Raw genomic sequence first — 72,089 nt, 5'->3', positions numbered from 1 at the left:
ATAAGAAATTGCTGTCTACAGCCGGCATGTATTGGAGTAGAAGCGAGAGAATTTTAAGAAACAACCAGTCATACACCATCAACTACGACTATATGATTCCTACAGCTACGTACCTAACATAGTAATATTGAGCAAGAAGAGGAAAGGAGCAACTTTAGGAGAAGTTAGTATCCCCAATGATGCTGGGGATGCTGGGATAAACAGACCTGAAATGGAAAAGATAACAAAATACCAAGCTCTTATGTACGACATGAAAAGAAACCGGAATGTTAGGAAGATCTCCATCATTCTAGTAAGTATAAGAACAACCAGATTCATGAAAAAGAATTTCAAAATCTACTTTGAAAAATATACCCAGTGAATTAAGTGCAAGAAAGATACAAACAATTGCATTAACAGTGACGGTTAAAATCTTTTAAAAAAATTGATTTCTCGGTTGGAATGTACGAAAGAGCGGGTTAATATCTGGCATCCGGTAGGGTGCTCCACCCCCGCTAGAATAAAATAAGAAAATTGGAGAGAGAAAAAAAAGTACTCTGAATGCAGTATGGGATAAAATTAGTTCCCGATTCCTTACGGGAGGAAGGCATTTGTATTTTAATCGATAATATGATGAAGATGTTGACTTTCTGTATGAAATGAGAGTAGCCGGTCACTACATGAGACACAGCGAAGGGGAAGCAAGCAAGCTAGTTCTCTGGATACCAACAGATGGACATCTAAACCGTGGTAGAAGAAGAATAACCTACATCGATAACCTGCTGCAGGACATAGGATTAGAAAGTGCTTGGGACCTGCAAACTGTCATGCGAGATCGAGAGAACTGGAGGAGTCGTGTAGATTCGGTGGTGAAGCGTTTTGAAAGACGACGGAGATGAGAGATTATGAAAACAACCTAATTCGGAAGAGGACATAACATGTACAACAAAAAAAGGAACTCCTGATCATGGAATAATCTTTGTCTGCATTACTGACTAATGTATGCACACAATATTCCAAAGAAAATGCATTAAGATGCACATCACTAAGATCGTGGCGCAGTGGTTGGAGTACTTGGAAAAGTCAATTGTAAAAAGTGATATTTTTCTGAAGGTTGAAGGTTCAATCCTCAGTGTGAGCGACTGAAAAATACAATTTCGAATTACTTAGAACCTCTATCCAGTCATGGCTGACGGAACAAGAGCATGCTACCCCCGTGAAGTAAATAAAGGGTTCCGCTCGAAATTCCGTCCAAATTCTTGAGTTCGTCAGAAACATTCATTCCCTAGTTCGACGAGATACACCTGAAGAAGGTTGAAGGTTACATCGACCGAAACGTTGTGAAAACCACATTCAAGAAAACCACTTGACGACTTGAAAATCACCCCTTCTCAGGTACATGCTATTATAAAAAACCTATACACCTCTAAAGCATGTGGACCAGATCTCATCCCGGCTGTGCTATTAAAAAAATGCTCTGCCGAGGTTGCTCCAGTTCTGTCCAAACTTTACAATAAATGCCTTAACGAATCTTGTTTTCCCGACTGCTGGAAAACCGCCTCTGTGGTACCAGTCTTCAAGAATTCTGGTGAAAGAACTGACCCACTAAATTATCGCCCCATTAGCCTCCTCCCGCTTTTCGCCAAAATATTTGAGTCCTTAGTTAATAAAGCCCTAGTCCAGCACCTAACAGCTGCTAAACTCTTGACTGACAAACAATATGGATTCAGGCAAGCCCGTTCAACAGCAGATATCTTAACTGTAGTTTCTGAACGTATATACCGTTCATTGGATAAAACAGGGGAGGGTAGAGCGGTGGCCCTTGATATATCTAAGGCTTTTGACAGGGTATGGCACGATGGTCTTCTAAGGAAAATTAGATCATATGGAATCACTGGAAGAATTCATAACGTAATTAAATCCTTCTTAAGTAATAGAAAAATCAAAGTTGTCCTCGACGGACGTACATCCAAACAATATGACATAAATGCGGGAGTGCCTCAGGGGTCTATCCTTGGACCTCTATTGTTCCTGATATTCATAAACGACCTCCCTGATAATATTGTTTCGGAGATGGGTATATTTGCCGATGACACCACTCTCTATAACAGATATGAGGGGAAAACAAATGAACACATATCCAAGAAAATGGCAGAAACACTAGAGGATGACCTCCAATCCGTAGTGGAATGGGGACAAAAATGGTTGGTCTCATTCAATGCTGCTAAGACTAAGCTTGTTTCCTTCAATAACTACAAGAAACCTTCTCTACCACCAATAGCAATGGCCAAGAACACATTGCCTGAAAGTACTTCTTTTAAACTCCTCGGCCTAACGTTTACAGGGAATATGAACTGGAATAGATACATTGAGAGCATTGCCAAGGCTGCTGCAAGGAAGGTTGGCTCCCTCTACCGTGCTAGAAAACTACTTACGCCTGCCAGTATCCTATACCTCTATAAGGCAACCATTCGCCCATGTATGGAGTACTGTTGTCACATCTGGGCTGGTGCATCTGCTGCTTGTCTCTCGCTCCTGGACAGGGTTCAAAAAAGAGTCGCAAACCTGATAGGTCCTGAACTGTCATCTGGGCTTCAACCTCTGTCCCATCGACGAGATGTTGCATCCCTCTGCCTGTTCTACAAATACTTTAATGGTGAATGCTCTGACGAACTGCAAACACTTGTACCTCCCCGACGTAACTACCCCCGACAAACCCGACAAGCTACTAAGTCTCATCCCTTTACAGTGGAGATCCCTAGGTGCAAGAAAGCCTTTTACTCCAATAGTTTCTTCCCCAGAACTGCGGGTCTTTGGAACTCCCTTCCGGGATTCTGCTTTCCCAACTGCAATGATATGCAGAAGTTCAAGTGTAATGTTAACAAACATCTTTCTACTCTTCTCCCTTCATAATGACCCCGCTAATTAATTCCCTAATAGTAGCCCCCTGCTTCAAAGTGGCACTGTGCCTTGTTTGGGGTGAAAATTGAATAAAAAAAAAAATAAAAAAAAAGAATAGTAATTTGATGAATCCAAATAATACGAATGGCCAATCCTTATCTCAAAAAATCAGAAGTGTCAATTCGTTCATATTCTGACTACATCAGAAAAAATCTTCATACATTGCTGAACCATGTGAACTCCCTTTGTCCATTTCTGCAGTTCATCGTGGATAAGAACCATAATAACACATTGTCTTTCCTAGTTAACTCGCAGTGATCAGGGGTGGGGAAGTTAATACGTATATGGAAAAGTCGATCTTCACTAGAAAATACCTCAACTTCAAAGCTATTGAATGTAAAGAAAGGAATCGCCTGTTTCCTACAACATCGAGCAAAGGCAATCCGTAGAAACATTAACGCATATCAAAATGCGATCGGCAATCAACCGAAATAAGCATTCAGACAACATTAGCCCCGAGAAATTTGTATCAAACATCAAAGAACACTCACCGGAAAACTCACCACAGTCTCTTTATAAGTGTTAGGAAGCCGGGGTAGAAAGAGAAACGGGTTTGTATTACTGTACACATAGATTCGAAAAAGTTGTCAAAAAACAAATATAGAACAAATAAATGTTATCAAAGGCAAGATAAGTTACTTTTCTACCTAACTGGATATAATTCACGTGTTTTTATTCAGTGTAACATGTTTATTCAGCTCGAAAAACATGCAATGTTTACCGATGTATTGGAAAATTCAAAATGGCAGCCGACTGTCTCTCGGAGAGGGTACGTTTGGGAAAAGGTATTATAAATAATAAACTAGACAAAATACTGTTAGAAAACAACCGAATACATGTCAACTTATGTCACGGTAACATATATTGAGCGAATTTCTAACAGTATTTTGTCTAGTTTATTATTTATAATACCTTTTCCCAAACGTACCCTCTCCGAGAGACAGTCGGCTGCCATTTTGAATTTTCCAATACATCGGTAAACATTGCATGTTTTTCGAGCTGAATAAACATGTTACACTGAATAAAAACACGTGAATTATATCCAGTTAGGTAGAAAAGTAACTTATCTTGCCTTTGATAACATTTATTTGTTCTATATTTGTTTTTTGACAACTTTTTCGAATCTATGTGTACAGTAATACAAACCCAGAGAAACAGAAATATTTTGTTTTACTTAAGAGTCACCACTTATCAAGGCCCGAAGGCCACTCGAAGATAAGGGTTAATGAATGTAAAGTGGCAGTGTAGTAATCGTTAATGGTGAAAGTTGAGTAGGTTGATTATTTATGAGGACGGCACGACAAGAACTTGTTTACATTGGATTTGAAGGCTACCATGTTATATTCAACAGGGAAGCAGGGCAGCAGAACAGTGTTCAACAAGTGGGCAGTTCTGGGAAAGAAGCTTTGTTCATGAAATCTGTATTTAGATTTAGGCACAGATAGAGAGTGGGAGAAAACGTTTATAGTGGCTGTAGCTAGTCAAGTGTTTTTTTGTGAAAGTTGTACAAGGTGGAACCATAGATTAGTGTTAAGTCGAACACTTGCTATGAAAATAACGATAGAGCAGACGTCTCTTCTGTGGCAAAGAGGTTGAAGGAAAGGGAAAAGGGCATCACCTACTAGTTTCAAAGTCGGTTTGGAACTCTAACAAGACTAAATAGGGCACGCCGAGCAGCTCCTGTCCAAATGTGGCAACAGCACTCCATTTTAGGGCGTACCTGGTTCTTATACAGATAGAGGATTGCATCGACAGTGAGATACCTACTGGAGCGGTAGAGTGATCTAACCATCTTTCCAGCGATCTTGGCAACAGATTTGATGTATGTGTTCCATTTCAGATCAGGAGTGAACGTCACTCCCCGAAGCTTGTAAAGACATAGAGCTTCCCCAAGGCAAGCGCCATTCATTTCAATTGGGGTGTGATGGGGGTCAGAGCGAGTATGATGAAAGAAAAAAAGCTTGGTTTCCAATGCATTAAAACTAACTATCCACCTTTTTCCCCATTGCACCACGTTTTCAAGATTATAAGAGAGAATAAAAAAGATCTTAGTCATTGCTGGCCTTTGAAGTGTTGCCATAGATTCTAGTGTCGTATGCATAAATGTCTACGAATGATCTAAGAATGTGATTGGGGGGTCATTGATGAAGATTAGTTGAGTTGGGTTCAACAAAAGAAAGAGGAAATGAGTTTATCAGCAGAATAATTAAGAGGAAGTTGCTCACTGGGGTAGACAAAAGAAAGTTGAGATAGGGCTGTGACGAGTTTTAATGAAAATAAATGACGTAATCCAAACGTATATTCTCTATATTATTTATATCTATCTATCTATCTATCTATCTATCTCTCTCTCTCTCTCTCTCTCTCTCTCTCTCTCTCTATATATATATATATATATATATATATATATATATATAAATATATGTGTGTGTGTGTGTGTGTGTGTGTGTGTGTGTGTGTGTGTGTGTGTGTGTGTGTGTGTGTGTGTGAAGAAAACCAAAAATGTTTATGGAAATAAAAGAAAGGTTCATTTATGCGTGTCCGTCTGTGACGGTAAGTTGTATATTAGTAAATTCGAAGTAGTGAGGATTTTGAATATGTCCGTCCGTGACAGTTGCTTATAAAATCCGCCTTTGTCAACACGTGGCCGTCTTCAAATTTATTTCGTTTATTTCGTAGAATTGTATAAAAATTTCTTTAAATTTGAAACATTCTAGTGAAATTTGAAATCGTTAAGTTGCTGTTACTCGTTGCTGAACGTCGGTAACGAATTATTTTGTTGACAAGTTTACTTCAGAAATTACATCCGATAGAGGTTGTGAAAAAATAGATGTTTTCAGTCGTCCCTCAGTGAAGGATATTTTGAATGGCTAGTCGCCAGTAACGAATTTATGTTTTGACTCGAATGTTCGGTGAACAGTTATTTATTTGTGTGTGTGTGTGTGTGTGTGTGTGTGTGTGTGTGTGTGTGTGTGTGTGTGTGAACAAAATGTTGCTTTTTAGTGAAAACAATTTTTTTTGTCAGAAATAAATAAATTGACGAGGGAAATGTTTCTTATCGCAGAGAATATATATATATACTACGCGCGTACAATGTTGTCAAGGTGACCCATTCCGCTTTTTAAATATTCTCTGGCGAAAAGTTAATGCAGGAAGATTTCTTTATTGTCACGGATATTTACACCACGTGCGTTTAATGGCATGGAGTTGACCCATTTATTTTTGTTTGTTTCAATATCTGAGGTGTGCGCGTTTACAACAGGGAGACTGTAAGAGAAAAAAAAAATCCAAGCCGGAGTGTTTTCGTACACGAAGAAATCGTTCACTCTTTTTTTTTTTTTTTTTTTTTTGAGACTTTTCACTTTGAGAAAAGTCCCCCCTACCCTATCCGTCATTATTTTTTATTTAGTCTACACGTTGGCCCTTAAAGGGTAAATGAAAAATGTTCAAAGATAAAAAGTGATTTTAAGCTTATATTGTCTTTTATTGCCTTAAGGAAACATTATTGTAAATGATGAGTCAAATAAATAAAACTCAGGAAGCCTCTAGAGCACTACTGTAAGCACTAATAAAAAGTAAGGAGGCCTTACGAATAGCACTACTAAAGCAAAGTTTCTGCCTCTCCCCTTTTTGAAGAGAAAATATTTTTTAAGTAAGGTTTTAAAAAAAATTGTCAGGATCCACAGAAGCGCTATGGAAAGCAGTAAATATGGTTATAAATATGATAATAGTTATATATTGTATATTTATATTTAAATCCGTTTTTTTTTTTTACTCAACGGAGTTAAATTACATTTATTTGTAAGGAAAACACATTAAAATAAATAAACAAAAAATAATGTTGACCTTGTGTATGCTTTGAATAGCAGTAGCGGCTGTTAATATCGGACTTAAGACAGGGCGGCCATGAAATAGGTAAGCAGACGATTTTTTGAAACCGGAAGTTACAAACCGGATGGACGATTAAAACGCCAAAGCAAGCAAGACAAGTTGAGTTTTATATATATATATATATATATATATATATATATATATATATATATATATATAGAGAGAGAGAGAGAGAGAGAGAGAGAGAGAGGGAGAGAGAGTAAAACTCCTTTAATTTGAATTTCCTCTAAAGTTGGACTTCCTCTCATTTGGACTTCTTCCCATTTGGACTTCTTACCTTAGTGACAACTATGTTTTGCAAGCAATGTCACTCCAAAGAGATATAATCATAAAGAAGCCACAGAACCAAGAAATTGTAGATTTTCGTGATCGCTTACGGAATACAATGGCAGCGCCCTAGAGCTCAATCGATGAAAATAGAAACTGCAATGAGACTCATTCAATGAATAACTAAAAAAAAAATGTATTTTACATAAATGTATGATTTCTGTAGATGATAACTTAGGTAATAAATACCTAACAAGTAAGAGTAGATTTAATTTATGTTCAATGTTTTTGTTCCTGGTAATAATATTTAACAATTCTTACTTGCAATATCTTGTAAACTCAACTTAATATATACTTGAAGTATCATATAGCACTGAATTTCATTTACTATTTCTTAATTCTTAGAAAATTGAAGTTAACTGCAGCACATTTTTTATCACAAAACTTTAACAGCATCCTCTAATTTGAACGAAGCAGATCTTCAAATTATAGGAGTTATACTATATATATATATATATATATATATATATATATATATATATATATATATATATATATATATATATGTGTGTGTGTGTGTGTGTGTGTGTGTGTGTGTGTGTGTATGTATGTATGTATATATATAACTACTTAATTTACATAAAATTAATATACGAAAGTATAGATTTATGCGTAAACTTTAAGTATTTACTTCAAAAGTTCTCAATACGTAGGTAGAGCTAGTTAGTAATTTATAAAATATATATGGCGATTAAGCTACACTGAATATTCTGCGTTTCATTGGCTAACTAAATCTCAATAGAAGAGGAGCATATAAAAACGATAAACAACCACAGAATTCGCGCATAAGCCTGAAAAGTCCTAGAGTGGATGGAATGCGGAATATTCAGTGTAGCTTAATCGCCATATATATTTTATAAATTACTACTATATATATATATATATATATATATATATATATATATATATATATATATATATATACGCACACACGGTAATCAAAAAGTTCTGTCCGTTTTCAAGAAAACGTTTCACAATATGCATAATTTAACCAAAATCTTTGAAAACGTTTGGCATGAAGTTCTTCTCATAGAAATTAATTTATATGGTATTTTGGGAGGAATATTTTCATAATTATATTTTTATAGACAAAAGAAAGGTCTAGCTTGCCCTCGATGGTCGATCTAAACAACATGAAACTAATGTCGGGGTCGATCTTTGAAGCTTTATTGCTCCTGATTTCATAAACGATTAAATTGTGTCAGAGATGGTAGATTTGCTGATGACACCACGCTCCACTCTCGGCACGAGTGAAAAACAACTGTGCACATATCCAAGGCAATGACGGAATCCTTAGAAAATGGCACCCAGTCTGTGGTTGAATGGCAACATAATTGGGTGGTAAAATTTAATGCTACAAAGACAAAGACAAAGTTCTTTCCTTCAAACAAATCTCTCCAAACACTTATTACTGTCGCAAATAGCATCCTATCCGAGAGTTCAATATTCAAATTCATCGGCCTAACAATCACAGGCAACATGAATTGGAACAAATGTATAGAAGATATTGCCACGGCTGCTGCAAAGTGAATAGGTTCCCTCCACCGTACTAGAAAACTTCTTACACCTGCTACTATCCTACAAAGTCATCATTCGTCCACGCCTGGAACATTGCTGTCACATCTGGACTGGTACACCATTAACTAGTTTCTCCCTTTTAGACAGTGCCCCAAAAATGAGTATGTAATCTAATAACTCCTATACTGTCTACAAAGCTCCAACCCCTGTCCCATCACCGCAACGTTGCATCCCTGCGCTTGTTTTACAAGTACTTTAATGAAAAGTTCTCCGACGAACTTGTTACTCTGGCGCCCCCTTTGACATAAATACATTTGACAGGCCCGACAGCCAGCTAAATTCTATGCATTCAATGTGGAGGCCCACAGCTGCTGGGGGGAGGGGGAGACTTCCTACTATAAAAACATCTTTCCTTGAACTGCTAGTTTTTGAAATTCCCTACCTGCTCCCTGACATTTACAAATTTAAATATAATGTAAACAATCATCTCGCTGCTCAACTATTCGCATAGGATGCCCCTTATAAGATTTGCCTCTAATCCACAGTAACCCTTTACGCCTCGGTGCTAATGTGCCTTGTTCAGGGTGAATTTAAAAAAAAATAGATCATACTCTCAGGCATTATCTCTTCGTTCAGCAGAGGGGATTGCTTTATTGCCGTTCGCCTGAGGCGCCCCAATCATAAAATGCTGATCAAGGCTAATTTTTCAACTATCAAGAAAGCCCTTATTTTGAGGGAGCAGGATTTTTCACTATAAATAGAGTTCATGTTGCGCCCATTCTCACTAGGAAGAAGGCTAAATATCACTTTACCCTTGTGTGTGTCCCTGTTAAGTGTCTTCACCTTTCTCGCTCAGCAATAAGGCGAGACAAAAATAAATTTAAAGAAAATCAGTTTATAGTGGGAAATACAACTCCCTGAAAAAAGAAGGGCATTCTAAATAGATACAGCATTAGTGGTGATTGTCCTCATCAACATTCCGCGGTTGGAGTGAATCAGGCGACCGGCAATAAAGCAACGACACTCCCGAATAAAAGGGGCAATGCCTGAGTGATAACCTCCTCAGACTAAATAGTTACACTTAACTGATAAGAACCAGGAAGCCTGTGGCACCTACTAAATCATATACAAATCCTTGCTAAACTATCTCGTTCACTCTTAGAACTTGTCTGTGTGTAAGGAACGGTCTCTACCAAACTCATCTATCAAGTTTTAGTCTACAGACTTTAAAGTTGATATATAGGCCATTTGGACATGTGGAGCAAATTCGATTTGATTTTTAGCCAGTAAAAATAGCAGCCAATCGGCCAGAATTGAAAAAAAAAAATGGAACTTGGCAGACGTAAGTGCTCTTCTATGCATGCACAAATGTACATTTATAGATTAAACAATGTTATTTTTAAACCATTCATATGCGTATGGGCGTGGTTCAGAGGATAACGAATTAGGCTAGGGAGCTACATATTTTGGTTTCGATTCTAGCTGATGGTACCCAAGTCATTTTTTAAAAACTTTTGAAATCACTACTATATATCGAATACAATAATCAATGGAGAATTAGCTCTATAATAATAAATACGAAATCTGCATAAATTAAAATATCATATTTAAGCGTATTTTACGATTGGGCAACGCCGGGCGGCTACTACTACTGCTAAAATAAAAATGTAGATTCTCGTTAGTTCACATTCCTATTAAAAAAAAAAAGACTTAAGAAAAAGATACATAAAATAGGGACCTAACGTGAACAGCACTGAAGTAAAGAAAAAAAAAAGAAAAAAGAAAAAAGAGAGAAAGAATTAAAGAAAGAGGTCATGGAATTTGAGGACGCAGCATAGCCAACAATGAGGGAAAATGGGATGAATGTTTGACTGGCCTTGCAACCAGTAGCAACAAAAACAATCTTTAGCCTTCAAAGTACAAAACAAATTTAAACGAAGAAATCGAACAACTCAGAATTTTACAAATACTTATTTGGTACTTGTAATGAATGGGTATCCAGAGGACTGCAGTTCTTATGGGGGTCAGGATTAGAAGAGATTACAGAATCAGTCCTGTAAATGGCCGAAACAGTTTACGATTTGAAATTTGTTTACTTTCATCAGCTTCATAATTCTTGTTTCCCTTATTTTGTCCTTTAGTCCTCACATTCCAGAGGTGATGTTTCTGACAAACACTTATCGTTGGAAAGTTTTTTTTGTTTTTGTTTTTTTTACTTTAAAGTACTATTTTTTTAGTTCTTTAAACTAAATGGTTTCTAGCTTTGTCTGGAGCGATTTTCATTTAAAAAATGTAAAACGGTATACGAAATGTGAAGGATTAAGTTATGGTTAGAAAAAAAAAAAAAAAATGAACACCCTCCCCTAAAAATAAAATTGTTGAAAAATGGTAAACGGTTCAGCAATTTCCAGAACTAACTCGGGGGTTCTCCATCAATATTTCAAATAGACTCCATAAGAACTGAAATTCTCTTTCTTTCAATCATAAAACTTTGAAAAATTATCTTTGGAACGAGAATACATGTTGGACTACTGCCTTACAGTGACTAACACCCTTACAAAAGGCATGAACCCATATATCCTCCCTTCAGTTAAGAATTAAATAGTAGGGTAGACTAGACTCTCAAGCCCTCTATTCTAATAGTTTCTTCCCACGGACTGCTACACTTTGGAATTCCCCTTTCTAATTCTTGCTTCCCTGATTGTACTAACATGCAAGAGTTTAAATCTATCATGAACAAACATCTCGCGAATCAACTTCTCACATAGTCTCTTGTAGACATGATCCTAATTAGTAGCCCCTCACGTCCAAGTGGTAATACGATTTGTTTGGGGTGAAAAAAAAAAAAAAAAAGAAAAAAGTCTTAGTTGTGTCACGAGTCTAAAAGGAAAACTACGAAATAACATGAAGATGTCTTTATTTGTCGAACATTGTTTTCCAGTCATCCTAAACTTTTTCTTTGCCACTAGACTTAATGTCGATCCAGGGTGCATCCTTACAAGAGTATCTATCGTCTCTCAAGGCTGAAAGGCGACCTATAAATAATACTAGACTACACGTGACCCGTTGTGTATATGTTATGTGTGTATAAGCTATGAAATAGTGAGTATATTAATTATGCCAGCGCGCTTGCGCGTACAACAATGGCCACCATTTTTAACATGAATTACATTGCGTAATATCTGGAAAACTACTTATTTTCAGAAAATTTCAATGCGATATTCGTTTTCAGCGTCCCCGAAAACCGTTACAAGTCGTTATTTATTAAGATGGAAACCAAATAGAAATTTTACCGATTTTTTTATTTTTATTTGTAACGCAAACCAATTTTACAAATATATTTTCGGTTTTATTTATTTATTTATTTATTTATTTGTTTATATTGTTAGGAGTGTAAAAAAATAAAATGTATAAATCTATTTAAAGATAAATAAAATAAGAAAAAGTTGGCAAAACCTACCATTCGTCCTTTATGACGTCATCCATTTTTAAAGTAAATAGTTTCTAGTAAAAAAAAAAAAACACGATTATCACCCAATGTTATGGTCAAGAGAAAAATATATTTAATAATATACTCGACCATGCGAAATTCGTTGAATCAGCATTTATGTATTATTATTTTAAAAATAAATTTAATTTTCTGGCGTCATCCATTTTTCAAGAAAAATATATATTTCTTTCTTATTTTTATTTTTTTATTTATTTTTTGTTTCTTTGCTCACGTTCACCCAAAACTAAGATGTAAGGGGCTACTATTTGGGACCGTGCTTAAGGAAGATGAACGGGGTGTTATGTTGGTTTACGTTACATTTAAACTTCAGCATATCAGAAAAAATCAGGAAAGCAGGAAGGGAATTCCAAAGTCTAGCTGTTCGAGGGAAGATTCTTAATAATTTTCGTTCTCTCTCTCTCTCTCTCTCTCTCTCTCTCTCTCTCTCTTTCTCTCTCTCTCCTATTGTTTGTGTGTGCCATTCACACTATTTCTCTTATCGTTTTTTTGGTTACGTCATTCGCCTTTTGTGACGTCATCCAGTGTGCTTGGTGACACGCAAGGAAGCAAGCCATAAAACAAGATACACAGAATTTGAGTAGAAATACATGTTCTCGGTCGGATGGAGGAGAAATCCTTTTCCACCGAGGCAATTTTATTTTTTGTTCCTACCCAAGGTGCTCCGTTTGAGGGGAAGCTGCATATCTTTCTCACATTAAACCAAACATGTGTCACTCACACATCCTTTTAGCATATGGAGCCCGTAAATAGCAGTATGTAGATATGACGGACACTGACCCAACGGGTAACGAGTGGTCTAGTATATATACACATACGCACACACGTTTTTATGTGTTTTTCTCCTTCTAAAAGATAACTTTTCAAAGTTTTTATATAAGCCAGAAGGAGGGTAATCTGTACCACTTGTAAGTTTCTAATCCACCTTTCTGTCACGCACCGACCCTCGTCCTTCGCCCCCCCCCCCCATGTCACCAATCCAAACCAAAATACCGCACAACCACCCCTTCTTTACTTATTTGTACTCATCCTTCTCCTCTCCCACCCCCGGTATATTATTCCACTTCCCACTTCCTCTCTTTTTCTTATTCGCCCCCACCCAACCTCTAACTTGTCACCAAGTTTTGTTTTTTTCTTCTTTTTTAGTTTGGAAAGTTTTTTGCTGGGAGCTGGTCGCCAGTCATCTCTATCTCGCGCATATTTGTTTTCCATATAAAACGAGGGGGAAAAAAGAAAAGAAAATACTTCCATGGATCTCTTAGAAGTCCTTTAACCTTTAATTCAAATAGCGTTGCCCTAAATTTTTCTTCTCTGGTTTGACGAAAGGTGGACCAAATATAAGGAAGGGGGTGTTTTTTTTTTTTTTACTTTTTTTATGGTGTGTGAACCCACCAAGGAAAGTCCTAAACAATAAAAGGAGGAGGGTGACCTTAAATAGTCGGCCAAAACGTCCCTTTTCCTCTTGAAAACTAAGCCCCAGCAATCTGGCTTTTTACTGAGGGATCACTAAACGCGTGTATTTTGATTTGTGACCTACTACAAAAACTTTAAATATGTAAGTATAATTTTCTTTCCAATTGGGTCATTTTTGGTAATTTTATGGCGTAGATGTTTTTAAATGATAATAAATGCAATTAAGTCTATAAAATACGTTGTATATTTTATTTTGTAAAATAAATTAACACTAATTTTATTTTAAATATTCATAATATAATTCGACATTAGATCCTTTATTGGTACTCATAGAGTGATCCATGCTGAAATAATAACGTTATTTAAAAAGCCCTTAACATGGGAAGGGGGGGGTGTTTTGTACCTATTCTCAATTTTAATCGTACACTTGAATAAAAACATAAAAACTTTAAACGTGGAAATACGATTTAAAAAATAGCGCGGATCACTCTGCATTAATGCCCGATTTATGGATTTCTATAAAGAAATTCATAAATTAGGCATTTATTTTACTGTGTCAATTTTTAAACGGTATCTTTCCAGTTAAATTGAAGTTTCTCGATATTTTGAATTTATTTCCTTGTCAGGTGAACGTACAGAATAGTTATCAAACACCCTCCCAATCTTAAGAATGGCTTTCAAAATGTTATTTCAGCACAGTAACATAAATGCATACCAGGCATTTCGTGTCCATAATCTATCCCTTTTTATTAAAAACATTTAACTTGATATTCATGTTAAAATCGAAAACCTTAAATATCACTTTTCGGTGCTAATGCAGAGAGTGATCCGGACGTAAATAATAACGTTATTTAAAAACATGGGGAGGGGAGGGTGTTTTGTACCTATTCTATACTTCAACCTTACAATTGAATAAATAAATAAAAAAAAACTTGGAAATACGATTTAAAAAAAAATAGCGCGGATCACTCTCTGCACTAGCACCCACTGTTCTCGTTCAAAAGTTAATGTCCACCTTTTCTACTATGGTTAAAAGCAAAACTTTACAAATTTCTAAATTGAAACGCATGAAATTTTCCAAAAGTTTAATTTTTTTTTCTCACGCTAAATAGCCATCACAAACACTTATATCTTGTTTTCAAATGTTTCAATTCCCGCGTGTGAAAACTGTTTATTCTTTTGTTCCCTGTCTCGGATTTGTTTCGGTTTTTTCCGTAATCAAAATCGGTCTGACTCTTTGGCTTAAGTATATAAAATTTTATTCCAAATAAAATATTCTGTGTTTATGCAGTTTATGAACCGTGCTTTATATTTTTTTTTTTTTTTTTTTTTTTTTTTTGAAGGGTTCGAGTAAATATCAATTTATGAAATTAGGTGAAAGTACAGAAATTAAACCTCACTCCCCATATTAAAAATGACTTTCTAAATATTTCGGCGCATAAGTACCGAATATTTCAATTTAAAATCCTTTTTCTAAAGGATTGATTTTTTTTTTTTTGGTTTTAATGAATTTCAAATTTTCTCTAAGAGGATTGTCCGATATATTGTAAGCTTTCATCTTTTCCATGAAACTTTTATTCAAATGTGAAATGTTTTTTAGCCGAGAAACTCGTGTGTATATATATATATATATATATATATATATATATATATATATATATATACATTAGGTTGGTGCAAAAAATATCGTTTGTTGACATTAAAACCATTTTTGCCCCAACCTAATATGTATATTTGTTTTGTATTAAAAATCTTCAAGTTCCCTTACTTTATATATTGAGGACTTCTGTGGAAAGCAACCATTAAGTCGCCTGACGAGGACTTCTGGTTTTAACCAACCATTTGTCCGAAACATTAGCATATCCAGTGTCACGACCATGTAAATTTGTTTATATTAAAAATATATCTTGCTCTTAAGTATTCTGAATACCTTCGTTAAATTCATTGCTTATCACTTTGGAATACTTTTGTGTAAATATACTTAGCTTTTTTTACTAAAGCAAATGTGAAAACATTTTAAGAATAAAATTAAAGATTTAGCAAGCTTAATTTAATCTCTAAAATCCTATACATTGGCCAAATAAGCCTCCCCCCTCACTCCTGGCCCAAAACCTCGTCCTAGATTCATTTCTATTGTCCTATATTTTAAAGGTTAGAAATGTACTTTGACACTAAAGCAATGTCTTAATTTTGTTTTCCTAGCATCTCTAACTTTAATCATGAAAAATATATTTATAGTATATTTAAGAAACATTTTTATTTATTTATTTATTTATTTAGCTTTAAGTCTAACCTTTTTACTTTGCGTCCTCCTTTTTTCGTGTTTCGTTTTAACCCTCCCCTTTCCTCACAAGCATTTTCTTGCTGGAGCAAAATTTCCTTTAACTCTTTGCAGGTCCCTTTCTCGCACCCCCCCCCCTTTTTTTTTTTTTTTTTTTTTTTTTTTTTTTTTTTGCTTATTGTGAACGACGGTAACTATAGACTTAAATGTCCTCTCCCTTTCTCTTTATATATTATCAAAGGAATTTTAAAAAAGCAGAAAAAACGAAAAAACATTGACTTGTGTTGACGTCTCTCCTTGTAGAATATTTATACAAAGGAAATGTTCTTTTGTAGGATAGTAATGCCTCGATAAGTTTATTTCGTTTAATAACAAAGATGGATGCTTAAAATAGTCGACAGAACAATTTTTAAATGTCGTTTTAAGAAAAAACAGTACTTGTTATGTCCAAAATAGTAATATATCCAAATATTACGAAAATTCATAGAACTTCTATTTTTTAGTAAAAGTCCATTACTACGGTCTTTAAAATAATTCGCCATTAAAGTGCCGAAAAAAGATAAGTCCCCTGTATTCGCAATCCTCTAGGTGTTTACATCTAGAGAAAATGAAATTTATGCCAATTTTCCGTAAAAATGACTAAACTCTAATTTTTTACTGGGTGAATTTTCGTAATTTTCGGATATATTACTATTTTCGACATGAGTACTGTTTTTGCTTAAAACGGCATATTTTTTTATTTTTATTTTTTTAAATCGATCTGTCGACTTAACGCCCCAAAATGAATGGGCATTTTGCAGTATGGACAAAAATGTGGTAAAAAAAAAAAATACTATAACAAATGTTGGTACTCATGCAGAGAGTGATCCGTGCTGAAATAACGTTATTTAAAAAGTCATTCTTAACATAGGGAAGAGAGGGTGTTTTGTACCTATCCTGTACTTTAACCTTACAATTCGATAAAAAAAAAAAAAACTTTAATTAAACGTGGAAATGATTTAAAAAAAAATAAAATAAAATAAAAAAATAAAAAATAGCGCGGATATCACTCTCTGCATTAGCACCCAAATGTTTGTTCCAATCCGAAATTCCTCTTAGGGAGCTGGATTTTTTTTCACGATAAAAACCGATCCTCCTGTGGAAAAAAGGTTATTTTCGATCTTCAATTTGGTATCAAAGTATTTGGTTCTTGTCCAGAATCTGATGTCCGTTACAAAAAGAAAATATCGTATTTCAGAAGTCACGTAAATTAATCGAGTATTATATAAAGAAAATTAGGCGCTTTAAGAGCAAAGGTTGAAATATTGAATTTCAAGTAAGACCACTAGTATCTATTTAACTATCATGTCAATTTTAGTAATATATCCAGAAATTACAAAAAAAGATAAGATAGAAAAGTAAAATCTTTTAAAAGAATCAAGTTTATAAACAGCATGAAGTCAGGAAGTAACTTATGTCCGCATTTTTACAATAAATGGCGGATATCACAATCATAGATTTGTAAAAAAAAATGCAATAATCTATATATCTATAAAAGTGAAAATCTGTATATTTCTCAATAACTGTCAATTTTCAGTCTACAGACTCGAAATTTGGGTAAATATCCAGATACGCTACTACAGAACACCGACCACTCTAATTTGTTTTTTTTTATAGGTAATTGAGGTCGCTGACAACGAATCTGATAGTCAAACTTGGGGCAAATTTACCGTTTGCATGGTATTTACCCCTGAACCCACGAACTACTTTCCACCATTTTGCAGCTTCCGTTTATGCAATGCTGCTACGCGCATGCACGCTGTAGCATAAACGACGGCTTCACCAAGCAAACTACGTTGGGAGGAGGGGATTTTTTTTTTTTTTTTCCAGGATATAGAATTTTCTAATTTTCAAAAATACATTATAGCACTTTTTGGGTGGAAAATTTAAAATTAGCTGAAAAAGAAATAAAACAAGAAAAGGAAAGCACTCCAAGTTGGAGTAGGGGGGGGGGGTAATTTATTTGTGTTTTTTTTTTTTTTACCTGGAACATAGAATTTTCAAATTTTCAAAAAGTAACGCACCGACATTTACCAAATAGAACACCATTTAACATTTTCCGAAGATTTTACAGTAAAATCTTCGGAAAATGTTAAATGGTGTTCTATTTGGTAAATGTCGGTGCGTTACTGACGGAAAAACGTTTAACTAAACTGCAAAAGCACCTATTAAGCCACAAGTTCTATAATTGAATCCCCCTCCCGCAAAAAAAGAATGAAAAACAAAGATGTTTGGTGCTTATGTTTTTGTAAACCACATTAAAAACTACGTGAGACAAAAAAAAAAAAAAAAGTCCCAATTTTTTGTACTTTTCTTTAACTGTAAGTCATTAAAAAAATGTCAGTCCGTAATTTTTTGATTGGTACGCCATGTGAGAAGGCAGTTTGCTAGATGAAGCAAGCCATCGTTCATGCTGCAGCGCACGCGCGTAGCATAAACGGAAGCTGCAAATGGTGGAAAGTTATTCGTGGGTTCTGGGGTTAATACCATGCAAACGGTAAATTTGCCCCAAGTTTGACTATCAGATTCGTTGTCAGCGACCTCAATTACCTATAAAAAAACAAATTAGAGTGGTTGGTGTTCTGTAGTAGCGTATCTGGATATTTACCGAAATTTGATATACAGGGTAGTGAGATTTGGGAAACTCTTTGTAATCCGTTTTTGACCAGAAATTTGGCTGTTATGGGGTCAAAGTTCAACGATTTGACCTTTGAGAACTCTACCAAACTCCTCTGCCAATTTTGGGTATAAACAATTGAAATTTCAGATGTAGGTTCCTTGGACATGGATCTAACTTAATTGATTTGAGCCCAAAACAATAAATTTTAAGAGGTCATAATAGGGGTCAAAGATTAAAAAAAATTTAGACATCTGCGGTCTCTACTAAATTACTCAGACAATTTCTGGTCTAAACATTTGAAATTTTACATAAAGAGTATTCAGAGATAGGGCAAGCTTTTTAATCGGTTTGTGTCGAAAATTTGAGCTACCAATATATAAATGTATGTATGTTTGCATGTCTGCCTAAAATTTTCGACAGAGACGACGGATTTTCACAAGATCAATATCGTTTGGAAGCTCGACCCTTCAGTCGACAAATACGGAAAAATTGGCTAAAAACATTTTCTTCACCCTCAACTGGGCACTTGGGGGGTCGCTTTTTTCGCCGATATTTTCGAAAGTCATTCCTTATTTTCGATTGTCTAGCCTTAATTTAAATACGTCACTTCCACTTTGGCGGTGGTCGTAATAGCAAAGACGTCAGTTTTTTTCCCCGTTTTTTTTTTGTTTTGTTTTTTCCTCCTTCGCGGTACGGGTTTGAGCCTGCCTTCCTACTACCACTTTTTTGTTTTCTCGACACACGCCTCCAAACACCCGGGCAACGCCGGGCAGCCATGCTAGTATTTAACTAATTGTGACATGACAATTAGGTAAATAACATTGCTTAAAGCTGAAACTGACATGAAAGTATACAATTTTTTTAATGAAAATTATCGGATTTCGCTCTTATAACGAAGAAGCACCGAAAATGTTCTAATGTCCTCGTGTTAAAAATGGCTTTCTAAAATCTTGCAAGTATGAATTATTGGAAATTATTTCTCTTATTTTCAAGATGGCGTTTCGATATCGTCCGTTTGGCATTTGATTTTATTTAAAAGTAAACCCACTCTATTAATATACGTGAATTTGAGTGTATTTCGTTTTCGTCATGCGTAGATTAAATCGTCTTTAAACGATTTTAATCTATTACTGATTGGCAGTGTTAGCATTACAAAGCTGGTTTCGCAAGTTTGAATTTGGAATTTTCATGACAATGCGAGGCACTAGGCAGGCAGTCCCTTTCTGCTTACTCATAATTTTTTTTTTTTGCTTAAAAATAAAACTACTTGATCAAATTACATGATTTTTGGAATGACATCTATGTTCCGTGACGTAAGTACCTTACATCAACGATTTTGTATTTTCTGTACTTTTTAATTAGGTTGTATTCTAAATAAGAACCAATAAATGTTACCGAAGGCAAGTTAAATTATTTACATATCTGGTAATTTTTAAGGGGGTTAACTTATTCTGAAGTCCCCCCCCCTTGAAATAAAGGCTTGTCGAGTTTGGAATGGAAAAAAAATAGTTGCATTCTAGCCACGATAATTGTTCTAGTATTAAACAAAATACTGATAGAAACTCAATCATGTGGAAATTAAATTTTCTATCTGTATTAAAATTTTTATTTTTGCGCGATTATTGGGACCGAATGAGACCCACTATTTTTTTTTTTTTTTTTTTTATCGTTCTGCGTGGTTTACTGTTATTTTTATTAAAACAAAGAACTACCCTTTTTTGTTGGCTGATCTGGAAAATCACTGGACCATATTTTCTTTCACATATATAAAATTATCATAGCCGTGGGAAATTAGGAAGTGATTTCGAATCCTTGGCGGATAAAGGTAATTTCTGGCTAGAATTAAAGTTTATAGGTCAAAGTCTAATACTGCTTGTCTGCGATTCTAAAGTTTTTCAAGAACCACTATTCTACAATTCTACATGATGCCAAAAAATATGCGCATTTTTCTTAGTTTTCATTAAGCTCTTAAAAAGCCTTCAGATTTTTGTTTTAACTTGCTTCGAAGCGTCAAAAATACGATTTCGACAGCCATTTTGAAAATAAAAAAAAAAACGTATTTCTGATGTTCTTTCTGGCCACAAACTGTTCGTGTTTTATGTTCCGGAATCTAATTACAATAATACTCATGTAATGTTGAACACGTTTTTAGCCAAAACTAATATTGAAACCTGATTCACAATTTTCCTTTTCTGCTGGGTTTGCAAAAGCACAAAGTTTTGAAACTCGAAATAAAATTTTTCGGAAAATTTTATTTAACCACCTCAATTTTGGGGTTAGAGAATAGTTAATGCTCAATTTCTTTTACATTTTTCACCTCAAACAAAGAACAGTGCCACTTTGATGTAGGGGACTACTCTAGAGATACTATGTAGGGAGTTGAGCTGCAAGATGTCTGTTTACACTTTAACTTCAGCATATCAGGGAAGCAGGAACCTGGAAGTGAATTTCAAAGTCCAGCAGCCCTAGGGAAGACTATTAGAGTAGAAGGCTTTTTGGCATTTGGGATCTCTGTGTAGAGGTGGGATTTTATTTAATAATGAGTTTTTAATAACGCCGTTATTGTGGTTTGAGTTTTAACTCTTATGTACCTTCCCTTAAAAATTGGTTTTAAATTGTTTCTTGTAATTTACTCAAGTATTGAAAATCAAATTTTAATTCAAAGTTTGAATCTCTGAGGCCATGTTTTAATTTGCAGTTGGCATTTCCTGTATCTTCTAGGGATCTGCTCTCGTTCAAAAAAAAAAGTATTTTTATTTTTATCTCAAACCAATGATCCCCCCTTAAAAATCATATGTAAATATCGACACAACTAGTTGATAAAAACCTTTTAATGAAATAAAACATCTAGTGAAAGATAAATATTAGCGTACACCGAAATTTATAAAAAAATGAGGTAAAAAAAATTTAATTAAAAAAAATAATAATAAAATGGCAAGTGAGAATATCGGCAAGTCTGTGGCATTAAGATGATCTCTAGTAATAGTTAAAAATGGTGGACTATGAATAAGTTAAATTTCTTAAATAAAAATGCTCAATTTTCAACCTGAAAAAGTGGTAAATAAATGTTATCAAAGGCGAGATAAGTTGCTCTTCTACCTGGTTGGAAAAGCTTTGTTTACTTTGAAACACAAGTTGGTAAGTTGAACCAATAAGATAGCTTATAAGATGCCGTCTTCACATAAAAATAAGAAATACTCTGAAAGTTTCACGCCCGCTTAATTTTCTTTTATTCACCCCCCCCCTTTTTTTTTTTTTTTTTTTTTTTCTTATTAACTATTCTTTAAAATTACCGAATCCGTAAATAATGGCAGAAATGATTTATGGGAGTTTTTTTTTTAAGCGTAATTGAAAATGATTTTTAAAAAGGAGATTCCTATTGCCCAAAGAAACAAAACAATAACTATTACAACTAAGAAACCTAAATTCAAGATTGAAAAACTTAGCTCTTTTGTCAAGAAGAAAATTTTAGTAGAGAATTTGATTTACTGATAGGAATGTTTCTGAAAGTGATCACTGCCATCCACAAAGGAGGCCACTGTAAAGTCTTGAGAGGACTGTTTACAGGGACTCTACAATTCTAACGGGGTAGTAAGGCTGGTGATCTGTTGCTGGTATTTAAGGCAAGGGTAAAGGAAGGACTGGGGAGAAGGTATTCAATAATTTGTTTTGAACTTTCACACCCTGATTTAGAGGAAAACATTTTTCAGTTACAAATTTTAATATTTGTTTTTCAAAGGTGCACAAAAAAAAAAGTCATTATCAATGTGATTTTAAAACATTTGAGTAAGGAGAGATAAACGGGTGCTGGAAAGAAAAATAAGAACCATTCTAGTTTATAGATTCTTTCAAAGATGGTAGACGACATGCTAAGAAGTCGAAATTTAGCATGGTTTTAAGTTCCCTGTTTTTTTTGTTTTTTTTTTGGGGGGGGGGTCTAATTCATGACCTGTGTCAAATGTACTTTTTATTTTGTCATTTCTTTTATGTACAATGTTTAGCATTTATTAACAGGAAAAAACAGAGCTTGAGTCTCTTCTGCACCTAGCCCATGATTCTATCATGTTTGGTTTCTTACATTTTATAGCGCCAAGTTTTAGAAATTCGGCGTTGGAGGGTGTGGAGTATAAAAACATTGGGGTAAATTTAGTATCTTTAACCCAATTAAGGCACCCTCGGCATCTCCCCGGGAATGATATAAAAAAAAAAACTGTATAATTCTGCTCGGGGTATTTATTTGCTTCCCCACTGAGCAAATTAGGCACAAGGCCGTTTTTTAATGTGGAGAGTGAAGGGAAATGGGGACTAGCTCCCCGGGGAGTAGGGAGCTGGATAGTGACAATTGGTATGAAGGGTTTCTCCTACATTGACCAATAACTTATGTGGGGTTGCCTCCCCCACATATGGTCTTTGCTTGCAGTATCTGCCAGAACAGATACTACACCTTGATCTTGGCCCGAGGGCCAAACTTCATAGGAGGCAGAGCATGTATAATTCTGCTCAGTCTAAAATGCTGATTGCCATTTTTTTTTTTTTTTTTTTTTTTTTTTTCCTAAGTGCTATGTCCGGCAATAATACTTAAAAATAAATAAATAAATAAAAAATAAAATAAAAGGGTAACTAACCAAACAATAATTCAATGAATTTTATTGAAAAAGATTCAGCTCAAAATATACATTTTTAAACAAAGTATAATTGATAGTGCTTGTTAAAACGATGCCAAAGACATGCTAAATAATGCTATATGATCTAGTAACATGATATGAATCCACTTTGTAATGTTTTTATGTAGATGTCATGTTGACCTTAACATGTGAAAAATCAATATCAAATGCAGCCGTAGTGATTCTTGCAGTTCTTATCAAGGCTTGGAGGCCACTCAAGGATAAGGGTTCATGAGTATATGGTCGTCAGTGGGACAATATCGTAATCGTTAGTAGTTGAAATTTGGTAAATTGGATTACGTTAAGGGATGGCTCATCAAGTACTTGTTTACGTGGGACTTGAAGAGGACCATATTGTAGTCAGCTGAAAAGCAGGAAAACGAGTTTTTTGGGGTTTTTTTTTTTTCTTTACACAGGTATCACCACATTATCAAGGCCAAGAGGCCATTCGAGAATAAAGGTTAAAGCGTGTACAGTAGAAATTGGACAATATAGTAATCATTAGTAATGGAAATTCCGTAAATTTGTTAACTTATATGGAATGGCTCATCAAGAACTTGTTTACGTTAGACTTGAAGACAACCATATTGTAGTCAGCCGGAAAGCAAGAAAACGAAGACAATTCCACAGGCGTGCAGTTCTAAGAAAGCAGCTTTGTTCATGGAATCTACGTTTAGGTTTAGGCACAGATAAAGAGTGGGGGGAATTATTGATGGTGGTTTCAAATAGAAGAGGGTTTTCTGTGAAAGTTTGGCAAGGGGCTCAGACGAGCACTTGCCATGGTCTAACTCAACATCAATAAGTGGAAAATTTCATTAGTCGACAATACTGAGCTTCAAACAAATGTGTTGACAAATCTGGAGTCAAAAATCGCTAAAAGAAGCCTTGAAGCCCAGGGCCATAGCATGCGTGAATGCAGTGAAGAATCCTAACTCCAGTGGCTCTATCGCTCGGTCTTCGAACCAGTTGCAGTTTATGATGCTAAATGTTGGTCAGTCACAAATAAGCTGGACAATCGTTTTAATTTCATGTAGACGAGGATTCTGTGTTGGATAATATCGAGCATTGCCCTATTCAACCACATCGCTAATAACGGCATTTATTCATGATATGGAGCAATAACGATCGTCAAGTTCTGTGAATGAGATGGTATAGTCATGTTTTATGAACCAACGATAGCCTTGCCAGGCTAGCAGATGAAGGCCAGCAGCCAAGACGGTGTTGGCTCAACATGTTTCAGCTGGGCTTGAAAATCGATGGTGTGCACCCTGATGAGTCGCATGACCAAAGGAAACAGAAAGACAAAATGACGTACGGATCCTACGATATGATGTAGGACCATGCAAGGAAGATAAGAATCCCATGGAAATTTCAGTTTTTTACTTACAATCTTCTCTCCTTTTCGATTGTAAAAATACTTTTCAGATGTTTCTAAATCTTTGAAATAAGAATACAATATTGAACTACTTAGGATTTCTATCCAGTCATGTCTGAAGAAACGAGTAAGAAATGACAATTGTTGCTGGTCAAAAGATTCAAACTCCACAAAGTCACCTTTGACTCCATTTGCAAAGAACATTACCTTAGACCACCAACCGCTCCGAGAATTGATAAATTTGTTTATAATGCACAATGTTATTAAGACGATCTCTAGTGATCAAGTGACCGGAAGTTGCAATCTCACACAAGGCCAAGCCAACTGCCTTTTTTTTTTATTTCCCAGACAGTGCTCAACTTCTAAGAAATTACTTAAGTTTTGGTTAAAAGTGAATTTGTAGGGTAAAAATCCGGGGAATTTCCACTGAGTTTATAAAATAGTGCTCAACAGTAAGTAGAGCTATTTATATTTATACAAACCCGTAACAGGCTTTGTTATACTAGCATGACAATGTTTCGATCTGTAGTTATCAATAAAGATCTCATCAGGCGAAAAGTCCTTCAATATAAATACCTAAATGACAAGATAGATTGTTCACCTGACGATATCTTCGTTATTAATAATTACAGATCGAAACCTTGTCATGCCAGTGTTGCAAAGTCTATTACATGTTTATATGATATAATAAACATAACAGCCGACATGAGTTAATCACTGTTTCGGTTGCATTAACATCGAAACACTGGTTTATTTTTGCAGGTTATTTTTGTATAGTTTTATGCTTATAAAACTCTTATGTTGAGCACTTTTGAAAAATACTGGTTCTAAGTTCAGTTTATCAATATATTTGCTCTCTCACACATTATCTATATATCTATAAAAATGTGTGTAAGGACACTTCTCAACCTATATACTCGACGAATTTTTGATCTATAGACTTTAAATATGGAATATAAGATATTCAGACATGGGGAAAACTTTAATCGGTTTTTATCTGGAAAAAAGAGCTGCTAAGAAGTCAAAATTGAATAAATTGGTACATGGGGATGATAGAATTTCTATCTGTTTTCAACTATTTCCTGATCACGCATGCACGGTCATGAAACATTATGGCTTCCTTATGTTAAGTATAAGTTTGTTAAAAAACACTTTAAAGATCATGTCAAGCTTGTGTAATGGTTATCGCACTTGACTCACTATCTTTAGGATTTGGTTTTGGTCACAGCTCGTTTTTTTTTTTTTTTTTTTACACATACAAGAAATGAAATGAAAAAAACAATACTTGCCTGCACATTTCAGTTTCTTTGTGTGCATGTTTTTTTTTCTTTCCCCCCCCCCTAATACTTAAGGAGTTTAACGTTAAGTTTAATACCTACGGTATTTCTATTTATAATAAATTTTGCATTAATTAAAATATTTTTATGCATATTTTATGACCGGGCAATGCTGGAAGACCTAATATATAGATGTATGATTAAAATAGGATTTAAAAAAAAAAAATATATATATATATATAAAATGGAGGTAGATAGACGCCAAAAAAAAAAAAATAAAAGCATGATACAAAAGAGTGCCAAGCAAATCACCTGACTCCTTCATTAACCGGTCCTGGATATGACCTTAAACTTTATCCAGTGGTGAGGCCCCAGCTTGCGAGCTTCGGGGAGTGTGGGGCCAACCTTTAATTGCCATTGCTCCCAAATCCACTCTGACCCGAAGTGGTAGTACCTGTTAGGGTCCCAACTATGGGTTAAATAGAAACCGACTTGAAAACAACGAATATATTCTATTAAAATATGATTCTTCTGAATCTTTGGATTCGGCATTAAATAACCTGAAAAGGGTTGAAATGCTGTAAAACAACCAACCAACCATTTATTAACCAATGACGGCCGATCACCATAACTGCATGGGCGGCCTAAACAAGAAAGATGGCGAATGTATATGGAACTTCTCAAATTTCACAATCCAAGCCTAGATGAAAGATAAAGGCATAATTTTCTTTGGCCAATAAAGCTTTGTCCAAAGCTAACCATCAAAACCATTGCTATAACAAATGGCAAATTTTAGATTCTGATGTTGACGAAAAACAGAACGTCATCGACTCTCTAGCAATGCAAAAATGCTGCAGAAAAATTGTCGGAAGCTTTCATCTTTTGACAATTACCCTCATCAGAAACGTGTTTGCAGACATAAATAATGAGCAGCCAGACAGCAGATTGGTAGATATGCCTTTTTGTTAATATTGAGATCTTGCAGTCTTAACTCTTGACCTATGCCATGCTCTGTTTAAATAAAACAGTAAATCTAAAATACACTAAAAACTCCACGTCCTCCAAAATAATGCCATTTATAGACCTTGATGCACCAGACGTCTGTAGAGACAAGGGACAAGATAATCTTGTTGATGCATATATCCATACTAAGCGCAGCCTCCTACATCTGGTACCCGGTTGGCTCAGCAATGTTTTTGGCATGCATCTACTGAAATTAATGTTTTCCCTGACTCTCACATTTTACAAAGATGTTATATTTTTATATCTAGTTTTTGTTTGTTCCAGCAAAGTAATTGTTAATGCTTACATAATTTTCTTTTTCTTTTGATAAATCTAAAATAAGACTTGCAATTCAAGTAAATGTGATATTATGGGAGAGGGGGTGTGTGTGTGTGTATTAAAACTAGTCGCTTGTTTTAGCTTGACAATCCTGAATAACTTTAAAAGCAAACAAAACAAAAACTTAACTGCATTAAACAAAAAAAAACAAAAAAAAAAAAAAACGCACATTTTATTCAAAGCATGTTTAGAGTTTTTATTTACAGTTTTTGACCTGTTTTTCTTCTTTTTTTTTTTTTTTTTCACTTTCCCCAAACGTCTATTTTTATATTTGTATGCATTTAGAATTTCTGATCAGGTTGATTTTTTTTTTCTTTTTTTTTTTTCTATGAAAGCATATTTACGTATGTTATGATAAAAATCTGTAATGGTCACCATTTTAAATTCACATAAACTTATTTATAAGTTCTTATTTAGGTCAAATACTCTTCCACCATTATAACAAGAATTGTAAGAAATGCCGTCAACATAAGTAATGTAACTATTTTGTTTTAAACGATGTCCGTACAAATGTCGTATTGATAGTCAGATCCTATTTGGTAGATTAGAAAGGTTGAATGACAAATATTTGATATTTTCGTACTTAGATTTAGAAGTCGTCTAGCTAGTTTCTCTTCCCTCCCCTCCTGATTATTTTTGTTCAAAATCCGCAGTCTCTGATTTTCTTGAAATGCTTCCATTTACACCAAATTAATATAAATTGTATTTTATTATTATTTTTTTTTTTTTTTCAAATATTTCAAAGTACACTTGCCTATTTTTTTTTTTTTTTCTAAAGTCTGCAGAGGGAGAACTAATTTTAGACAAAAACAACACTTCACCAATATCTGACAGTTTTTCCTCAATATAGAAAGTTGTAATTAAACTTACATTATTCAAGTAGGAGTGATTGCAAAGGAAGATAACTCGATATTTATTTGGAACAAAAATAACTTTTTTTTTTCTCTTGCTAATCCTTGAACCATTCTATCCATTCCAATGAAAGTTATGGTAGTTTTATTTAAGTGTGGAACACGGGACTAATTTTCTTCTCAACTGACTAAAATATTTGTTTTCAAGTTCAATGTTAATAAATTCTTAAACTGTCCCCTTAATCAACTTCTGACTTGTTACAATCGTTATTACTAGTCTCATCGATGTTTCACCATCTACCTATCACTAGATGACCTTATTCTCGAGTGGGCTTTGACAAGCGGTGATATGTTTATAAAAGAAATATCTAAGGTTAGAAGAGAACCCCAGCAGACTAAGTTTAGAAAAAGAGCATTTTTTTTTTTTTTTTTTTTTTTTTATGGTAAAAAATTTCTATCTGGCTGTGAAGACCACATTTATTTTTAAACATGAACACTATATTCAGGGTAGTGTTTTCCATAGTAGAAGCGTTAATTGAATTTTAAATTGAAATAAGTATATATTAACAATGTTTATACTTAGGTACTAGTTTGATGCTTATGCAATCATAAGTGTAAGAAGTGATAATTACTGCTAGTTGGGAGATTCAAATGCAGTCACAAAGCCACCCTTGGCTTCATAAGCTAGCATCTTTCCTCCAGGCCACCAGCAATTAACACATAAATGAAGTAATTGTGCGTTCTCACTAAAGTTGACCACTTTTACTTAATTCCCTAAATAGGGCTCAACTTTAATTTCTTAAAAGGGGGTTTATAACTGTAATATACACACTAAGACTTTGAGTCTTATTTGTTTTTCCCATGCACACTGGAGGTGTCATCTATTGAGTGGAACGGGAGATCTTATTTACAGTATATAGGATGATGAAAGATAACTCCTCATTTATCCTCTGTGGACGGTCACCTATTTTAATGAATTTTGTTATTTTGTGAGCTTTTCACTGTGGGTACAATAATTAGATGACCATCTTGTAAGATATTATGTTTCTGAATTTTTGAGATGAGGATTAGTTATTTGGATTATTTGGATCCATTGTCTCTAGTGTCATTTTCACAATGTTTTGGTCGATGTAGCTTCCAACTTTCTTCAGGTATATATTGTGAAACTTGGAAATATTTCTTTCGAACTCGAGAATTTGGACGGAATTTCGCACAGAACCCATAGTACAGTAGTTAGAGTACTAGGAGAAAAATCAATTGTAAACGTGACCGAAAGCTTGAAAGTTCAATTGTGTGGGTGATCACATAATACATTTGTGAATTACTTAAGACCTCTATCCAGTCATGGCTGACAGAACGAGAGCATGCTACCCCCTGTGAAATAAATGAAGGGTTTCAAAGTTCCGTTCAAAATTCAACAGAAACGTTCTCAAGTTCCACAATATACGTCTGAAGGTCAAGGGTTACATCAACTGGATCATTGTGAAAATGACACTCAAGATGAGAACAGTAGTTTGATGAATCCAAATAACATCTTGTAGGATGCTTTACTCATCTGGCACAGCCTGTTTAGGTTATATACATACCAGTTAAGGATACGTCCTCTACAGTCGCAAAAATCTTGGCTATTTTTGAGTAGGGAACCTTGCATCTGTCGGGCTAGGATATGGTTGCTGCATAATCCGAGGTCCACCCTCCCAGGTTGTTCTCTTATTTTTAGGGTGGGAGTAAGTTTCAAGCTTCCTGCTTGAGGCGCCCCTATTGGTGAATGCTGATGGGGATGCTCAGGCAATTTTTAAAAGGCTAGAGTGCTTCTTTAAAGGCGCTGGCTTGGCTCCCCCACCCACCTTTCGACCTTGTGTCCCATCTTATGATGGGAAGGAAGTAAATATCTACTAAAACTCTGATCTTGGTTAATGGTTTGCTCATTGTGTGTGTGTGTGTGTATATATATATATATATATATATATATATATATATATATAATTTTTTTTTTATTTATTTATTTTTTTTAAGAATGCTTTCTAAATACAGAGTACTAAATGCATACATTATTATACAATGTACCAATGTTGACAAATTATTTTCAGATCTTTTTTGTCGACAATATTTGGATTACTGTTCTCATCCTTAAAGTTGTTTGTGGAACGTTTCGCCCAATGTAACCTCCAACCGTTTTCAGGTTATCTTTTCAAACTGGGGAATCTGCAAGGAATTTTGAATCTGTAACCTCCAGAAGAGTAATTTTACTGCTGAATTTTACCAACTGCTTTTTCCACTGTGCTACTGGTCCGCGTGGATTACTCGAGACTTCTATCCAGCCATGGCTGATGGGACGAGAGCATGCTATCCTCCATAGATTAAATGAAAGGTTATGTTCAAAAATCTCTAGATTCCAGAGTTTGACAAGATACACCTGAAGTTCAGAGGTTACATCGACCTAAATGTTGTGAAAATAACTCAAGATGAGAACGGTAGTCTGAAGAATCCAAATGATACGAGTAATCAATCCTCATCTAAAAAATTCAGCAATAAAATTGTTTAATCTGGCTTTGCATAAAAAAAAAACAACCCAAATAAATCAAAGCTTTTGTTTTTAATATTTGAATCCGTCGGTGTTTCATTTCAATATTTGGCTTGGATTTCCTTTGCTAATATCAAATATCTATTATGATCGCTCATTGTCAGGCCATTTTAGCATCTTATGTCTATTAGCAAAGCAATTTTTTGATGGGGGGGAAGAATGGGGTCTTCATGCGGTTGTTACACTACCTGTCCACTGACTTAGTGGTGACAAAAATTTAGTGAACTACCCTAAAATGTTGAAATAACCCGGAAATAGAGGACCAGTTTATGTTCAATGTATATACGAAACTGCTCCAATCCCACTCTAAATCATTTAGTTTATTTTTTCTTTCTGCAGACTTTTGAGTGTTCACACAGAACTTGAATGCCTACTAGACACTGTCTAAGGCCTGTCAGTACAGAGGCTTGTCGGGACAACCTGGCATGAGAATAGTTTTCCTTACAAGTAAACCCTGACCGAATATTCAAAATCACATATTTGCAGTCTAAATAAGATCTCCTTGGTATGGTTAACCCACACTAGCTCTTACAAGGAATGGTGCACCTTCTCAAAGTAATGTTACCTCAAGTAGTAACACAAGACTGGATACTCCACCAGATCCAATGAATTCTTGTCCTGGAATCCAGTGAGGCCAAGAGACCAAAACGAAAAATATAACATTAAAATGGTTAATTGAGGAGAGGAAAATTATGTCCTCAACTCACTTTTATTCTCAACTCCCAAATCAACCGATTAGGTCATTCCTGTAATGACCTGGTCCTTGTTGATTGCAATGTGATGCCAATTCTGTACAGTTCTAGGAGGTCCACCCTCCCAGGCTTTGCCTTCTCGTTTTGAGAATCGGTTAGTTTATTGCTAATCACCTGGGCGCTCTTATAGGGGAATGCTGACAGGGCTGTCCAGGCACTTTTTTTCAAGTCAGTGCCCCTTCTCGAATGTGCTGACTTCTCAATCGCACTTTCGACCCTAGTGTCTAAGTTATTTGCAGTGGGGAAAAAACTAAAAACCGTCTTTTAGAACGTTAATGGCGCATTCGAATATCTATGCATCTCCATATAGAATTCAAGTGTTGATTTCTGAGAACTTCGACTGAGGTAAATGAAACAAGACGTTTTAAGAAATATAGAATCTTTTTATGGTGTTTTAATCTACAAATTTATTCGTATGTTTATTTCATGTCTACCTGCCAGATTATTCAGTATAAAACCATTTGCTTTCCAAATGTCCGTCTTTTGTTGAACAAAATTCATATCAATGAAGATCTACAATTGCTCATAAAAAATCAAATCCATAAATTTTTTTTTTTTCCTTGTAAAACTTATGACTCAAGATTTTTATTCGTAGACTTGTTCATTTTAGTGACGATTGGCCTACAGGTTGGCTTTTGTTGAGGTATTAACATTTTCATGGAGTATTTTTACATTGTACGACTTTTTAAGATAATTGAATCAGGCTTTTTCGTTTTTATCTAAATGAGGTCAAGTAGGAATTAAAAGTTCTTAATTTTTCTCTAATAATACTATGTATGAATAGGCATATCAATGGACGCCTGAGGTCGTTAGCTTTCTTGTGTGACCTTGCTCAAGAGCATTGCATGTGTATGCTATGATTCCGGATATATTGCAGGCCAGGGAAGAAAGCTGGGTCAACCCGACCAAGATAAATGCTGTCGCAACAGCAACCTATCTGAAAAAATGCAAAAGTTTTTATCACATTTTATTTAATAATGCTACATAGTCTTTTAAAATACTTTATCGTGGAAATAGAAAAAAAAAGAAGCCATTTGTTACTCTAGTTTGTTTGATTAGTCACAAGTCAATGTTTGGTATTTACTTGTAATTTTATGGATATATGATTTCTTTTTCTGTCCGTTCCACTTATTCTCTGAAAATACTTAGCCGATCTTGCTGAAATTTTGTATGGATTTTATAAGGTGCAGCGAACCAAGTATTATAGTATCCGTTCGATACTTCAATGTATAATTAAGAATTAATAAGGGATCATTGAGAGTAGTATTTAATGCAAAAATGAGCACAAGTTTGATCATATTCAACCATCAATTTCACATAAAACTACTCGTACTAAGGCAACTTTTGCCCATTTTTAAACGGGCAAAAACTATAGTCTATTCTACACTGGTGATTTTTCTGTTTGAAAGCGAAATTAAAAAAAGATAATGCTAACCTTTACAAAGCTCCAACTCGAGAAATCTAATGTTGCTATTTTCTATTCTCTGTATTTGCATTGCATATGATAAACAAATAAATTGTAAAGATTTTTTTTTAAATGTTAGAGATATGATATACAAGAGTCTTCTTGACCACGCAAGATGTACCCGCATTTAAAAAAAAAAAAAAAAAAATTCTCACTTTTGCTGCTAGCGATAAAATACTAAAGGTGCTGTGGGGAGCTTGGTCGACAATCACCGATATCTTTTATCATGACCGTGATGTGAGCATAGGTAAATGTCCCAATCCCCAACAAGAATTAAAAAAAGATAAAGTTGTCAGAAATGGCATTAAGACAAAGGCGAATTGAATGTGTTGATGTTTCTCTCTTTTTTTTTTTTTTTTTCTTCATTTTTCTTAAACTTTTTCTTCTAGGGGATGGGACATCCAACCAGATGTCTGACATTTACCCCTATTTTAGTGAGTCCAACCAAGAGATCTTTTCAGGATTCTAGCCGTCCCTTTCAGTGCAATCGTTTGTATTTCACTTGCACTTGGTTCACCGGGTATGCTTGCTATGTACTTTTTAAAGTTCTTTTTCATAAGCCCAGTTGCTCCTATGATGACTGGTATAATTGAAACGTCTTTTAATTTCCAATTTCGTTTCATATCATACATAAGTCCTTGATACTTTATCTTTTCCCTCTCAGCTCTGTTTAAGCCCTGTATCATTGGGTACACTGACCTCTATTACGGTCGCTTTTTTGTTTGCTCTGTCCCAAATCACTATCTGGTTTAACAGCTGCGATATGTAGCAGTAGGGATTATGTAGTCATAGTGAATAGTGTAGTTGTCATTCCCAACTGTTCGTTCGGGTATATGTTCCCAGGATTTTTTACTACACTGAATGTTGAGTTTCTTACATATCTTCCAGTGAAGGTATTTGCAAACTCTGTTATGGCGATCTGTATAATAACCATCTCCAAGTAGGACTTTGCAACCAGAAATCAGGTGGCCAACACTCTCAACCTCAGTGCTACAGAACCTGCATTTATTATTGTTGCTTAGACCACACATCTTTTTGAAGGTGTTTGTCATGAGGCCCTGGTCTTGTGCAGCCAATGTGTGCATGTGTTGATTCAGCATGAGTCAAGAAGGTTATAAAGTTAAAATGTTTAGGAAAGGAATATTACTTCTCACTGCTCTGGTATTTTCATGTAGAGAAGTTTGATGAATGATGCGCGCGAAGATGGTTGTTTAACGCCGGGAAACCAGACGGAGTCGATGATTACACCATGCTGACTGACTGTAACGGACTGGTTTTGGCGCGTTTGCCTCCTTTTATCGTGGACAGACGAGCTCCCAGAGAATTGTTGGGGAAAATATTTTAAAATTCTCTTTCCTTGCAATGCGATTGGCTGAAAACACATCCCTGTGACGTCAGATGCTTTCAACTACGTCGGCGCACAGAGGCAGTTTTTAGTTTTTACGATCACGAAAATTGCGTGGGTGTATACAGCAACTGTACGCGCCACTGAAACGTTGCTTGTACAATCACTTAATATTTGTAGCGAGTCACTACAGTGCTTATGCACCTACGTTACCGTGCTATTTTTTTTTTTTTAAATAGTATTTTCAAGTTTCACAATAACTTTTTCATTAAATTGTTAGATGGAAGTACAGAAGTTATAAAACACTCCCATGTTAAGAATGGCTTTCAAAATAACGTTATTTCAACACGGTAACAAATGCATAAGTACTGTAGATGTTTAACTCTAAATGATGTGTTAAAATACAAAAACTAAACTACTGAATCGTGTTACTGAATTTTTTATCCAGCATTTGTATGAAACATCACAAACAAATGCTGTTCAGCCCACCTTTCGTGATGAGAGGTTTGGCTTAGTTGAGCAATTCTTGCATAAATGAAAGTCCAATAGGACAGATATACAAAAGGGAAAAGGTCAGACTTTGAATTTCATTACAAAAATTATCTAAGTGTAAAATATAGGCTAAACGTGTACATATAGGGTGTGGTGGAGTTTCTTTGTAAGATTACTGACTGAGGAAAAAAAAATGTCGCTTTTTTTTTTTTTTTTTTTTAAATTAAAATTGGGTTAGTTTGTCTTCATGACTAATTCGGTCTCTTTCGCTCAATTAAGCTGTCATAGGTCTTTGTCGTTCATTGTCTCCCATCTTGGGGGCTCAGAACCTCTGATCCTAGTTTATAGTTCGTTTATTTGTCGAGTCTCTTTACGCTACATTCCACAGTTGTGAAGGTCAGGCAAGCTTGGAGGCCAGATTTCGGATATTACTATGGTCAACAAAGTTTTAACAATCAAACCAGAGTTCTCCGACTGGTATAGTAGGACACAGTCTTTTTGCCACGTGAAAGATTTAGCTGCAGTTATCTTGTCAAGCGAAGGTTTCAATGATTCATTCGGAACCCAGATGTAATCAGCGTTCAGTCTGGAACCCTCAGGAAATAGGTGACCTTCTGTTACCTTCACTGTCCGCATTGTAGACCATGCTTGTTTCTGGAGATCTTCACCATGACTCTGGGTATGTCTGTAGATCAGATGAGGGCAGCAAGTTACTGTTCTAAGAGTTAATCTAATCTTGATAGAAATGTTTTCTCAGAAAATAAGCACAGCATGTAGGTGTTTCAACTTATTGATCTTTTTTTGCAGACGTGTAGTCTTGTGTTGCTTTTGACGCAAATTGTCATTTACTCATTATGTATAAAATGTGGTGGATGTCCTCCTGTTCTCTCGGCCTTGAGACTTTCATCTACGCATTTCTCGCTTCAAATGTGACACATTACTTGGTTCATTATATCAATGCTTTTCTAAACTACCTAACAAACACTGGCGTTTTAACGGCGTCAGATCATCTATCACGTTATTTTTCTGTCACCTCCTGCTCGAATCCTAAATCTTCAATTTCTTTTTGATCTCTTCTACCATCCTTCTGATGCTAATAAAGTTTTTAATCTCATTTGTTCTTCGGTGCACATTCCAAGAACTGATTCATAAATATGGAGAATCAGAATTCTCCATGATCAACTATTCACACACACACACACACCGTATATTTTGGCTTATAAGACGACCCTTACAGTTAAAAAAAAATCATCTTTAAAAAAAAAAAAAGAATTCATAATATACCGAGTGTTGCAATCTCTAGCCTAGGCTAAACAAACATGGTTTCGTGATTTAGCAATCGTCTTATACAACCGATATATGATAAATTCATTAAAATTTGCTCCAATTTTGTACCTCGTCTTAGCTGACGGTCGCCTTGAATCGCAATAGTAATAGAAGGTTTATTTTTATAGCGTAGGGGGAGGGAGTTGGGGTGGCGAAGCTACCAAATTTATTCTATTTTATTACTTTGGCTTTAAAATCATGCAAGGCATTACACGGTTTGTGTAGTTAACTTATAATACACACACGTACACATTTTCTTGCTTGACGTATTATACTTGGAGGAGGGTAAAGGGGCTTTTCGTTTTAATTTTTTGGAGTAGCACGATTTTTTTTTTTTTTTTAAATATATAAAAAAAATGCTTAATCGTATCTTAAGGTATTACTAAATTTATGACAGGTTGGTCTTGGAAGCAGTTTAACCCCAGTAATTTTATAGATTCATAAAATCCGTTATAGTTTTCTAACAATTTGTTTCAATTGACATTTAAAATGATCAATATCCCACAATAAACTTCGTTTTTCAAATCTTGTTGATTAAAAATAAAAACGGTGAGATGTGGGGGCAATAGAAGTAAATACTTAGTCAACGCCAAGCAGGTACAGATTGTTCCGATTTACAATGCCTTCCCACAGGACAGTTAGACACCAGGGTTTTCTTTCTTTTTTTTTTTTTTTTTTTTTTTTAATTTTTATTGTAGAGAAAAGGAACAAAAATAAAAATTGTCTCTGTCGTGAAGGATTTCTCCTCCACTGACAGATCCAGATTGTTGTAAAGAAAAAAAAACTTACTTGATTTGAAGCGCACAAATTGATATAATGGGATACTTTCAATCAAGGTTCGCTTCATGAAGAGCATATTGTGTACTCTGATCGGTGCTATCAAAATCAGTAGAGCCAATGTCAGAATCCGAATTGCATATAGCATTCAAGCCGTGTTTTTTTTGTTTTTTGTTTTTTTAAATTTATTTTTTGTGGCTTTGACTTTTGCATTTATAATAATTATAGTGTCTGTTTCCGTGGATACGAGAAATCCAATTGTGTGTGTGTGTGTGTATAATCTCATTAAGACAAAAGCTTTTAGTAATAATACTTGAAATACTCAAGTGGTGCCACCAAGATAGCTTATTTGGAATTTCCCGGTAAATTGGAGAGAACCATATCGCAAAGCATGGAAGCTCTCTGCATTTTATGCTAAATGATAGTTTCTTCATGTGAACTGAAGTTTTCCATGTGTGCAGCAAACCAGTCACTTAGAAACCTATTAATTTTTTTCTTATGTTATTGTATTTTTTTTTTTTTTTTTTTTAAATTGTAAAAATGATTAATTTAATCTGGAATAATATACTCACATTGATTCTCTTGTTCCACTCGCATTTTTACTGTCCCAGCTTCTGTATAGTACATGGTCTATTTAATTCTTACACATTCGCATTTCAGCAATTTTTTTTTTTTTTTTTAAACAAGACTAAACGGGGAAAGGGACTAGACCATTAGCAATTTCGTGTCCAGACTTTAGTTAATGATTCTGTAATCTAATCAAAGAAAGGACTCGTCACTATTCTTGTATTCAATGTTTTTGTCTCAAACTAAGAATTGGAAAAAATGCCAAAATTGAAAACAATGAGTGCATCAGACGGAAGAGTATCCATTAAATACGCATTTCAAGTTTGTAGATTTGTTTTATATGGAATACTCCTTTTTAAGTGAATAGCGCTTTTGATTTTCATAAAGGTTTTATTTTATAACTTGACATTAACCTGTAATCTTTGAATGCAAAAATAAAAAAAATTGCTTTAACTGTCCACCAAACCAGCAAGGTTATCAGGCGTTACCAGGAAGCAAAAGTAACATTTCTAATAAAACTTCCCCCTTTTAATTTGTCTCTCTCTCAACCTTGTTTCTCCCTAATTCCCTTTTGGTATCTCCACCCCTTTCTTCTCTGCCCAGCCTATTCCTCTCGCTGAGAATACACTTTTTTTTTTATAGATCTCAAGGAATTAGTTTACATAAGAGAAATAACTCCCTGAAAAAAAAAAAATAGATTCCCTTTTAATAGTATATAAAACAGCTGAAAAACGGACCTTCATCCTGACAAAACCTGTGCCAATTGAGGATCAAAGAATGACTTCTTTTTTTACAAGGTGGTCACCCCCTTATCAAGGCCCGGAAGCCACTCAGGGATAAGGGTTATTGTAAGTACAGTAGGTTAGTGTGGAGATTTAATAAAGTGTCTCCCCAAGGGGGCGGTTCATCAGGAACTTGTTTACGTTGGACTTGAAGACATCTAGGTTGTAGTCAGGTGGGAAGCAGGCAGATGGAATAGTTCCACAGGCGTGAAGTTCTAAGAAAGAAGCTTCATCTGGGTCAATGCACGCCTGTGGAACACTCTTTGATTTGCCTGCTTCCAAGCTGACTACAACTTGGTTGTCTTCAAGTAAAACATAAACAAATTCTTGATGAGCCACCCTCTTAAGTAATCCAATTTACTAAATTTCTATTACTAACGATTAATACGATATTATTCCAGTGACTACTGTGCACTCTATAATCCTTATCCTCGAGTGGCCTCTGGGCCTTGATAAGTTGTAACTCTTATGTAAAAAAAAAAAAAAAAAAAAAAAAAAATATTAACTTTATGTGTATTTGTTTTGGACATACTCTGATGACTGCCCTTAAAGTTTCGTTTATAAAATGTTTTTCCATATCTTATGTTATGCTTCTTTTGAACATGTTTGATCTCGTCGTCGCACTGATTCGTTATCTTTAATACCAATCTCTTATTGGGAAATGTTGGAAGAGGGAGGTAAAAATCAAGCATGAAATTATCTCAATTAAAATGTCTTTTCCCTACTCAAAATGTAATTTTCTTAGTTTAATTTAAGGACAACTTTATTTGAACATGCTATATGTTCATGTATCTTTTTTAACCTTAAAAAATTTTTTTTTTTTTTAAATTTCAGTCGAGTTTTACTCTTGAAAAACTATATATATATATATATATATATATATATCTTACTCTGTGATTAGAAATCATTGCTCCAGAAATATTACTCTATTAGTGCAAAATTCAATCGGTTAACAGATCTAAATTTACCTTGATCAATAATAATAATTAAAATGTCAACAAGGTTAAGAAATGCCATTATTTTGGTTTCGGTTCAATCACACATTAAAATAGTTAATCCTAATGTTTCCCATCTTTGCTTGTAACTTTTTTTATCCGTATTAGATGTATGAATGTGCTTTCTAATCTTTATTGCATTCCAATTTCCATGGCTAGACATTAAAACCCAAGCCGAAGTACAATACTTTGTCAGGGTTTCCTAAAACGTGGGCAATATTGAACCCCGCCCACCCATGGCTTTGGTGATTTGTGATGGGAGGGGTTAGCAGCATTTAATTAGAATTTTACAGAAATTCTAGAAACGAAACACTATTCAAAATAGGTTTACCAGCATTCACAAGAATCAATTGACGGTTTGCATGCTGTATACATGTCTGATTATTGCTAGATCTGGTAAGACTTATTCAATTGAGTTTATTCTGTCTGCAATGAGAGGTTCTATGTATAGTTAGACATAAGTCACTTGAGCAAATTATTAAAGCTAGGTTTCTGATAACTCTGAAGGAAGAATAGATGAAATGGCTGAAAACAAGTGTGCAACATTTTTGTTGCAACCGAATTGAGCTTTTAGAGACCAAAATGAATCTGTTTTTGTTCATTTTATGAAATCCATGGCTTTTATTTGTAGGATAAAATTGAAAGAATCGGTATTTAATGTTGAAAATTTCAGACAAAAAAAAAAAATCCTATTTTCTAACATCAGGGTTTTACGTTGCTAGTGAAACAGTTGCATTTGTGAGCGATATTTTTTTTTTTTTTTTTTTTTTTTTTTTTTTAAGTAGCAACTAGAAATAACTTTTGACTGCTGTTTTCGCCAACAATTAATAAAATAATCACATTCAAATTATTTAAACAATAAGTTTAATAGAACAATATACTTTCTTTTTATGAAGTCTGTTTAAAAAAAAAAAAAAAAAAAAAATTAAAAAAATCATAAATTCGAATCTTCATACCTTCAAGTCTCAACATAAATTCAGTGAATATTTAGAATTAAACTTATTAAAAAAAAAATAAAAAAAATACAGCAAAATTTGTACGTACTCGTTACGGAATGAAGATGTCATATTCCCAAAATCACGTGGATTACCCTAGTAACTTTTCTATTTGGTTAATACTAAAAAAATATTTAGTTGTCAACTAAAGACAAATTTGTTTGTAGAGTCCTGAACATGTTTAAGAAACTGGAGCACCATCGATGATAGGTTATCATCGTGGCTTCATCGGTTTCTTAAAAAAAAAAAAAGCGAAACCTACCTAATATGCTCTAGTGTGCAATATTCAAGCCGCATCTAGTAGCAAAAAATCTAAATAGTCGCTGGTTATCACAAGTCGATAAAATAAAAATACATTCTCTCAATTCCAGACTGTTTAAACAACTTTGTATTGAGAATGTTGGTAAATTTTTACCTAGTTTCCATCTTAACATTTTCCTTTAAAATGACTTATAGGTTTTAGAGTATGCTGAAAACGAATATCGCATTCACATTTCCACTAAATAGGCATTGTTATTTCTTATGTTATTGCTGGTGGCCATTTTCATACACGAGTGAAACCCAGGACACTCTGCGCAAGCACGCATTCCAAGATGGCCATCATTAATATATGGAATAACTTAATGTATGGAACACTTAAATGCGATATGCGTGTTCAGCATACTCAAAAACCTTTTAAAAGTCGTAATTTTAAAGAAAAATGTTAAGGTGGAAACTAGGTAAACAATTTAGAATGTTTATTGCAGGAGTTAAGTGACTATCAAAACTTTTTGTGTGTAGAATATTCTCAAAGATTATAACTCTGCCTCTGATCTTAAAACCACCAAGATTGGTGATATGTTCACAAATTTCAATCTTGCTTTTTGTCAAATGAAATCTAGCCTATCATTAACTTATTAGTTTCAAATCCTTTCAGAATTGTATAAAGCAACTAAAGTTTTAGCTGATGACCTTCAACTTTAGTACATTATACTCGCATGGAAAAGTTGCAAAGCGATTTCTGTATCGTTTTATTGCTTCAGATATCAGACTGAGTAATCATTCCAACAATGAATATGCTGAGGAAGAAATAGTTTTGATCTAAAAACATTTCAGCTACAGGCAAAATTCAATTTCAGATTTTTTGTTCTAAAATGTATCTGACTTCTATCAAGTGTTGTAGAATAATTTAAAGATGTTATATATATATATATATATATATATATATATATATATATCATTTCCAATATCAGAGTTGGTAGAACAATGTTTAGTCTAATTGTCTTTCTTAGCTAAGGCTGTCAACTACTGAATGTGGGAAGTCTACAAGTTCTTGACAAGTTTTAGTCTGACATGGGGAAATTGATATTCTTACACCAGGTACACTCAACAGACTAGAATTTTGAAAGCAAATGGTTATTTTTTGTATTTGATATTGTTTCAAATAAAAAAAAAATATGCCCATATGTAGGGCTCTACGGACAAACTTATCTTTACTTGACCTTTGACAACTAAATATTTTTTACTAGCCAAATAGAAAAGTTACACATGTTTGATTTTTAACATAGGGCATGTTCGTTCTGTGACGAGTATGTACATCAAAGATTTTAAAAAAAAAATTTTTTTTTAACATGTAATTCTAAATTCTAAATATACAACAAATTTTATGTCGATACTTCAAGGTATAAACATTCTAGTTTCTTCAGATATTTTTAAACACCTGTTAAAAAAGAGTATATTGTTCTATTAAACTGTTACTGTTTAAATAATTTAACTTTGTTCGTTTTATTAAAAAAAAAAAAAGTTGAAAAGATATTTTTCACTCGGTAGCGAGCTTTGGAAGATTGTCAGTGAAAGAAATACAATCGCCAAAAGAGAAGTGTTTCATTATTTCTAGTCGCCATTTTGAAAAATCACTCACAAACGCGACTGTTTCACTCGCAATGTAGAGCCCTGATATGTCTTAAGCATAAAATTGTGAAAAAGAATAGAAAAGATACTACACTACCTCTTACCCCCCCCTACAGAAAAAGGAAAAGACATTACTTGGAAAATGGTCTCATAACAGCAGTTTCTACATCAACCCTTCTTCAAAAGGAGGTTACTTCCACTCCCTTAAAGTGGTGATTTTTGCAAGGATGGTCTTATGGCAACACAACCGATACTGCACTGTCTATTCCCATAAAAAATACAAATAGGGTTTGCATTTCATTCGTTTAAAAATGCCTTGTCATCAAAACATTTTTATGGTTCCTTGGTCTTTCGGCTAAGATTAAAGTGTAGTATATAACATTTATTAGGTGGATTTTTACCAATATTTTTTATTTTTTATTTTTGAGTAATTATTTAGACTACAGATGTGACCCTCTTGTGTCTGTCGTTTTTCTTGTTAAATGCTTGATACTACTTGTTTTTTTTTTTTGTTTGTTTGTTTTTTTGGACTGAATAAACTCTTTAAAATAAGTTAAAACATTAAAATATTATCCAGCTAGGTAAACGTAACTTATCTTGCCTTTGATAACATTTTTTAATCACATTTTCGTTTTGTCTATAATAAAAAAAAAAAAAAAATTTTTTTAAATACTAACTAAAAAAAAAATGGTATGGAGTTGTCTCACCCTGCAATCACTACTATTTGAATAAGATAAACAAGTAATTTCAACTTATGTTTTGTGGAAAATTAACGGATGTACTTTTTACATATTTTTGAAAAGGTGTAAATTTTTTCTTTTGTTAATGAGGTTGGAACACTTTCCAGGGGCTGGGGGTAGTCTTCATGTAAACCTCCATTAATCTTGATAAATTTTGAACAAAATCTAATTTTTAATGACTTTTCTCGGTGGCTTTCTGCATTTCATGGTCATAATTTCATGGAAAATTCTTGTGGAAAATTAGTCTTGAAAAAAGTGGTAAACTAAGGGAGAGTGGTACAGTGTTCCAGATTTCATAATGTGAAAGATATAATCGAAGACTTCAAATTTAAAGAAAAGAATTTGAAAATTTTACAGGTAAAGACAAAATCAAGTAAAATAACCGTTTACAATCTAACACAAAAGATAAAATGAATATGCAACAAAAATGAAAACGATCAAAAGTACGAGTTGAAGTTTTAAAAAAATGAAAAGCAGTCATACAATGTGAACTACTAAAGTTGGATGTTTTCCAAAAATGCCCTCAGACCTTTCTAGTGAAGTTGCGTATCAGCATTTTAATATTCATTCTTAGGGTTGAAACGTGATTAACATGAATAATTGCAATAAAACTTTTAAAGTTAATGTACAATATTAAATATTAGCATCTTTTTTTTTTCTTTATCTACCCTAGATTCATAAAACTTTATTTGATATTTAATATTTATTCAAATATTAGCACTATATCACTACTGCTCCCACATGGTAGGTTGCTAAATATGATTTTGATCTGATACTACTTGAGGTTGTGTGTAAAATAGTTTTCCTTTTTTATTTCATTTACTATCAAAAGTATGAGTTAAAGTTTTAAAAAACAAAAATTATTGTGAAATAAAGTTACTTTTTTAAAAAAATGCCCTAGAAACTTTCCAGTGAAGTCTCACATACTTGAAGTTTTTATCAAAAAAAGATATTTAGTGTTTTTTGTTTTTTTTATTGTCACTTTCATCTCTTATAAAAACACTAGCCTGGGTGTTTGGAGGTGTGTTGAGCAAAAAAAAAAAAAAAAATTGCAGTAGGCATGCAGGCTCGAAACCGTACCGCAAAGGAGGAAAAGAACATGAAAAAATGTGACGTCTTTGCCGTTGCGTCCATCACCAAACCAGAAGTGGCAAAGATTTAAATTAAGGCTAGACTATCGCAAAGAGATTACTTTAAAAATATCGGCGAAAAAAAAAGCGACCCCCCCCTCCACCCCCACTTTGTAGAAAAGTGCCCTGTTGAGGATGAAGGGATTAATATCTTTAGCCAATTTTTCAATATTTGTTGTCTGAAGGGTCGAGCTTCAAAACGATACCATCAAAAGTTTTTGCGAGACATGCATGCATTCAAACACAGGTGAGATTCATATTATACGAGGGGCATGCAATAAGTAATGCCCCTGACCCACTTCCAGTTGTCTGGTCTAGCTGAAATTTTGCATGTTTATATCTCTACGGGTTATGTAGTAAATTACAGCTCTGAACTAATTGTGGTTTCTGTTTTACAGGTGTTTGAACTGAGTCAGGTGTGAAATGGAGCCTGTTGAATATCAAGCAGTGATCCGGTTTTTGTATTTGAAAGGATGCACACCACAGGAGAGGTTTGATGAAATGAAAGAAACTTATAGTGATAATGCCCCATTATATGACCTTGTAAAACGCTGGCATCATGAATTCAAACATGGCCGAAAGTCTGTGGAAACAGCTCCCAGACCTGGTCGACCCCACTTCTGCCATTGATGAGGCATCTGTCCGTCAAGTTGAGGCTGCCATTTTGGAAGATCGGCAAATTACTATTCACCAAATAGCCGAAGATGTTAAGATTAGTATAGGGTCTGTGGAAACTATCATTCATGACCATTTGCATATGCATAAGGTGTCTACCAGATGGATTCCCAGGTTGGTCACACCATTCCAGAAGCGAGAACGCATAGTGGTCGAGGATGAATTTGGAGATGTGCCAAGATGAGGAGTCAGTTTTTCAAAAGACTGATTACACAGGATGAAACCTGGGTCCATCACTATGATCCAGAGACCAAAGCCCAGTCAATGCAGTGGAAGCACTTGGAATCACCACCTCCAAAGAAGGCAACGGTGCAGCCCTCCGCTGGCAAGGTCATGCTCACAGTCTTCTGGGACCAGGATGGAGTAGTGATGACAGATTTCCTGGCAAAGGGTCCCACAATTACAGGAGCCTATTATGCTTCACTTTTGAGGAAATTAAGGGAAGCTATCAAAATCAAGAGGCGGTGCAAGATCAGCAAAGCTACCCTCCTCCTGCAGGACAACACTCCGGTCCACAACTCGCATATCGCCAGATCAGAAGCACGGGCATGTGGTTATGAAATCCTACCCCATCCTCCCTACTCTCCTGACCTTGCACCCTCTGACTTTCACCTCTTCCCAGCCATGAAGTTGTTTTTGAAAGGAAAGCGTTTCCCAGATGATGCAGCTTTGCTTTCTGAAGTCACGTTGTGGTTGGAGGACCAACCTGGAGTGTTCTACAAAAACGGTCCCCAGAGCTGCATCAAACGATGGGAGAAATGCATAATTCTGAGTGGTTCCTATGTAGATAGCTCATTTTCTGAAAACGCCTATTCCAGTCTTACTGATTGTGTTACTTCAAACTGAATTTTCCTTTTTTCACATGTGCTTTTGTTTCTATATCAATTTTATTTTTATTTTTTTATTTTTTAGGATTGGCTCAATACTTGGAGGTTTTATGTCCTGGTCCCGCTTGCGGGGTAGTACAAATGATGACTGGGGTGATCGTCTGAACCATTTGTGGACAGTATTTCTATTAATTTTGCTCGGCATTGTTGTGACAACAACGCAATACGTTGGTGATCCGATCCACTGTTGGGCGCCAGCAGAATTTCCTGGCCAATATGTGGAATATGTCAAATCATACTGCTGGATTTCTAATACCTACTACATACCAATGCACTCTGTAATTCCTGTTGATTTGGCAATTCGGGGTGAAGAAGAAATTACCTATTACCAGTGGACTCCCCTCATATTGCTCTTCATGGCGTTTCTCTTCAAGGTAAAAAAAAAACAATGTTTCTATTCTATACATACTCCTACCATTTAAAACTTAACTTTCTACATTGTCACAGGTAAACTATTAAACCTGGCCAGGTGCAATTTCCTTTGTGTGTGGTGGTTGGGGGGGGGGTAGATTAAAGATTGCAGCTTAATGAGCATACAAAACAAATGTCTCTTTTTGTCTGGGTACACACAACAGCTTTGTAGTTATGATTTAATTTCTTACCACTCCCAACTTTTCCTGGACTTCTTGGTTTGAAATTAAGAAGAGTAAAAATGTATAGACTGCTACAGGGTGGAACAATAAGTGTCGCCATAAAGAAAACAACACTACATTATTTTAAAACTTACAAAAAAAAAAAATCAATTCAGGTAAATTATGTTGTAGAGCTAATATCTATTCCATGTAGCCGCCTTCAGCCTCAATCACCGCCTCAATACGGGTTCGGAACTGGATGCGTGCCTTTTCCACAAGTTCTGGCAGGAGCTTGGCTGATGGCACCAATGAGGCTGGTTTTGATGTTGTGGGGGGTCATGTTGATATTCTCTATGTATGACCAAATGAAGTAGTTCAGCAGATTCATGTCAGGAGGAAGGGTGATATGACACTATTGGTGTCATGAATGCATGCAGCGAGGTGCATATTGCATTGATGGGAGGTGCTTGACGGACGGGATAGAGGAAGAGAGGGCAGAAGGGGGGATGTTGATGTTTGATTGGGACAAAAGAGAAATGTCTATGGGATTTTGTCAGAAAGAGAAAAAAACAATTGTTTTTATCTCATTGTCGTTATATATCTGTTAACATGAACGATTGTTTTTAAAATCTGAGAGGTATGAAGAGATCCAGAGATTCTTGGCTGATTAAGGCTGATAGCTTAGAATGGGGGTCAAGGAGAGAGTCGCCACCGGGCGTTGTTCGACCTGGGCTGACTAATCACTCCTAATTTGATAATAAGTAGAAACCTCAGTGCAAATAGGGGTTGAGATTTGGGAGAGAAGTTCAAAAGAGTAGAAATTAGGGGAACAGGTATTGAGTGCACAAGACGATGGGTAAGCTCTAAGAGGAAGAAAGAAGGGGTGTTTGTAACCACTCTCTGAAGGAGAGGTGGGGAAAAGGGGTTGGATTTTTAGAAAAAAGGAATTCTAAAAAGAGAAGAGTCGTAGCCAGCAAAAATGAACGGCTGGGCTGGTCAAGCGCTCCCGATTTGGGAGCCCTCAGGGCCTGATATGATGTTAACTAGCCTGTGTTAATGGGAAATCTGTGACTTTACTGGTCTGGTCTTACATCGTTTCACTGCTATAGTCAGTCACCTCAATCTAGACAGTAGCTGTTATGAAGTAATGAAATTAATAAATAGTTTTTTATTGTTATAAACCGGAGTTCTGTTTGTTTGTGGTGAGGACTCTTCATTTTGCAGCAAGCTGCAAGGACCAGCGGAGTGATTGATGTACCCGGAGACTACCTACACAGGGTAGGAGACGATTCGATCGAGAGGCAAAGCGCCCCACTTTAAAAACAGTGAGTGAAGACGATCAACTGGCCAATTTGTGAAGGGACAATGTACAATCGAAAGAACACCTGTCATATCAGGTGGAATCCAACGAGGTTAAGAACACCCGGTGTGGGTGGTGCAGTATCGACCAAGTTATATACAAAGTCCTTCTGAAGCCAAGCCTAGGTCTATTTGGACTTGTGGGCTGGTGCCGAATTTTGCGCCACACCAAGGGTTTGCCAGCAGCCACCTGATTGCACCAGGGGATCAGCACATCCAGGTACACTTTGGTGTTAACTTTCAAACTGACTTTGAAGATTTGAGGTGGCATGATGTGGCCCTCACTTGAAATCACATCAAAGACCATAACTGTGGTCGATGAGCTGTGCCCTCAAGCATTGAACCATCCAGACTTACATTTTGGGGGTGGTGGCAATAGTCCTACAGTTTTAACTTGGATCGGTAGAGAGCAGGAGTTGTAAAGTGGCACATCTCCGATCTCATTCATTGACCAGTGTATCACTTACAAACATGGTAGAATGTTGCTATCGCTCTTGGGATTTGTACACAACTGGCCAACTAGTAGATGGTCTGCAACTAAAAAGAAAACTGGTTTCATCAAACGGAAATGGAATCAAGTCTTCTAGGGCAACAATTTTATCATTCCACCCTGTACTTTAAAAAAAAAAAAAATGGTTTACAATGATTGTTTTAGAACAAAATTTTGTATTTTATCAAATTATTTTGCCACTTCTGCATAATTCTATCTTGGTTTGCTGAGTCAAAAAGAGATCTAGATCCAAAATTTATAATTCTGGCTTCTAGCATTCTTATCAACTCGACTCCTGATTGCTACTTTCAGTAATTTTTTTTTTTTTTCTTTTTTAAACACTTCTCAAGGCCTGGAGGCCACTCGAGGATAAGGGTTAATAGGTATACATTCATTATGGGATTCTAGCGTAGTAATCCTAAATAGTGGAGATTTTGTAAATTGGATTACTTAGAGCGACAATTCATCTATAACTTGTTTATGTTGGACTTGAAGACAATCAAATTGTAGTGTGCTGGAAAGCAGGCAAATGGAAGAGTTCCACAGGCATGCAGTTCTAAGAAAGAAACTTTGTTCATGGAATTTACATTTAGGTTTAGACACAGATAAAGTGTGAAAAATTATTGCTAGTGGTTTTTGCTAGACGAGTGTTTTTCGTGACAGTTTGGCAAGGGGGACCATAGATTGAAGCTCAGACAAGCACTTGCTATGAAAATAACAATGAAGCAGAGACAGGCTCGCAACGTCTTTTCTGTGGGGGGGGGGTGCAAGGAAGAGAAAAGGGCATCCCCCACTAAGCTGAAAGTAATTTTTTTTTTTTTTTTTTTTTTTTTTTTTTATACATGGGAGTCACCAGTTATCAAGTCTGAGGCCACTCGAGGATAAGGGTTATTGCGTGTTGGACTTGAAGACATCCAAGTTGTAGTCAGGTGGGAAACAGGCAAATGGAAGAGTTCCACAGGCGTGCACTTCTAAGAAAGAAACTTTGTTCATGGAATCTACGTTTTGATTTAGGCACAGAGAGTAGGGAAAATTACTGACAGTGGTTTCAGCTAGACGGGTATTTTTCCTGAAAGATTGGTGAGGGGAGGGGGGGCAGAGATTGGAGCTCAGAAGAGCACTTCCCATGGAAATAACGATAAAACGACAGGCTCGCAATGTCCCTTTTGTGGGAGAGAGGATGCAGGAAAGAGAAAGGAGCATCCCCCACTAGGCTGCGAAGTCTATTTTGTACTCTGTCAAGGCAGGATAGGCTGTTTTTAGCAGCTCCTACCCAGATATGGCAGCAGTATTCCATCCTTGGACGTAATATATTTTATATAGAGAATTGCATCAGCAGTGAGATATCTACTGGAGCGGTAGAAGGATCCCACCATTTTTCCAGCGACCTTGGCAACAGATTTGATGTACGTGTTCCATGTCAGATCAGGGGTAAAGGTCAATCCCAGAAGCTTGTCAAAACATGGAGCCTCCCCAAGACGAGAGCCATCCATTCCAATTGATGCCAGATGAGGATCAGAGCGTTGATGATGTAAAGATAGAAGCTTGGTTTTTAAAAAATTCTTTAAGCCCCCCCCCCCCCTCCCAAAAAAGACTTATAATTCTTTTTATAGAAAACGTTTCATTTTAAGACTAAATTAAAAAAAATAAATAAAATTGAATTGCAATGTTTTCAAACAGTGTGTTCATACTTGCAATATTTGGGGTGGAGGAAGCTCCCAGATGTGTGAAGTATATTCATTTCTTGTTGAGAATTATTGAGAACTTGCATATAAACATTTGTGGCTGCATTGGATTAAAATCAGGATTTTTATTTTTTTATTTTATTTTGGGATTGCAAAAAGTTATACTTCTTTAAATGACAATATTTTATGTTTTTTAGTTTCCGCATTTTCATAAAAGCAGAATTAAAATAACTCGAATGTTAGTATATTTTGAGAATTTTGATTATCAAATAGAATCGAGGAGTCTTTCCATGTTCAAAGATTTGAATTCTTTTCCTCCAACCCCCCCCCCCCCCAATGTCGAAAATAACATTTTATAGAATGAGCTTGAGCTGAGTATAGAAATAAAATGTCATGCTTTTGTGAAAAGCATTGAGTGAGCATCTAACGGTTGTAGAAAACCTTATCCATGCAGAATTTAAATAAAATTGATATTTCAAGAAAGATCTCTTTATCAAAAACAATCGACTTTTTTTTTTTTCTCTTGTGACCTACATTTTGAAAAGCTCTGATTTTCCGCCTCCTTTTTACCTCCTTTGCATAAAACCAAGTCAAAAGTATTGCTCACATTTAATAGACCTCTTATGCCTAACAGTTATGTTCAAAAATTTATAATGATCAGTTAACTAGTTTAGAAGGAACCCTATACGTACTATATAAACATGTATGCATACTATATAAACATGTATGCATGCTATATAAACATGTATGCATGCTATATAAACATGTATGCATGCTATATAAACATGTATGCATGCTATATAAACATGTATGCATGCTATATAAACATGTATGCATGCTATATAAACATAACTGGTGTATGAAAGAGTGAGATAATCAATTTTGTAACTTCAACCAACATTTTGGGAATACTTGAGACTTCAGCAATTTTATGTACCATAAACAGTCATGTGACGTTATGTAATGCAGTCAACATAGTTCTGTCTGAATTCATTAAAACAAGAGAATTCAATCTGGTTGCCATTAAAATTATATTCAGCATAGTCTCGAGACCATCTTCCCAAACATCACTTACTAATTTGAGAGACATTGCAAATCACCTAAGGCGCCCCTACCAGTGAGTGGCAGGGATCTGAGAGCTCTCCTTCAAAATTTTCACCTGTCTGAACTGCTCTCTCTTTTGAGAGAGCTGGATTCCCCACTATAAACTGTCCTTGTGTCTAACCTTGCAGCAATACTATTTTTGAACTGTTTTTATTGACCAGTGGAAATGTTTCTAAAGAGTGTTGACTCAAGTACTGAATGCATTTTACAGCAAATGTTCAACTTCATTCAACATCCGCATTCCATGAAACTTTTTTGAACCAATCTAAAGTTTTGCCTTCAATCATTAGATCACTTTCCTTTCATGTCTATAAACAATTCTTTGAGTTTATGGGAAGTTATTAATTTGTTGTAAACAATGGTAGCTATATTTCCAAATTGTTTTAAAAATGCACATTTTTTTTTTTTTTTAAGTTCTAAATTTTTAATAACTAGACTTTTAGCGCGTTAAAATGGGCCGTTGATTTAGAATGAGTGCTTTATGCCAAATCGATGATTGAATATTAATTTTTGCATTAAATATTAATCCTTAACCGTGCATCAGATACCATAATACTTAGTTTGGTATACCTTTGTAACAAAGGTCCACACAAATTTTCAGCCAGATCGGCCCAGTAGTTCCTGAGAAAAAGTGGAACAGACTAAGACAAATATAATATAAATTCTTTGGAAATTTCAAATCCAAACATTTCCGATTTTAAACTTATTAAAATTGCATGAGCATTAAGAAATTATGCTGTTCAAACCAGCTCTTGGAGGTTTCAATTTAGTATTTAAGCAGAACATTGTCTAACTAGCAGGAACACCTTGCATTGCTCAGGATTTATGACGTTTTTTTTTGTTTTTTTTTGCAATGTTCATAACACCAACAAACACACACACACACACTCTTATTTTGCCACCTAATAGTCAAAAGAAACTTAAATGTTCAAAATCTTTGAATTCATGTCATGCACATAGTTCCGATTTTAACGAAATTTAAACCATGTATTCAAAATTTTAAGAGGGTTTTGACCTCAAATTCCTTTAAATAGGGCACAAAAATTCAGGACCATTTCCATTCTTTACGCCAGAAAATTTTCATCAAAATAAGATTAAGTTTGAAAGGGTGTTTTCTCTTCCACTTGCTTAGAAAGCTTTACACTTGGTTTTTATCTAGATTCTCTAACCTTCCTTTTTTAAAAAAAACAAAAAACAAAACGGAGATCAAGTTATATATATAAATACATTTATTTTATGTAATCAGATGAAATTGTATTAGCAGATTAATCACAATTTGATATAGTAATTAATATGGTGTTAGGAGCAAACTCTAATGAAAGGTGACTAATTATATTTATACTGTATTTCTGTTAAAGTGTTCTGGATTGAAGGAAAAAGACTTACTCTTGGGGGTAGTCACTCCTGAAATTAATAAAGAAAATGACTGACTGGGTAAAATATTAAAATCACTGTAATTTGAACGAAACAAACTTCATTCTGAAAATGAAACCTGGAGTAAAATTCTATATGCAGCTTTCGTTTTATAAGGCTGAAGCACTCACACATGGGGAAATTCTGGTTTTATTTTATATAGAACTAGCATGGATACTCAGCATTGCCCGGGTCGACATGAAGTTTCATTTGAACACACCTACTATACTAAGGATATTAACGTCGATACCTCACAACACTCACAACAATATAAATAAATAAAAGAACGGATATAAACACAAAAATGCAATCGCCCACTAAAAAAAAAAAAAAAAAAATGTGACAACAGGAGATTAGAAGCTATTCTCTGGATATTAAGTATTTTTTGATTATATACCAGCGGGTGGGTGCCCGGTGTTGCCCATCCACTGGAAACCACCCCCCTTCCCACCCTAAAAGAAATAAATCACTATTCTTTTCAATCAAAATAGCAGGGTGTGCCTGTGTGACCGAAAAAACAAAAATGGCTGGGGTCAAACATAAAATGCGGAAAAAGCAAAAAGTGACAAGCAAACATTTTTGCCTACACGGCCATGAACGCTTATAACGTCATAACACTGCAAAATAAGCTTTAAAACAGTTTTAGTTTAATGTGACTTTCTGGTCTGTTGCAGTGACAGTGTTACTTTGCAGTCTGTAAACACCTGTCTAGCTGAAGTCACTGTCAAAAATTTTCCCTACTCTCTATCTGTGCCTAAATCAAAACGTAGATTCCATGACCAATGGAACTCTGTTCCGTCTGCCTGTTTCCCACCTGACTACAACTTGGATGTCTTCAAATCCAATGTAAACAAATTCCTGATGAACCGCCCCCTTAAGTAGACACTTTATGAAATCTCAAAACTAACGTACTGTACATGCAAATAACCCTTATCCCTGAGTGGCTTCCGGGCCTTGATAAGTGGTGACCTCCTTGTAAAAAAAAAAAAGAATTTTTTTTTTTTTTTTTTTTTTTTTTTTTTTTTTTTTTTAACCGAAATAAACGTTTTCATGTTTTAAAAATGATTATTTATGACTTATTGTGGTAGTTGAAAAAAAAAAAAATTGACAGTTACAATGTAAAAAAAAAAAAATGATTTGCATAACCCTTGAAATAAGAAAAATGATTTAATTTAATTAACCACTGATAAAAAAATGTCAAATAAAAAAAAAATATTTAAAATCTTTTAACTCTGTTTGAATACAAAAAACTGTTAAAAATGTAAATGAAAGTTTTTTAGTTTTAATTAAAGAATTGTAATTTTTGTTTCTTTCAAATAAAAATTTAATCCTCGGTTGATTTAAACCTGATTTTAAAAATAAAAAAAAAATCGAAATAAGGAAATTGTTTTCATATAAATAACAAAACAAAAAGAAAAAAAAAAAAACCATCGGTAGGTGTATGTGAACCCTAAAACTAAAGGTTATGAGACCACCTCCTAATCCATTGGATCACAGCACTGATTGCGAAATTACATAAATTCTTTTATTTAAACAAATTCAAAGAACAATGCTTTATGCATGCACAATTGTTGAAATCTTTTAGAAAGAAACGATTTTAATTGACCCCCCCCACTTCATATAAAACTCTATAATTCTTTAAGAAATAATTGACCCTTTTTTTCCCCCCCACCAATTTTCACACATTATGCATCCAAGGTATTGCTCATTCAGATGGTATCGGTTTCTACCCGGTCGGATGCGGCTGACAAAACTTCTTAGATATGCACACACACACACACTTTGCTTTATATAAGACTAGCATGGATACCCGGCATTGCTCAGGTTGACATGAAGTTCGGTTTGGACTCGCCTGCTATACTAAGGATATTGAGCACTTTCATTGATAGGCCAACAACAATTTCAAAAATAAACATGAAAAAAGGTGACAAATTTTCCACCAGGTATTTCGGCAGAAAGGATACAAAGTGAAGCTATTCTCTGGATATTGAGCACTTTTTGATGACTATATACCAGTTGAAGCAAATTTTTTGCTGCTGTCTTGAAAGATTTCTCTTTACGGTTGCTACGATAACAAACTAGAAATAATTCACTTTTAAAAATGACATAGAATTTGTTTTAACCATAAACGTTTTTATGCAAAAAAAAAACAAAACAAAAAAAAACGATTAGTTAGGACGTTTTTGTGTTATTAAAAGAAAAAAAAAAATTAGCAATTACGATATGTGATTTACATAACCTTCAAATTAAATGTTTTTAATTTAATTAACTGCCGATAAAATAAAAAAAATGCTGAATAAATAATTCAAAGTTTAAAAATCTTAACTTTGTTTAAATACGAAAGAAAAAAAAAAACAACTTAAAAATGTAAATGGAAGTTTGTTTTCTTTTGTTTTTTTATTTAAAAGTTGTAATTGGATTTGAATTTTTCTTTTAAATGAAAATTTAACCTCAGTTGATTTTCAAGTCATTATCGAGATTTCAAATATTTAGGTTTTCTTGTTCTTGACAATGTTTTTCAGATAAAATGTTTTGACGTGAATAAAAACATTAAAAACTTATCCAGGTAGGTAGAAGAGTAACTTGTCTTTGGTAACATTTGTTATATATTTTTTTATCACTTTTTCATGTGTATTATATAAAAAAAAAAACTTTGATTAAACAAAACTTTTTTTTTTTTTTTTTTCTTTTCTAGTTTCCAAATGTCATCTGGAAGCTCTTCAATGGTGGATCTGGAATCAACCTTGAGAAAATTGTTGATTTGGCAGAACAAACACAACTTGGATCACCTGGAGACCGAGAAACTACCATTAAACACATTGCTTACTACATACATCGTTGGTTGATGACCTATCGAGAGTACAAATCTAACTACTTGGTGCGTGTTCGACAGAAAGTCACTAAAGTATGCTGTATCCTGCCTTCGAAACGTGAAGGGACATTCCTGACTGGCTTTTATATGTTCATAAAGATCCTTTATGTCATTAATGGAATCGGACAGTTTTTCTTGCTTAATGCATTTATGTCAAATGAATTTTCGATTTATGGCTTTGAAGTTTTGGATATGGTCCGTTCAGGAAAACCTTGGGTAGAATCTTCGCGTTTTCCTCGTGTAACTCTTTGTGATTTTGAGATCCGTCAATTGCAGAATATTCAACGCTTCACGGTTCAGTGTGTTTTGCCTGTGAATCTATTCAATGAGAAAATCTTCATCTTCCTCTGGTTTTGGCTTGTTTTTACTGCCATTGTCACGTGCGGAAACTTTCTTCTCTGGGTTTACCGAACCATCTTCCGACAGACGCACACAAATTACATTCTCAAATATCTAAAGAACACCGAAGTCATCTTTACAAGTGAAGACAAGAAGTTGGTTCATCGTTTCACTGCGGAACACTTGAGAGATGACGGATTCTTTGTATTACGCCTGGTTGGCAAAAATTCAACTGATTTGGTGCTAGCGGATCTAGTGAAGGAAATGTGGAAGTTGTACAAGGATATGTGGGATCAGGGTAAGAATGGTCCACCAGAAAAACATGATCCTCCTATCAAAGACACTTTGGATAAAGATGACCCAACCAAAGAACCCCTCAGTCCAAACAAGAACCATTGAAATCATTCCAAGGAGAAAAAAAAAACTAGTTTGAAATGTTTTGACTCGAAAAAAGGTGCCAATAGACTTGTGGAAATAGAAAAAGGTATTTTTTTAGTAAGATATATTTTTTCATTTTAACAAAAAGTTAAAGAAAAAAAAAATGGCTCTACAACATTTTCTTCAAAAATGTGTCCATTATAAATGGTTAATTAAGATCTTGTCAATGTTAAGAATTACATAATTATTCATATCTTTGCATATCGCATCCTAGTTCTAAAAATAGTGTTATAAGGGGCATTAAAGTTTTTCCAACTGCATGATTAGCATTCTGGATAGGAAATAGATTCTTGTTGTAAATATCTGAATGTGCTGAAAAAAAAAAAAAATGTAAATCAAATTTTTCGTCTTTCCATTTGTAAGATAACCCGTCCTATTTCCTTTAAATATACCCTTTTTCTCTCTTTTGCTTTACATTTACATATGTTGCTTTCCTTCATATTTTTATTTAGTCAAATTTATCTTTATCATCTTGGATTTTTCATGTTTCCCCCTGATTTTTTTTTTAAAGTAAATTAATTCCAATTTTTTTTTTTTTTTTTTTTTTTTAACACCTACATCAGTGCCTTAACTTGTCAAAATTCTGAGTTAGAATAGAATCTTTTAAAACTGATGTTTTAGTAGATTTTTATAATTCAGTTTGTTTGGACATGTGTGTATTGGCTAATAGATTTTAATATTCAAACCATTTTGGAATTTTCTATTTTGCTTTGCAATTGTAAAAACTAATTCAATCATTTTCCTCATTTAAATATTTTTCATCTAACTCGAGATTGGGATTTTTTTTTTTTTTTCCTATTTGTTTTGTAAGAGTTGGCAAAAGGTTCAGGGTTATTTCTTTGGCAAAATCTTATTCTTTATATCTTACCATTGCTTCCGGAAATTTTTATAATAGAATTTGAACTTTAATTTTATATAAATCTCACAATTGTTGTGGCAAACATTATTTATTACAATTTCTTTTCTTTATCACATAAAAAGCAATGTCTAAATTTGCGTGTGGAAACTCCCTTTGCTTGAAAAGCTATCACTGCTGCTGTGGAACTAGCAGAATAATGATGGTAGGTTTCAAATCGGAAATGGATTCATGTTTTTTTTTGTTTTTTTTTAACTAACATAGTTATATTAGACAAATTATTTTTTTTTCCAAGGTTTTGCACTCTTTTTCTGGACTAAACAGCATTTTTTTTTTTTTTTTTTTTTTTTTTTTTTTTTTTGTGTGTGTGTGGACAAACCACAATACACAAGGTCACACAGATAAAACATCACTAAATTAATTTTAGTTTACTTTTAATAAACTTAAATTGTTAAAATAAACAATATTAGTTTACTGATGTGCTTTTGATGTGATTTTTTTTTAATTTTTTTTTTTAATATGCAGTGTAACCTGGATATAATAGTTGTCGCAACCAGAAGTCTTTTATAATCTGGGTTTCTCTTGTACCCGGGTTTGTTCTATTTAGGTAAGTAGGGAGACACTTCATATAACGCTTTTTACATACAGAATACTAGTTTATTTAGCAGTTATAGACATAAAAAACAAATAATTCAGTCAAAAATTACTTTTCTTAAGTCATTTTTGATTGTACAGAAGTCTTTAACATCACTTTCATAGAGTCCGTAAATCATTTTCAATGTGCCATCAGGATTACTTTTGCTTCAAAGTAGGCTGTCAGAATTTCAAGCGCATTTAATGCAGCCAGAGAATTATCTCTTATAGAAACTTTTATAACATCAGTAAACAGCTGACTAGTCACCAAGGCTTTACGATTAGCGAAGTAAGAAAACTGCAGAGTTTTGACATTTTTAAAACGGCGTGGTTTTACCGACTTAGCAACAATTACAGCGTGCTTTTCACTGCCGTCCATGTTTGTGAACTGAAGCATCGTGAGTCTTTGGGAACTTTTGTCCCATTTGAGTGTTTGTCACCGGCGCACATCTTTTGGATCATGTCCACGAAAAAGTTGCAGCAAAATGTTTGTTACCCAAACTGATCTTATACCAGGATCTAATTTATATACTCTAACACAGAACCAGAAAAGGATCTCTTATATCAGGGTCTCTTATATTTGGGTTACACTGTATATATATATATATTGTCTGATTTTTATCAGATGCTGATTAATTGTGCGCACATGCATGTTGGCATTCATTCCCTGTAGCGTAGGCCATTCGTTGGTGCTGCTGGCAGGCTTCCAATCTGGTTTATTCCATACAGAATTTTTATTTTTCTTAAATTATGGAAGTTTCTTTTTTTTTTTTCTTTTTTTTTTTTCCTTCTAAATCAACAAATGGTTATTGTGGACCAAGGAATTTCCTCAAAGTTGCTAAATTTTTACTAAAAAAAAAACAAAAAAAAAATTTGTTTTTTTCTGAACCAATTTAATACTTTTCTTCAAAAGAGCAGTCGTATAATAAAACCTGTTTAAAAGAATTTAGTTAGTTTTGTATATACATATATCTTATATTTTTCATACACCAAATATAGTTTTTCTATTCAACCCACCTAATATGAAATATTGAATCACTTTATGTATTCAAAAATGAAAAAAAAGTTAATGGTACAAATATTTCCTCTTCTCCTCCAAATAAAGAGAAAAATTGGAAATATCCATGGACGGACAACTTGGAAATATCCATGGACGGACAACTTGGTTAACTTGACTAATTTCTATGTGGATTTGGAGAATCTACTTGAGAGTATGGGACCAATAAAAATGAATGCATGAAAAAAAAAAACAAAGCATTTTAACTTGAGGATTTGTCTTTCAAAAAACAAAAACAAACTTCAAACTGTTCATGAAAAGATCCACCTATCGAAATGTTTTCTTTTTTGTAAGAAAAAAAAAATTTTTTTTTTTTTTTTTTCTGCCATTACATTTAATAATGGATACTTGTATTTTTAAAATTTTTATTTTTAATAAACTGTTAAAAGGGAAGCCTTTTGTTATGTTTTTTGTATTATGTCTATTATATAAAATCACTTTGAGTTCCTTCCTCATGGGTTCTGAAACTGTTGAGCCTATCTTTTGCAAACTCCACACAAATTTATTTCTGGCAGCATTCTTAGATATGTTTTGTACAGAAATTCATCCGGTAAGTATCGAACATAGAAAAAATCCAATCTTAAAAATAGCTTTTCTCTTATAAATAAGTAAAAACAATTTTTTTTTTTTTTTTAGGGGGATATTTTACATTACACCAACAAGGGAGATAATAAAATTTCAAATCATTTCTTTAAAAATAAAAAAAATTACTATAACCTGGATATATAGTGTAGTGGTTAGAGTGTTCTACTGATCGAATGACCCTAGTGTACTTGACCATTTTTTAACATTTTTTTTTTTTTTTTATTAAGGAGTTCAATTTATGCTGAGAGGCACCATTTAAAATCACCGCAAATCATTTCTTCGTTTGCATATTTTAAAACTAAACCTTAATCAGAAGTGACTTTTCCAGGGCATTTATCGTCAAACTCAAATATTAGCTAACGTGATATAAACAAACAGACCAAATTTGAGCATTATAATTTTTTTTTTTTTGTAAATTAGTTCACTGAAAAATTATTCCTTGTAATATATAGTAATCAATAGAGGATTGATTCTCTAATCTAATATATAAAAGGCTATATGGCTGTCTCCATATTTTCAAACTGTATCTCCAAAACTAAGTTGCAGAGTAGTGCTAGGGGCTTTACGTGATTAGATTTTTTTACGGGCCATTCTTATGAGTCTTTAGCCGGTTAAAATAGTTTTTATGGGGTCAAAATTGAAAAAAATTGTACGTTTTGTACATTCAGCTTAGTTTATAATTTTTAATCAGTTCATATGCGTGTCACGTCGGTACAGTGGTAACGTCACCAGCTTTGAATGCTACAGTTTCGGTTTCGATTCTAGCTGATGGCACCAAAATACTTTTGTTTTACTTTTAAAATCACGACTATAATAATATACGAAATCTGGACAAATTAAAATATATTTAAGCATATTTTACGCCTGTGTAAAGCCCCCTCCCCCACTTGTAATACATATGCAATCTACATAAATTAAAATATGTTTAAGCGTATTGTATGACTGGGCAACGCCGGGCAGCCAGCTAGTACAGTTATAGAAATAAAACCTTTTTAATTTAGTTGTATAAAAAAAAAAAAAAAAATCTTTACATTTTAAATGTATTAAGAATGTTTCATAAAATATTAACTGTTAAGTGAAAATGATATTAGGATAAGGCTAGAATCGAACCCTGTAGGCAAGTGTTAAAAATAATAATGGAAAATGGAATGTTAGAAATTAAGTCCATTATTAATTTTATAAGAAATAGTTAAATATTGTTTGTCGGAAAAGAGTAGATTTTCCATTCTTTTAGAAATCTGAATATTAAATATGTCAGTTAAAAGAATGGACAATGCAAATTAAAAATATATTGTTTAAAAATAGGTTAGAATTAGAATTGAGGATTCTTTTGTTTGCCAAAAGTGTGTTTGGACGAACATTTGTAAAGATACATGGAAATTAGTCACGTTTGAAAATCACACTTCTGACATCATAAACAAAGATTTCTCAATATAGGAATCTAAGGGTTAGAAATCGGTTGATGAATCTGTTGTAGAGGAAAGCCCCTTAGAAGCGAAGGGAGAAAAAATAGACCATGTAAATCAGTTTGAATTCCTGTCAACACCGATCGGTCGATTGAAGAATAAAGAAACCGACTATGTTTGTAACTGTTGTCTAGTGTCGTCATTCCTTACAACAGAAAAGGTAAATATGTTTTTATCATCATCTTGTAATAAACTCTTGTGTAACCCCTTCAAAATTATGTGTCCCCACCATCATCGTAAGTGAAGTATCTCCTCCTCTCTATATGTTAAGAACTGTTACATTATATCTCCGAGTCCATATTGATATGAAACCTCCAAGAATTGTCACAGTCGTCGTCATGATGTATAATATATATAAATGTCAGTCCCATTAGAATTGTCGTTATCATCTGTTCTGAGTCCCCGTTAATGTGTCCCCAATATGAGCCCTGGCTTTTGAAACATTGTATTTATCCTGGGCAATGGTGATCAGTAATATACTAACTTTCTAAGTTTTAACTTTTAGCTGACATAACGAACAGGCGGATAATCCACTTTGCATGTGGTAAAGCACACATAATTGTTGGCAGTCTGTCTCTTTTTAATTTGAAAAGATTTAACATTTAAATATATTGCTCGTAATATGATCGTTATTCAAAATCAACGAAGGTCAAATAACAATTGACTGCCTGATTTCAACGAGATAACGTTAAGATTGTAGCTATCACTTTAGTGGTGTCGTTTTATCAGTTCAGAGCAAACGGACACGTTGCAATGTTCCCATCTTTTCTTTTTCTTATATATATATTTATATGCATTTTTATGACCGCCATGCAGGTTTTTCTAGTCAGCATAGACAATGTGCCGTTTGCATGATTGGACAAGAGGAAACTAAGTAGACCGTTATGAGAAAAACAGACGAGGTGGGGGAGGACCGTTGTCGCTCAGAGCACTGGTTAGTGCATGACACCTACATAAAGAGATACTAATCTCATCCCCTAAAATAAAGAAAACCAGCAAATAAAAAAACGATATTATGAAGTTGGTAATAAAGGTATTGCCGTTTTTGAAATCTATATTTTTTTGTTTAAAGTAAAATAAGAACTAACATTTTTTTTTTTTTTTGTTTAATAATGCAAAGAAGTCACCACTTATCAAGGCCCGGAAACCACTCAAGGATAAGGGTTAATGAGTGTAGAGTGGTCAAGGGGAAAATGTGGTAATCGTTAGCAGTGGAAATTTGGTAAATTGGATTACTTAAGGGAATGGCTCAAGAATTTGTTCACGTTGGACTTGGAGACAACCACATTGTAGTGAGTTGGAAAACGGAACAGTTTCAGTCGTACAGTTCGAAGAAAGCTCCACTCGTGAAATCTATACTTAGGTTGAGCACAAATAAAGGGTGGAGGAAATTTTTGATAGCGGTTTCAACTAGATGAGTGTTTTTCATGAATGTCAAGCCAGTTCGAGCTCAAATGAGCCATTGCCATTAAAATAACGATAAAGCAGAGATAGGCTCATAACGTCTCTTCTGTGGGAAAGAGGTTGCACGGAAGAGAAAAGGGCATCCCCCACTAGGCTACAAAGGCTGTCAAGGCAGGATAAACTGCTTCTTGCAGTTTCTGCCCAAATGTGGCAACAGTACTCGATCCTTGGACATACCTGGCGCTTAAACAGATAGAAAATTGCATCTGTTGGGAGATATCTACTGGAGCGGTAGAACGATCCTACCATTTTTCCAGCAGCCTTGGCAACGGATTTGATGTACATGTTCTATCTTAGATCAGGAGTAAAGGTAAAACCTAGAAGCTTGTCAAAATATGGAGCCTCCCCAAGACGAGAGCCATTCATTTGGATTGATGTCAGGCAGGGATCAGAGCATTGATGATGGAAAGATAAAAGTTCTAGATGCGTTAAAATTAACCAGCAACCTCTTTCCCCATTGCACCACGCAATCAAGGCCAGAAGAGAGAATTAGAAAGAAAATTGAAAGTGTTGCCATAGATAAATTAATGATGTCTTATTCTCCATTCGTGTTTACAACGTTTTCCTAACGTTCAACAAGATTCCCAATCATTTGATTTTTAACTCGAAAATTTAATCCAACCAAGCTGTCAGTTCTGTATCACTGTTAAACTTAGACGGCAAGAACTTAGTTGCCAACCCAATAATTTAATCGATTTCAAAAGTTAATTAAAAAAAAAAAACATGGCAAATGTTAAAGGTCGCTATCGGATCAGAATACGAAAAAAAATTCTGTACAAAAAGCATTAAAAATGATTTTTATATATTACTAGCCTGGGTGCCCGGCGTTGTTGCACCCACCGCCAAACCGAAAGTGACGTAGGTTTAAATTAAGGCTAGTCTTTCGAAAATATCGGCGAAAAAACCGACCCCTCCCTGTAGAAAAGTGCCAAGTTGAGGGTGAAGGAATTAATGTTTTTAGTCAATTTTTCGATATTTGTTGTCCAAAGCGTCGAGCTTCAAAACGATTCTGATCTCGTGAAATTCCGACGCCTCTGTCGAAAGTTTTAGTCATACATACATACAGGTGAGATTTATATTATAGATGAGAAATTATTTCGATTTAAAATCCGTTTAGTATTACGCCTATAAACTTGAGAAAAGCATGCTTGAAATGTGTTAACATTATTTGAATAAGCGAAATTATATTTTAATGGAAATATTTAAAGACAAGGCTTGAAGCTACTTGATATAAGGAGCTCATAAGAATGAAAGATGATTATTGCATGTACAGAGGATAAAAGATCAAGGCTGTAAGAAGGAAAACAGTGAGCAGAAAGAGTTCCACAGCCTTCCAATTCTTGGAAATAAGTTACTGAAATAAGCTATACTAGAAGCAAACTAACGGAGACCAATAAGTCAAACGGGCTGTAAGAAAGGAAGCAGGAAATAGATCAGACTATTCTGAAGAAAACTTGCCATAATAGTATTTATTTATATACGTAAATCACAATATATCCGAACAGTCAGCGTGGTGGACCAGTGGTAAGAGTTTAGGCTTCTTACCATGGGGGTCCCGACTTTGAATCTTGCAAGATTCAGCCACTCTTATGAGTCATAGGCGACGAAACACGTGTCAGTGGATACTTATATTTTAAAAACAATATATATGCCGCTCCCCATGTAGGGGTACCAAATTGGTTAAAGGAAAAATTATTCCCAACTCGCATTTAGGTAGAAATGCATTTTCGTAAATAATTGAATTCAAAACGTATCGCAAAAACACAAAAGAAAATAACACACACACACACACACACACATATATATTGCGATAAGTTCTTTTGCTAGACTAGTACCGTTCCCTAGACTTGGATCGAACCTACAACCATCGCGTTGACAGTAAACAGCTCTAACCACTAAGAATTGGTACTCGTAAATGATTCATCAAATGTCTATTAGATAAACATCTGGCCAATGCTTAACAGTGCTCGAGCTGATAGTTTGTTTGTAAACAGCAGGCTTCGCTTAATCGCTAAACTAAGCAGCAGGTGAAATACATTTACGACAGTGCTCGACCAAAAAGGAGAGGGGCTATATAATAAAAAGGCAGAGACAAGCAACATCACGTCTGTTAGAGAGAGATTGCAGTGAAGAAGAAAGGATTGGGGCTAATCAAATTACAGATACGTTTTAAAATTCGGTCGCCATTTTGTTTTGATTTCGCTTATTACCTCGTGACACAAATATTTTGGTTGTTATCCATCCGTGTGTGTAGAAAAAACGGTTTATAGGAGTGATTTTATGAAACTGCCGAAAAAAAGAGTGCAACTGTACGAGAAATGACGTTCGAACTAAAGCGAAAATAAAAATTGGGAGTTGGTTTGTTTCGTCAAGAATAAAGACGACCACTCGAAAGATAAGTGCTCCTAAGATTTATTTAGCAAAAGAAAAACAGGATTTCAATTGTTATCGCCAACTATGATTGGCTGCCGTAATTTTTGGCTTCACATTCTCGTCGTGTTTTCTGGCTTCTTTCCATGTTTTGTTTTGAGATTGGCTTGCTTTAAGTCTCATCTTTAGTTTCCATATTTTTCCACTGCTTCAAATTCTGCTTTCATAGAATTTTAGAATGGAGTCTAGTTGTTCTACGTTGTGGTGAGTGATTCTCTTTTATCATTCGTTTGTTTTTTTTTTGTTTTGTTTTTTTTTGTTTGCCAATTTGAGTATTCGGTGTAGCTTAATCGTAAGTTTTCATTGGAGAGTCGTTCTCTTCTAACGTTTTTCTTTCTTTTTTTTAAGTCTTGTTTTATTTAATTTCGGTTGTTGAGTTTTTTATTGAAATGATGCAGTTCGCAGAGTACGGATTTATTTTTTTATTTTTTTTTTTTTTACCAAGAAATTGGAAATGTCTGGCAACTACGTTTTGGCTAAGATCTGTTTGGATATTACACTTTATCTTTCTTCTAGAATGCATTACACCCTAAAAAAATCTATTTCCCACGGAACGTTGCTTTGGACACTTCGAGCCCTCGTTCATTGGCGACTCTTTATTTTTGTCAAATAAATTAAGTTTTGATTGGCATGATAAAGTTCACACAGTGCAAACTTTTTTTTCTTAACGAAGAAGATTTGAAAGGTAAATAACCGTGCTTTGAATAAAAACTGTTCAGATACTACACTTCTTTCTTCTGGAAGTTGAAAGTTCGATCCTCAATGCAAACGATACGAGGGATTTTATCCCCGGCGCCCAAAATCAATGATCTGTAATTATCTTATCCCTGTTGATTGGTGTAATCCTTGTTCCGTGCCGTTTTAGTAGGTTCAACCCTCAGACTTTGCCTTTCTTTGAGAAAGGGTTAGTTTATTGCTAATCCCCTGAGGCGCCCTTTCCCGGGAATGTCGACGGGGCTGCCTAGGCATTTTTTTTCAGGTCAGAGTTCCCCTCCATGACTGACTTCTCAATACTACTTTCTGACTCTGGTGTCACAGTTCTTGCAATGGGATAGAACTAAATACCTCCTCCACCACCACCACTTAAGTGCTTGTTAAGAGAGTTGTTCTCCTTTAAATTCTTTTTTCAAGTCTTCTTTTATTTAGTTTCTTTTGCCGAGTTGTTATGCGACCGCGTGTCGCCCGACAACAATCGCTGACCCAAACGTTGTTTCTGGTGTCTTCTTTCATCTGCTCTTTTTGCCGTGTAATCGTCTCTCACATTGGCGCCTGCTGAGGTAGGTGAGGCGCACTGGTTTACAAGTATCTAAAAAAATAAACAACTCAAAACAAAAACTCAAGAGAAACAAAAGATTCCAACAAATTATGTATATATCGTTTGGGCTCTGGTGCATGTGCGACACGACTGCGGAAAACGACTGTCTGAATGCTAAACTCCACATCTACGTATTCTGTTGAGGCCTCTTTGTTGCTAATTGACCGGAGCACATCTCGATCAGCTCCGAGCCACTGTTGCATGAAAGGGCTGTCCCCTTCTCACGTAAGTAAGAAAGCAGGCTAGATAAGTGAAAATGATATTAGGAAATGGATAGAACCGAACCCTGTAGGCAAGTGTTAAAGATAATGAATAATTGGAATTCTAGGAATTCGGTCCATTGTTAATTCTTTTAGAAATAGTTAAATATTATTTATGTCGGAAAAAAATGATTGTCCATTCCTTTAGAATAACTGGATGTTAAATATGCCAGTTAAAAGAATGGACAATGTGAGTTAAAAAAAATATTGTTTAAAAATAGGTTAAATATTAAACAATTAGAATTGAGAATTCTTTCATTGCTAAAAGTGTGTTTGGACAGACATATGTAAATCCGCGTGAAAATTAGTCCTGTTGGGAACCACACTTCTGACGTCATAAATAAAGGAGATTTCTCAATATATGGATCAAGAGTTCTAAGTTAGAAAGTTGATGAGTTAATTAGGACCAGATAATCAGAGCAGATCACACACGGTGATAGAGTCAGTTGGAGAGTGGGGGCCCCTTAGAGGCGAAGGAAGAAGAGTAGACCATGTAGTCAAAACGGCTTGCATTCCTGACATCACCAATCGGCCGGTTGAGGAATAAAGAAATCGTCAATAATTTTATAACTGTTGTCTTTCATGTCGTCTTTACAACCATAAAGGTAAATGTGTTTTGTATATTGATCTATAAACGAACTCTTGGATAACCCCAGTACAAGTAATGTGCCTCCTCCATCATAAGTAAAGTATTTCCTCCCCTCTATATGTGTAAAGAAGTTTTTTTTTTAATTATTCAATTTTCACCCCAAACAGGGCAAGTGTCACTTTGAAGTAGGGGCTACTATCGGGGACATAATTTGCGGGGGCATTATGAAGGGAGATGAGTAGAAAGATGTTTGTTCACATTACACTTGAACTTCTGCATATCAGTACAGTTGGGAAAGCAGTATCCCTTGCGACTTGCAATTCTGTGGAAGAAACTATTGGAGTAAAATGCTTTCTCACACCTAGGGATCTCTACTGTAAAGGGGTGGGACCTCGTTGCTTGTCGGGTTTGTCAGGGGTAGTCACGTCGAGGAGGTACAAGTGCTTGCAGTTCGTCAGAGCATTCATCATTAAAGTATTTGTAGAACAGAGAGAGGGATGCGACATTTCGTCGATGGGACAGAGGCTGGAGCCTAGATGACAGTTCTGGACCTATCAGGCTGCACCATATGTCCCAGTCCGTAATATTATGAAGTCCTCAACAATCATTACAGCTTGTTATAAATACACTCTCAGTACTGTCATTATCTCTGTTGTCAATCCCGTTATACATGTCCCGTTAATGTATCTAATATGAACCCGCCATCTCTTTCAATATGTACCGCTACACAACATCACAACCTGCGTTCAACTTTGTGACACTGGAAACTGTCTTTAACTGTCGTAAAATCAAGACCGTTTGTAACTGTTGTTAACTGTGGCAAGATTCATTGTCACTCCTAAAATTAACTTGACTTCTATTGCCCAATCCTTTTGTCCACACCTTAATTAACTTAATTTTTACCTAGTTTACAAGGGAACATTGATGTATCTTACATTTTATCCCATAAATTAAACATACTGACAGCGGATTGTCAACATTCTCAGTCTAGGAAAAACTTAAATAGTTCTTATTGTATTTACGAGTCGGTCTTGATTTAGCTTCTTTTATTTTTACTATAAAAACTTTCCAAGCATGAGTTTTGCTCAATTTCCAGATTACATTCATCAATGTTACGCCTCTTTTTAAGAAATTTATCCACTTTTATGGTTGGTTGGTTGGCTGTTTTTTGTTTTACGGCATATCAACCCTTTTCAGGTTATTTAATGCCAAATTCAGTGATTATAAAAAAATTTTTTAATAGAATATATTTGGGTTTTTTTTCAAGTCAGTTTATATTTAACCCATAGTTGGGACCCTAACAGGTACTACCACTCCAGATCAGAGTGGACCTGGGAGCAATGGCAATTAAAGAGTGGCTCAACACTCCCCAAAGCCCGCAAGCTGGGGGCTCACCATCGGATATAGTTTAAGATCATATCCAGGACCCCACTTTTAGGGGTAATCAGTGTTTAATACAGCGAATTATATCAACGGTAATGGTTGTATAGTTTATGAAAGGTACAACAAATTTACTCTTCACAAAACATGACACACGTGCACCCACAACGCCTGTTAGGCTGATGCAAAGCTGCCAGTTGTCACGTGATGATGGCTAGCGTTCGGTCACGGGCGATGTTTGCTAAACGTTTTGAACGTGCGCAATAGAAAAGTATGGCTAGTTGTTACAAAAGTATCAAAATATTAACGCAACGAAATGACGAATCTTTATAAGAGAATTGTATGAGATGGTTATTTTTTGTGTACATTTACTTCTCGTATCTGGACAGAGGTTTCAGGAACTCTGTGAAGCACACCAGTGAGTCTGGGAGGACGGCTTGAGAACCACTGGGTTAGGAGAAAAGTGTAGTATGTAGTATGATACATGACTCTTTCTCGTCTGTCTTCAATCAATCATTCTAGAATGATGCTAGGATTATTTTTATCATAGCGCAGGGTTTCTTTGGGAAGGATTTCGCCACATTAGAAACAGACCTTGTGTTTAACTCTGCTCTCGTGAAAGGGCAAATAAATAGAGACGACACGTGAGAACACGAGAAAGAAGGTGATACAGTCAAATGTCGTTACCACGCCAGTTGTTGGGATTAAGCAAAAATGACATAGTAACGATATTTTGTGCAGCGGCTTTATTTAAAGTATTGTAGAAAGGAATTATTTTCAAGTATTAAAAACAGCTTTGTTGTAATAATGGCATTATTTACTCAAGTTAGGCATCAGTTGAGTCCAAAGATCTCAAGAATTGTCCATTGGCGGATCTCTTTATCTAGCTGATCACGTGCTTGCATCAGACCAGGATTTCCGCTTTTCTGCTGTATGAACCTCCAGATAGTGCTACATGCTTGATGGGCTTGCTCAAATGGAGCGATTTACTCCTCAGCAGTGACTTCGTCATCATTACTTTTCCCTAGCTCCTTGCTACACAGAATCTTCTCTGCAATATCTTCCAGTGTGAAAGACTAATCAGTCGCCAGATTTATGCCAGCTTCAGAAAAGTAGGACAACTCAATCTCCTTCTGCATCTTTTCAACTCTGCAGGAAGAGCTTCCCAGATCTCGAGCAATTCAGCATCCTCTGGCTCTGTTTTTTCAACGAACTTTGCAGAGCGGTTCTTGATTGTCAAATCGCTGATCTGCTCCCAAGCACACTAAACGACATATAGAGCATCAAGCATTTTGAACGTGAACTCCTTTTCCTCATCCATATCTCCGACGTGACAGCACAGCAAAAGCTTCTTGCAGTGGAGCTTCTATTATTTCCTGATCCATTGGTTGAGAATTGGCTGTTGTGTCGGGTGGGAAGACGACCAGTTGGATGTTGTGCAGCTGGAGCTCTTGGGAGTGTATCAAGACAGAGCGGTACTTTCCGTTTCTGCTGACCAAGTTATCCATTCCACTCATGCAATCTCTTCAAGGAGCTTGGCTGTCACCCATGAGTTTGCCTCTCATGAGGTTGTTAGGAAGTAACTACCAGAAGAGTTCAGTCTCATCTAGGTTGAACACATCTTCTGCAGAGTATTTTATAAGTACGGGTCTAAGAACCTGTTGTTGCCACTTAAGAACAGATTGTGAATATACTGCTCCAGTTACATCCTGCACTATCTTGAAGATGATGTGATGGCGTTTCTTGTCTTGGCAACCGTCGCTGGCTATGAAGTCTGAAAAGTGCATCAACTTGGTCGCTTTTAACACTTTCTCTTTGATCAAATTAATACTTGACAGACAGATTCTCTGCTCTTGTTGGCTCATATAGCTTTGGGTCCTATGTGTCAGCTTTATACATTTTGAAGGAATTTCAGCTTTGATGTCAGCCTCTATGACATCATTTTTGCTGAGAATTCAACGTCTCATTTCTTGCTTATTTCCTAAGCCATCTTGGATCGATTTTTTTTTTACACATGAATCACCACTTAGCAAGGCCCGGAGGCCACTCGGGGATAAGGATTAATGGGTGTACATCAGTCAATGTGATTATAGCGTAGTAAACTACGTGCGCAGTGGAAATTTTGTAAATTGGATTACTTAGGGGGACGGTTCATCAATAACTTGTTTACATCGGACTTGAAGATAACCAGATTGTAGTCAGCTGGAAAGCAGGCAAATGGAAGAGAGTTCCATAGGTGCGCCGTTCTAAGAAAGAAGCTTTGTTCATGGAATCTACATTTAGGTTTAGACATAGATAAAGAGTGTGGGAAATTATTGATAGTGGTTTTGGCTAGACGGGTGTTTTTCGTGAAAGTTTGGTGAGGGGGGACCATAGATTGGAGCTCAGACGAGCATTTCCCATGGAAATAACGATAAAGCAGAGACAGACTCGCAATGTCTCTTCTGCGGGAAAGTGGTTGGAGAGAAGAGAAAAGAGCATCGCCCACTAAGCTACGAAGTCTATTTTGAACAGTAGCTCCTGCTCAGATGTGGCAACAATACTCCATCATTGGCCGTACCTGGCTTTTATATAAGTAGAGAATAGCATCAGGAGTGAGATATCTACTGGAGCGGTAGAAGAATCCTACCATTTTTTCAGCGACCTTGGCAATGGACTTGATATATGTGTTCCATTTCAGATTGGGAGTTAAGATCAAGCCTAGAAGCTTGTCAAAACATGAAGCCTCCCCAAGACGAGAACCATTCATTTGAATTGATGTCGGATGGGCATCAGTGCATTGATGATGTAAAGATAGAAGCTTGGTTTTACCACGTGCTCAAGATCAGAGGAGAGAGAGAATAAGAGAGAACTTGGTCATTTACGGTTTTTGATGTGCTAACATAAATGGTAGTGTCGTCAGCATAAATGTCTACGAATGATGTAAGGATGTGATTTGGGAGATCATTAATGTAGATCAGGAAGAGAATTGAGCCCAGGATGGATCCCTGAGGGACACCGGCATTAATACTGTGAGCTTCTGCTTTTTGCCCATCAACCACTACTCTTATGAACCTATCAGAGAGAAATGATTTAATAATTGAGAAGACATTTCTAGCTATACCGTAGCTGGAAATCTTGTGAAGTAAACCTTTATGCCATACCTTATCAAAGGCCTTTGATAAATCAAGAGCAATTGGCCTTGAGAGGAAGCCTCTGTCGAGAGATTTGCTAATCCTATGAGATATAACTGTAAGCACATCTGCTGTAGATCTAGCAGTTTTTCTAAATATTTAAAAAAAAAAATAGGAAAACATTATTTCTTTTTAGCAAACAACTTTCTCTTAGACTCAAACTTATTAAATAAACTTCCTGGTACTTTTTGCTGAGTCGATAATTTCATTCTTCTCCTTCAATCTGTTAGCTTGCGGTTCTGAGCTGATATTGTGGGCTTTCTTTTTTTTTTAATCCAAAACTATAACACACATTAGTGTGAGAGTGGTGAAACTAGGACGTAGCATAGTTGTTTTTTTCACGGTGGTCACCACTTATCAAGGCCCGGAAGCCACTCAGGGATAAGGGTTATTGCAAGTACAGTACGTTAGTGTGAAGATTTGATGAAGTGTTTACTTAAGGGGACGGTTCATTAGGAATTTGTTAACGTTCAACTTGAAGACATCCAAGTTGTAGAAATAATATGTTCGGTTTTGTCTCCTGTAATTGGGTTTCAACCTTTGGAAGGTTGGAACGTAGACCCCTGATGTTGGAGAAGGAGACCTGGTAGTAGGGGTCTACGTTGAAAGATGGGGTTCTAGGTTTATCCGATTTTTTTTTTCTGGAGATATTTCATGTTGAGGTTTTGGGATTTGTGGAACAGGTCGGCATACTTGTTTAGAGCAGTACAGAGAGGGAAAGTAAGAGAGAAAAAGACAAGAATTTTTTTTTTTTTGTAGCACATGAAAAGGTAAAGCCGTAACAATTAACCACTAGTATGGCATCGAGAGGCCCCACCAGAGACTACTGCATGGTCCAGATCCATTCACCAAATGACAATACAGCAGTCCCAGTACTTTGCGCCTGCTGATAGGACAGCCTCCTTAGTGGTTAATCCAAGGTTCGGGCCCCTGACTATCAGGCGGATAACGTCAGCCCAGACAAAACGTTTACCTCCAGCATCCTTACAAGTTTATTTACACAAGTATTGAATTTGGTTTGAACCAAACAAAATTGGTATAATAGCGAGAGTGACATTGTAGCAAGATGGCATAGTAACGAGATTTTACTGTAAAATAAATATAAACACAATTCTTCTTTTTTTTTTAATCTATTGCCAAACAAAACAAATCGAAAAAAAAA

At 35.1% G+C, this 72,089-nt stretch overlaps 1 protein-coding gene across 1 annotated transcript; it reads left to right on the top strand.

Annotated features, from left to right (window-relative positions):
* Positions 1-13,303: 13,303 nt before the first annotated feature.
* On the top strand, positions 13,304-55,764 carry LOC145241336 (innexin unc-9-like). The gene is made up of 3 exons (XM_080104181.1): positions 13,304-13,739; positions 45,473-45,821; positions 54,766-55,764. Coding segments are annotated over exons 1-3 (1,266 nt in total). The 5' UTR covers positions 13,304-13,737; the 3' UTR covers positions 55,681-55,764.
* The last annotated feature ends 16,325 nt before the right edge of the window (positions 55,765-72,089 follow it).

Source organism: Euprymna scolopes, chromosome 20 (assembly GCF_053919585.1).
Source record: "Euprymna scolopes isolate OS-2025 chromosome 20, ASM5391958v1, whole genome shotgun sequence".
In the NCBI taxonomy this organism is placed as follows: domain Eukaryota; kingdom Metazoa; phylum Mollusca; class Cephalopoda; order Sepiida; family Sepiolidae; genus Euprymna; species Euprymna scolopes.
This window is presented reverse-complemented; position numbering and strand designations above follow the sequence as displayed.

Bases quoted from the DNA above. Each gene is read 5' to 3' on its own strand.
- LOC145241336 (XM_080104181.1), top strand. The intron at 45,822-54,765 runs GTAAAAAAAAAA...TTTCTTTTCTAG, and splicing joins TCATGGCGTTTCTCTTCAAG to TTTCCAAATGTCATCTGGAA.